The following is a 72,089-nucleotide window of genomic DNA, read 5'->3' on the forward strand; positions in this document are numbered from 1 at the left end:
AAATAAACCAATTTAAATTGAAAAGGAGCCCCACTGAGACCAGAGATTCAGGGACTAATATCAATTGCATTGGAGCCACAGGAACCTGAGGAAATCTAGACTTGCTTCATTTAGGGCTTCAGCACTGCAAGGAGGGCTAAGCATTGGGGAAATAATGTGGTTCAGGGACTGTGAGACAGACTTCTTGCAGGTGTGCAGCTCTGGGTTTTCGGCCCCCATCACTCTGCCCTGGCTCCCCTGGCGCTGGACACAGTCATAGTCGAGCTCCCGGGAGTGGTGGTGGACAGTGTGGTGGTCACTGCATACTGGCACCCCTCTTCCCAGAACTCCTCACCTTAGCTAGCAGTGGCGCCACCCCGGAAGCTCTGGACTGTGTGTGACATGTCCGATGTGGGGCATCAGGAACTGGAATCTGGTCCATATCCTTTGTGTGCGTGTGTGTGTGTGTGTGTGCGAGCGTGCTCGCGCGCGCCTTCTTCCCCGCTTCTCAACTTTCCCCCGTGCCCTTGCCGGCAGTGTGTGACATCTTGCTGATTCGTGGATTTCGTGGCACAATCGTCAGCAGCTGATGACCTGACGTCAGTGTTAATCTCCTTATACACCTGATTTGCCGGTAATCGTAGCTGATTCGTAGATAGTTGCGTCGTACCTGCTTCGCCGTGTATTTGTGGGACTCGTGACAGATTCGTAGCCGCTTCGTGGTCAAGCCACGAATTGACGAATGAGTTAAGAATACCTACGAATCGATTACGATTCAGTTACAATGGCTATGAATGCATTACGAATTTGTTATGAATTAACTACGATATGTTTTAAATCGGGAGTTCATGACCAAAATTTTGAACGATTGCCACGAATTTCCAATTGCTGATGAATTGCAAGAACTGACTACGTCTATATACGAATTAGTTTTGTCAGTTTGTCAATTCGTGGCGATTTGTGTTCTGTGTGGAATAGAGGCATAACAGACAACTGTCATATAGCTGGACTCTTTTTCTGAGGTCGGTGTTACAAAACATCCGACTTGTCACACTGCCCGATGCTGTGCCTTATAACGAAGACTAGTTGCCTCAGATTAGATAAGTTCGTGAATGCACTTTATAAGGCACTCGAGGAAAACGATAAGATTTCGGGATGGCCTAAAAGTCGGGCCAAGGAAAGACGGGCCAGGCCGGGCCAGGCCGGGCCACGGGGTAATACTAAAAATTAAGATTTCTAAACCTTTGTAATATATGTCCATAGTCACTGTATTTGTTTTTCAAAATTTAAAAAATGTAAAATGTGAATCCAAGTGATATGTGTATTACAGTATCAACATTACTGAGGTACATCAAACCGTGGAAGCACTCAGGTAGTCTGTTGTTGATACAAGCATGTTAGTATGTGAATAGTTTACATATGTATGTTTTCAATGTGAAGAACAATGTAACATTTGACATAGTCATAACTAGTTGACATATTCATGAATAGTATTTTACCATTGCGGGGGATGTTGATGACTTTGTCTCCTTTTTATTTGTTTATTACTTCATCAAAGTAGGTAGTTTCAACAAATATTAAAATAAAAAAAATTCCCATCTAGGCCTTTTTAATTTAGTCCTAATCATCATCCAAAACACCATTTTACAGGTAAAACAATAACAAAAATGCATATTATCAACAAATCTAGAAACATGTTATAACGTACTTCACTATCAACAATGGATGGTAACAAATGGTTTATTCCCTCTGTGGCACTTGTCAAATTCATTGATATGGGTCAAGATTCCCTGTGTGGCCCGCGAGTGTTTTCTTATGTCCCTGTGTGGCAACTGTGTGCAGCAAGCCGTAACTGATTGAGAGCTAGATCATTAACATCTTTGATTAACCTACCCGTGTAGGCCAGGGTTAGAATATTGATCTTCAGTAACCCATGCTTGTCGTAAGAGGCGACTAACAGGATCTGGTGGTAAGGCTCGCTAAATGTCATCGGTTCCCAGTTGTGCAGATCGATGCCCATGCTGTTGATCACTGTGTTGTCTGGTCCATACTCGATTATTTACAGACCGCCGCCATATAGCTGGAATATTTGCTGAGTGACGCTTAAAACTAAACTGACTCACTTACTTACTTTGATTAACCTTATTAGATAGAAATAAGACCAATTATTAAGTACCATTCACGTAAGTATTTACAAAGACGAGAACCAGAACAATTTTCATGCATTTATTACAATACAATGATCAACACCTATCAATCTCAACTGAATATCATATAAACGCAAGATACTGAACTTTACTCAGTAATTATCCTGAGAAATATTGTTCAAAGTGTTCCCGCAAAAACAGCACCACATGCTGACAGGTATGACTGAATGTCTCTGTCACACATGATGTACTCCAAACCAAGCCTGTAGATATTGGTGTTGTCGTCCTGGGCCCCGTTCCTCAAAACGATCGTAGCGCTGTGATGATCGTAACTCCCATACTTTAACATAGACTTACGACAATCGTAGCGCTACGTACGATCGCTTTGAGGAACGGGACCCTGGGCTTGTCTTCTCTTTGTCGACTGAAGTCCTTCGTCAAGCTAAACCTAGTAGGCGTCCTTGTTCGACTGCTCTTGATCATCTCAAACACGTTCAGGGGAGACTTCTGCCCATAGGAGTGGATGATGTATAGCTGGTAGAATAGTCTTGGACACACTTTGACAGTTCCATCCATGAGCACAGTTCAGCTTTTACACAGTCTCTTCAGACTTCAAAAGTTCCAAACGATGCTACTGACACCATAAACATCATCAACTATGACAAAGTCCTCATCCATCTCTGACTTGCACCATTCACCTTCCAACTTGATCTTAGTGGCTGCTTGGAGCGTCTGGGGAACCTTCTTTGCTCACTGCCGATACAGACTTGACCTGACTCCTCAAAAGAGCTCCAGGCTGGAGACTATCTGTTGTGGTGTCGCATCACCTGCATCAGCTAGCAGTATTTAGGCGGGAAGATAATTTGCACGTGCGTTGACATAGCGATTGTGCAATTGACAATCAAAGCTGTGAATGAACTCGTAAAAGTAGTGAACTTTCTACAAGAGTACAGGCATGAAAAATGTAATGAGAAAATCGTTTAATTTTATATCAATTAGGATAAAATTAAATACACGATGAATGGCACACGTATATGACGTTTTTTATAAAATATATTACGTACGCAGACCTATGGACATTTCATCTCATTTGCATACTACAGCTTGCATCAGAAACGTACATTTTGACCTTGATGAAATTTCAAGAGGAAATACAACACGATTTGCTCTCCTATAAACTCATCTATTTTACAAAAAGTGTTAAAAACAGAAGTTGAGAACCAACGATAACCATAGAATATTTAACAATCAAACTTTAGTTGTGTTCAAAACTACGAAATAAACTCCCCAAACCATTTTATTTCTATTTTCGTGATTACTTCAGTAGCAGCTGCTTCGCGCGTGTCTACTTTATAGAGGTTATCACGCGAGAGTGTTTTAGAAAGTGAATATCCTGTTACATTTGATCTGTTATGATCATAAAAGTGCATCTGTTTCATTAATTCTACGCCGTATGATACAAAATTGAACAGGAACCACATATAACAAGGTTCACTGGACATGATTTTTACCTTGGAAAATAACACGATTTTTGATGAGAGGAGAGCATAGCTTATGTGCACTGTTAATTAAGGCAATACAAACCTATGATGGGTTCGAATCTTGGTTTCCCAGAGTCTGTTTTCAGCCTTGTCAGCGCCATTTATGTTTTCCGTGGTTCAACAAAGGGGTACATTTCATCGACCTATATACCAATAAAGAAACGCATAGGTGATTTTGAGAATATTGGACTCGTATAGCTGCGGCAAAAACAATACAAATATACTTTTTTTTATTAAAAAAAACGTCTCCTTTGTGTGATTGTTAAGGCCACAAGCACCCCCCCAAAAAAAACATAATTAAAACACAATTATCACTTATTCGTGACATATAATATACATTGCTGATTATGAAAATACAAATAAACAAAATTAGAAGCGTACAATCGCAAATCAAAAGTGCAATATTTTGTACTTGGGTTTACATCCCTCGAAACGAAGCACCCAGGATACCGAACCCAGTCAGAGCGGGTGGGCGTGCACTTAAGTGTAACGAAGGCTTTCATTGGCTGGTTCGTTGCCGATATTCTCAGGGCTCTTTGTGTGGTTATAGAGATGTTCGGTTTTGTAAATACATGCTCATTTTTGTGTATAACATTTTCAAATCAACAGACATCATAACATGCCATGTGCACAAATTATCACACCTGCCTGTCTGTGTAATTACATAATGTGACAGAGACAGAACTCGGGCGCACGAGCCATAAATCAATGCGTTATGTTTATGGTGTATAGCCTGATAGGTGTTAAGTTCAAATTGCAGGTCAGTGATCAAAGTTGTATATTGCATATTGTCATTAGCAGACTGGCAGGCAGACACATAGGTGTCCATAAAACATACATTGAGTTTTGTCTATGACAGAGGCATATCTATATCACGGTTAGAAATTCTGACAATGTTAAATAATGACGTTGCTTTTAAGTATCGAACTGAGAAAGTGACTCGGTAAGAAGAACGTGTGGTGAAATAGACAAATGTAATTATATAAACAGTTAAATCGGTAATCTGCTGTCATAACAAATAAAGATAGCGCCTGTGAAAGATCAACAGAAGTTAAATCATTAGAAAAATAGCTCACATCAAAGCCTACTCCGAGTGATCACCGCCAGCGAAGGTTTTCCGTCTTGAAATGTCGAACGCCTGACTGGTTGACACATAGCTGAGTAGATCTAGATCCTCAACAAGGTTCTTTTATGTAACGAGTAGATTATTTACTATTTGTTGTTTGTCTACACAACCAAGATTAGACTAGTCCTGCTCACGACCTTATGATCCGGGAATCCCCTCATCAAGCTGCGCAAACCTATTTACTGCGCATGCGCCATGAGCGCAGTGAAGCGAACCACTTTTCACCCCAGATGGGGTAAATTTAGTGAATCATATAAACCTCCGATTTCGCGGGGTTTTTTTTCATGGCGTTTTTTTTCACCTTTCTAAGTTGAATTTCCAATTTTGATAATGTGTTACTGTAGGTCCATACCGAATGGTATCTGAAGTTGTGTTTTACGTTGCATGTGTCCTTTAACAGATTCGGCGCTAGAACGCGGGAATTCTAACTTTTTCCGTTGTTTTAGAAACGTTTGAAGAAATATTCGCCAAGACATCATCAAGAAAACATTGAAAGCAAAATGCACGTGCAAGTAAGCGGAAATGCTTATCGATCACTATAATAAGTCAAATGGTGTGTCTAATTTTGTCAGTCGTTTTTGCCTGGAAAAGAAATCATCATGGCACGACTGAGTGTCGCCAATCGAAACATCGCCATAGGCCGCCTTGAAGCTGGGGAGTCGCAGTTTGCAGTTGCCTGACATTTCAACGTTCATCAGAGCACCATATCTCGCCCTTGGGATCTTTTGCTGCAAACCATTTTCCCCCAAGATCGCCCGAGTAGCGGCAGTCCAAGAGTTACCATCCAAGCCCATGACCGTAGCTCACTTGCGTCATCGTCTGCACAACACATCTCTGGTTTGAGAAGAACTGTCAGGAATCGATTGCACGAACTAGGGATTCGACCAAGAAGGCCATTTATCATCCAAAACTGTGTTCCACAGGAGATATCGCTTTTGTGAGATCAGACGATATCTCCTAGGAGATATCGTTTTGACAGTAGATTTTGCACCATACCCTGACAATGCTATGGCGTCATGAACTTGATGACGTCACAATGCTATGACATCGCTGAACTATAAATCTAATGGCAGTACTGTGTTCAGAGATGTACATTTTTCATTGAAAACTAACAAAGAGTGATTATGGATGATAAATAGAATCTCACCCTCGTGTCTTCTGATATCAAATATATCAACACTCGTTGATAAAAGTAAAAATATCCTCGGCAAGCCTCGGATATTTGTTACTTTATCAACTCGTGGTGATATATTTGATATCAAAAGACATTCGTGTGAGATTCTCTATTTATCACCTCTGTTTTGAGATGCCATCGGCGCAGTCGCTTGCGGTGGTGTCGGAGAGTCCGGAACTGGAACCTTAGAAACTCGAGGCGAGTCTGGTTCAGTGATGAATCACGATTTCTTCTTCACCGGCGAGATAGACCGTCGGAGAAATTCATCGACTTCATCAACTTTATGCCGAGACGGTGCCGGGCAGTAATTGCTGCCAATGGTGGCCATATAAAGAACTGACTGTGACACCCTGTTGTGGACTCAAGTAAACAGACACACAACAATACAGGCTGCTGTTGTGTTGGCGAACTCTTTGTCTATAGGCATGTGAAGTTTCACCTTTTTACCACTGAAATTATGTGAAATAATTGCTCCTAAACTAACGCAATAAATTATTCTAAAAATGGCTTATGCGTTTCTTAGTGGGAGACTTTTTCATATTGTTTCAACAGTCTGAATATCTATCTTTTACAATCATATTTCTAGGATTATGTTTGTATCTCCACAAGATTAAAGCCATTTCCAAACCCAGATCCTCAGGAAATGGTTGTCCTTTTCGTGAAATACCATACATGCTTGGTCTGTCTTGATATTGATTTACAGTGCTTCAAATATGTTTTCATATTGCATTACATTATAAACTAGATCTTGAATTTCACAAATTAGGAGACCCGTGGAGGTTAGAATGTACCTTCAGTAACCCATGCTTGTCGTAAGAGGCGACTAACGGGATCGGGTGGTCAGACTCGCTGGCTTGGTTGACACATGTCATCGGTTCCCATTTGCGCAGATCGAGGTTCATGTTGTTGATCACTTCACTGTCTGGTCCAAACTAAACTCAATCACTCACTCACAAATTAGGGATATATTTAATTGCCCTCTGGTCATAAATTGCTTGGTGAAAAGTTATGGTTTTATGTTTCCGGAACTGCGATTTACACAACAATACGGGCCATAAATCCGGTTAACACCAGGAACGCGTATGTACATATGGTGTCCTATAATTGCCATCGCGTGTCGCGTCAAAAAAGAACTACGTCGTGGGCGACGTCGCCCACGACGTCGCATAACAAAGACTACGTCGACCACGACGTAGTTCTTTTTTTACGCGCCACGCGATGGCATAATAGGACACCATATGTACACGTGTAAGTTAAGTGGATCGATGGCATCTCTCTTTAAATGACGCTGCATCAGTTGATTTTCAACAGATAGTCAGATTCATACCACTGACCATAGTCCTCTGTCGTATCCTGAGATGATGATCCGGTACTTCATCTGTGTTTTGGTGCTGGGGATATCAGGTATGTATCACGTTTTACCTGTACTATCATTGGTAGGGGTGGTGAAGTAGTCTAGTTGTTAAGGCGTTCGGTCGTCATTCTGAAGGCCCGGGTTCGATTCCACAACTGGGTACAATGTGTGAAGCCCATTTCTGGTGTCCACCACCGTGATATTGCTGGAATATTGCTAAAAGCGGCGTAAAACCAAACTCGCCCACTCACTAGCATTGGTAACATAGGATGAGATGTAAGTTCTGACGCTAGGGGTTTTGGTGAGGTGAGGTGAGGTGAGGTGAAATTGGGTTTTACGTCGTGCTTGAGAATATTTCGCTCATATGACGACGTGCATGCATGTGTATGTGTATGTGCGGCTGCTTGTACTAACACAGACTTAAGCTGGTTTTATAGTGCTAGCTCACTGAGATACCATGCGGCAGTGAAGCATGAATACCCCACTCAGATACATTATACTGACTCCGAGCCGACCAGTCCTTGCTGTACCCATTAATGCCGAGCGCCAGGCAGGGACCAACAAGTACCATATTTTAACGTCTTTTTGGTATGACGCGGTCAGGGATCGAACCAGCGACCTTCCGCTCTCCGGGCGGACGCTCTAACTACTACATCACGGAGGCGGTCCTAGGGGGTTTGGGAGAGTGAAAATTACAATCACTGTGTCGAAGGCATATCATATGCATAGGATGGAATGTTATGTACCTACCTTATAGTGAGTGAGTGAGTATAGTTTTACGCCGCTTTTAGCAATATTCCAGCAATATCACGGTGGGGGAAACCAGAAATGGGCTTCACACATTGTACCCAGATGGGAAATCAAACTCGGGTCTTTGGCGTGACGCCTACCTTACAGACATTCTTGACCCTCTTGTGTTATTCCGGGACAAGCCGAATAGCGACTCGTGCCCCTCGATTTCATATTGGCGTATGAACATCAGAGCTACTTTAAACAAGAACGATAACTATATCCCTGTTTGATTCTGATGGTACTTAATATCACCGAAACACTTGTAAATCGTATGCTGGGGTGGGTTGTTGGAGGGTTATTCATTTCTTTTAATGAAGTAAATCCCTTTGATGCAACTAAAAGAAGGAGAACAGATTTTCTAACTTAATTATAACCAGCTGTTCACCTTACATATCCAAATATATGTTTCAAAATAGAGTTTAAGAATCACATATGGGATTTTATTTTATTGAAAATGCAAATAAAATAAAACAAATTCAGCTCCATTAAATCCCAAAGTAGAATATTAAATGAATACGCTGAAAGAATATGAATAACCTAAAATAGTCGTACTAAATTATCCCCAGAAATGCGAGATATAAGCCCAGTGTTGAAGAGTGAAGTTGATTATATATCTATAATATAATTGTTTTGAAACTCGAAGCGATTTATAACTTCCTAAAATGTTGGGAAGCGCACGTACAATCGCCAAAAGAAGCCCGTAAGATGGTCAAATACACTGTCAACTGGACCCATGAGAATCCGTTAATTGCATGATTCTTATAAAAGCTTCATAATAGGCAGCAAAATCCTGTTAGGTACGTTCTTTGTACTTTCAATATGACGAGATATATTTTTCATGATTTTTTAAACAATGACATAATGCCATACACGATTTATGTATTCTGGATTATTTTTAGCAAAGCACCGCATTCATTACGCCCGTGCTGATTGGTTTGTCGTTTTTTCGCACATGACAAGCATCCATTCGTCACCACTCGCCCCTTTCCGTAACGTCCAAGAAGACTCCATTCGTGAGCAACTCGTGTTATTCCGGGACAAGCCGAATAGCGGCTCGTGCCCCTCTGGAAGGATTTCATATTGGCGCATGAACATCAGAACTACTTTAAACAAGAACGATAACTCTATTCCTGTTTGATTTCGATGGAACTTAATATCACCAGAGACCATATAATATATGGTCTCTGATATCACCGAAGCACATTGTATTGCTGTTTTTGTTTTCACTTGTTTATTTTAAAGAACTAAACGGTTTGATACAACTAAAAGAAGGAGGAAAGCTTTTTTGTTAAAGACACATTCTAACGTAATTGTTACCAGCTGTTCACCGTATATTTCGTGAGTACCATTGCAATCAAACAGGAATAGAGTTGTCGTTCTTGTTTAAAGTAGTTCTGGTTGTGGAAAGAGGCGAGTGGTGAAGAATGCTTTCGTGCCATTTATAGTCTTTTGAGTAATATATAGTTGACATGTTCTTTCAGCATCGGCTACTAGTTGGTTCCATTCCCCGTCCCCGTCCCAGGTTGCCTTTTCCGCTGGTCTCACGCATAACGTTGCACTTGGTAAAGGAAGAACCCTTTGCTTCAACCACATCTTCCTCAACATTGGAAACGCCTACAACCTGAAAACGGGGACATTCACTTGTCCTAGGAGCGGCGTGTACTCTTTCCAGCTGTCTGCCTTAACTCAAAAAGGCAAAGAAGCGTGGCTCGAACTCACCGTCAACGGCAAACTTATAGTGAGTGCGTGGGGAAGAACTGGGTATGCGACTGCTACGAACGCCGTTATCGTTCGTGTGAGAAAGGGGGACAGGGTGCGGGTACAAGCAAGAAGGCACACGACGAGGTTGTTTGGAAGAGCTGACCAGGTATACACAACCTTCTCCGGCTATCTAATCTCTGCTCGGTGGTGAACTGAGGGTTGGAAAATGTTAGTGACGTAATTAAAAAAGATCTTTTCCCCGTATTGGTATAATTGTTCTTTTTTTTGTTAACGCCACACACGGTACTCCTCCTATATGGCGGCAGTCTCTAAGCGATCGGATCTGGATCTAATCATCCAGTGATTGACGTCATCAGCATGGCTCTGAGCAGTAAGAATACGATGACGTGCACATCTGCCCCAATACTCCTCCTATATGGCGGCAGTCTCTAAGCGATCGGATCTGGATCTAATCATCCAGTGATTGACGTCATCAGCATGGCTCTGAGCAGTAAGAATACGATGACCTGCACATCTGCCCCAGTACTCCTACTATATGGCGCCAGTCTCTAAGCGATCGGATCTGGATCTAATCATCCAGTGATTGACGTCATCGGCATGGCTCTGAGCAAAAAGAATACGATGACGTGCACATCTGCAAACCAAACCACCCGATTACGCTAGTCGCCTCGTACGATAGGCATGAGTTGATGAAGATGTACTCTTACTCGGATATTCAAGTGTAAAATAACGGGTGGTTCCTCTTTGGCCATGCAAGGATGCGTCCACCACAGTTCTTACGGGTTGCTGCTGTAGTATGTCTCTTTCTGATAAGGTATGATAATGGTTTGATCTAACTTGAAGTGTTTTAATTTCGACAGGAAATAGTTCCATTATTGCAAGGAGGTACAATTGTCGCAAGAGATGACAAACGTTAGGTTTCCTTGATCGCAATGGATGAATCGGTCACATTTTAGTCAACTGAGTGAGTGAGTGAGTTGGGTTTTACGCCGATTTTAGCAATAGTCCAGCAACATCACGGCGGGGTACACAAGAAATGGGCTTCACACATTGTACGCATATGGGGAATCGAACCCGGGTCTTCAGCGTGACGAGCGAACGCTGTAACCATTAGGCTACCGCACCGCCCCCTGCATTGTATATTTCCTGTCGCTGCAAAATCATGAATACTATTTAAAGGTAGCTGCAATGGTGTTAACATAAAATCGATATATGGTGTTTAGAAAACGGATTTAAATTTTCAAAATCAAAAACGAATTGCATTCTTTTTTGTCGAAAATATAAACATCACAAAGACCCGGAATTGTTTCTAGATGACACCCCTATTAACGCTGTAAAGGGAGCTATTCACCATTTAGCCTTGCGTCCTCATTTGAAAAATAAATGCCCGAAAGCACTTGATATATTAAAAGTTGTTTCTAACTGAAAGTGGGGAGGGGATCTGAAAATCCTCCTCTAACTATATAGAGCGCTGATCCGTTCTAAACGTGATTTGATAAGCAATTAAAACACACTAGATTCTTTTCATCACCAAGGTCTCAGGCTTTGCCTTGGATCCTTCAGAACATCGCCGATTCAGAGATTATCATCCAAAACTGTGGTCCACAGGAGATATCGCTTGTGTGAGATCAAACGATATCTCCTAGGAGATATCGTTTTGACAGTAGATTTTTACAATGCCCTGACAATGCTATGACGTCATGTACTTGATGACGTTCTTGCTAAGATTTCAGAATATTTCAGTGGCATTGCTTGAAAATTTGCGCAGATGGAAAAGGAGAAACATGGGGCCAAATACGTCATTCAATACACAGTTGCATGCTTCAAACCAATGTCCTACCTCAGTTGATAACAAACAGGAAACCAACCACCCGTACAATACCTTTCTAACAACCCGTACAGATGATTTGTTTACATGAGCAAGTACCATGGGCGCGTACTGTTATTGTTTTCACTAATATCTCAGTTTGTATGTATTGACAGAAGCTAAAATCTTGACACAGAGGCTACATAACCCCATTTAGCCTAAAAATGCACAATACGTGAAATGAATTCAATTGAGTAATAAATATAAAGACGTCGACGTCTCGGTTTTTTCCGATTCACGCCGAAAGACGTGTCAAGAAATGATTCAAATGTAAACAAAATATTATGTGTCATGACCAAATGATATGGGGGTTATAATCCGTGACCATTCAGCCTGTAAGACAAGGCAATTTCATAAACATTAACTACTTGGAAATATCAAAATCTTACGAAGTTTGGGACTCACTCTCTACCGGGATCGACTGTCAATCGAGGAAATGGTAGTTGATGACGACCAACTTCCGTTTGAGCATGGACAGGGCTTACCCCCTGTGCCATGATCCACCCCTTAATATACGCAAAGTTATCTTAACAGTATGTTATAATATTGCGTTGTACTGAATCAAATCCTACATACAACTTTATCCTCTATCTAAAGAACACTATAATGAAAGATTATCACTCAATTCACCACTTGGAATGAAAATACAATCCGCTATTTCAGCACCTTACATAAATCTTGAAAATATAGCCCCAATGTAACTTTTCTCTTCTCCACCATGACAGTTAGTAAGGCCAGAGGTAGACCTAATATTAACAAATTTGAAGAAATCTGAAATGTTGTTGTTTACAATCATAACAAGTTGTCCATACAATTGTATGCTTCACTGTTTGAGGGCTGCTTGAGTATTGTCATTGCTGGTCAAATAAGTCAATGTATATGGTATATATAGACATAGGAGATGTGTTGATGTGCCAGTAAATAAATATTCCTAAAACAATGAGGTGAAGGTGAAATAGGGTTTAACGTCGCACTTAAGAGAGACCATACTGCAGTTAAGCATGGATACCCAACTCAGACACATTATACTGACTCCTAGCCGACCAGTCCTTGTTGTACCCATTAAAGTCGAGCGCCAGGCAGGGACCAACGAGTACCAATTTTCACGTCTTTTGGTATGACGTGGTTCGGGATCGAACCTTCCGCTCTCCGGGCGGACGCTCTAACCACTACACTCCGGAGGCGGTCCCCTAAAATTTGTAGATGAGATACGTACAGGTATTAATTACCCTGAAGATAAGTTTGTCCAATTCTGATTGGTCGAGAGCCAAAGCATACCAAAGGCCAAGTGAAATCGTATTTTCCATGGATATAACAGAACTGCTATTTCGTGTATTGTGCCCATTCAAAACTATATCGTATCGTCGGAGGTGAAGAAACAAACTTTGCAAATGAAAATAGATATGTGTATAGGAAACCTGCAATCAAACATCACAACACATGATAATTCAGTTTTATTTCCTGTTATGCTACCTGTTATTCAGCCAAGCCGGAAATGTTTTGCTCCAATCTACTGGATGTTTCAGTTAATAACGAACTGAAAATATAACATCAAAGAATTGTTGTCATTGTTTTCATTACAAGAATAATTATATCTCAAGCAGTTATTTTAACAGAGATAATATATACATATTGCTATCGTATTAGTATCACGCATGTTATTCAAAATGATAATTAAAATAGGCTCAACACTTACGTGGCTGGATACATTTTACGTCTGAGACAGTTTCATAAGTCACCGTTGACTTCCCACGGAGCATGCCACTTTAATTGTAAAAACAAAATGTTGGCAATTAATTGTCTAATATGACTTCAGTGAGTCAGTAACGCTGGTCTAGGGGCCCACGGATGATGAGGCGGTGATCGGTTAGTGATTGCTGAGAATAAGATGAAATTGGTGCGATCGCCTTAGGCGCGAAAAGTGGACCCTCATCAACATGGTAAGCGGAAGTGGCACGCGTATAGAATGAGGTGGTCTGCATTTGCTGTCTTGCTGACTTTGTAAGTAGACGACTTGAGGCGAACTTACTTCCAGGAAAATAGCTACCGTCCAGCAAAGAAATGCATCGAGGTTCGATTCTAGGCGTTTAAGAAAAGGTTTAAAAAGGTTAATAAAATGACGGTACGAAAACCAAAAATACCGAAATTTTGGATTGCAGTACACCGAACCGAAGCAAAATACCGTGGTTCAACTAATACCTTGGTAAACCGTATCACCCCTACTTGCTGTTGGACTGGAAAGATGCTCATCGTACATTATCACCAACATCACCGGCCACTGGCTGAGCTGGTGATTCCGCCACATCTTTCTCTACTTCTGGAGCTGGTTCATCTGCCAGTGTAAGGGTAGTGACTCTTGTGTGTGTGTTTCTCTCTCTCTCTCTGTGTGTGTGTTTTTCTCACTCTGTGTGTGTGTGTGTGTGTGTGTGCCTTCTTCCCCCTCTTCCCTACTCCTCAATCTTCCCCCCGTGTCCTAGCCTGCAGTGTTTCCTGACATCTTGCTGATTCGTGGATTTCGTGGCACAATCGTCAGCAGCTGATGACCTGACGTCAGTGTTAAACTCCTTATACACCTGATTTGCCGGCAATCGTAGCTGATTCGTAGACAGTTGCGTCGTACCTGCTTCGGCGTGTATTTGTGGGATTCGTGACAGATTCTTAGCCGATTCGTGGTCTAGCCACGAATTGACGAATACCAACGAATGTCTACGAATCGATTACGATTCGATTACGATTCAGTTACGATGCCTATGAATGCACTACGAATTTGTTATGAATTAACTACGATATGTTTAGATTCGGGAGTTCATGACCAAAGTTCATGAACAGTTCGAAACGAGTGCCTCGAATTCCCAATTGCTGAAGAATTGCAAGAACTGATTACGTCTATATACGAATTAGTTTTGTCAGTTTGTCAATTCGTGGCGGTTCGTGGTCTGTATGGAATAGAGGCATAACAGACCATTGTCACATAGCTGGATTCTTTTTTTGAGCTCGGTGTTACAAAACATCCAACTTGTCACACTGCCCGATGCTGTGCCTCAACAAAGACTAGTTGCCTCAGATTAGATAAGCTCATGAATGCACTTTATAAGGGACTCAAGGAAAGCAATAAGATTTCTAAACCTTTGTAATATATGTCCATAGTCACTTTATTTTATTTTTTTAAATTTAAAAAATGTAAAATGTGAATCCAAGTGCTATGTGTATTCCAGTATCAACATTACTGAGGTACATCAAATTGTTGGAGCACTCAGGCAGTCTGTTGTTGATACATGCATGTTAGTATGTGCATAGTTTCCATATGTATATTTTCAATGTGAAGAACAATGTAACATTTGACATAGTCATTACTAGTTGACATATTCATGAAGATAATTTTACCTTTGCGGGGGATATTGATGACTTTGTCTTCTTGTTTATGACTTCATCAAAGTAGGAAGTTTTAACAAATATTAAATAACCATGTGTTCCCAACTAGGCCTTTTAATTTGGTCCTCTAATCATCATCCAAAATACCATTTTACAGGTAAAACAATAACCAAAAATGCATATTATCAACAAATCTAGAAACATGTTATAACGAAGGTCACAATCAGAATGGGTGGTAACAAATGGTTTATGCCCTCTGTGGCACTTGTCAAATTAATTGATATGTGTCAAGATTCCCTGTGTGACCCGCGAGTGTTTCTTATGTCCCCGTGCGGCACATGTGTGCAGCAAGCCATACGTGATTGAGGGCTAGATCATTAAAGCCTTTGATTAACCTATCCGTGTAGGTCCGGGTTAGAATATTGATCTTCAGTAACCCATGATCGGGTGGTCAGGCTCGCTGGCTTGGTTGACACATGTCATCGGTTCCCATTTGCGCAGATCGATGGTCATGCTGTTGATCAGTCACTGTCTGGTTCAGACTCGATTATTTACAGACCTCCGCCATATAGCTGGAATATTGCTGAGTGCGGCAGAAAACTAAACTCAATCACTCACTCACAACTTAGGGATATATTTAATTGCCCTATGGTCATAAATTGCTTGGTGAAAAGTTATTGTTTTATGTTTCCCGACACAACCTAGCTAACGACACTGTCCCCATATCCGATGTAGACTGTTACACGTCTACAAATCACACAACCCAGCTAACGACTGTGTCCCCATATCCGATGTAGACTGTTACACGTCTACAAATCACACAACCCAGCTAACGACTGTGTCCCCATATCCGATGTAGACTGTTACACGTCTACAAATCACACAACCCAGCTAACGACTGTGTCCCCATATCCGATGTAGACTGTTACACGTCTACAAATCACACAACCCAGCTAACGACTGTGTCCCCATATCCGATGTAGACTGTTACACGTCTACAAATCACACAACCCAGCTAACGACAGTGCCCCATTATTCGATATAGACTAGTTATTACACGTCTACAGATGGGACTCAATCAGTCCTGTTCCTGTGTAGGGAAATGATTAACGTTCCACTATCCTATAATTGGAGAGAATAAACAGGCATGTCAATCATAAAATTGCCCATTCTCTGTTCCCCTACTAGGATTAACAGGTAGTAAACAAAGTACACAAAACACGCTTATATAACGAACTGAGGGGGGAGGGGTCTCGCCGATTGCTGTTAGTATATTTCATCATAAAAGTGTTGGACATACATCTAACTCACTTTGTGATCCTATATGTGCTCTCTCAAAGACAAGGTTGATGTGTATAAAGAACTCTTCATCTCATAATCTTTGAACTGCTCTCGTGCCACCAATCATCTTGTTTATAAGACGAATAGTGAGTGTGTGAGTATGGTTTTACGCTGCTTTTAGCAATATTCCAGCAACATTACCAATGGGCTTCTCGCATTGTATCAATGTGGGTAATCGAACCCGGGCCTTTGGCGTGACGAGAGAACGTTTTGACTACAAGGCTACCCTACAGCCCCTCATAAGATGAATACATTGCACACTTGCCATATATCAACATGATGAGTTACACAACTTGATCCAAGATGTCTGTCAGTCGAAATGCTTATGACGAAGACCCGTGAAGATCCGGGATAGAATTGATATTCAGCAACCCATGCTTGTCGTAAGAGGTGACTAACGGGGTCACGTGGTCTGGCTCGCTGACTTGGTTGACACGTCATCGGTTCCCAATTGCGCAGAGAGATGCCCATGCTGTGGATCACTGGATTGTCTGGTCCAGACTCGATTATTTACAGACCTCCGCCATATAGCTCGAATATTGCTGAGTGCGGCGTAAAACTAAACTCACTCACTTATGACGAACTACGGCTGTGACGAACTAATTTTAGTGGTGAATTGGAGTTCGTCCTAGCCGTAATTTAGTGTAAGTAAAAGGACAAATGGTTGTCTTGTCTGTGACGTACAATATGGATGCTGCATGGGAGTCACCGAACCATGTGCACGTTGCAATAGAAGCACGGATTCAGAACGTAAAGTGTTAAATCCTTCTTATCCCGAATACACTCCTCATAAGGTGATGTCACTCTTGAAACGTAATGCGGCCTTCACTAGAAAGTGACATTGATATTCGTACAGTGATGACTTGGAACCTGAAAGTTCAAGTCCACATACTTGTACCACTCCAAAGAATATAAGGAACGCTCAAAATATCAGAAATATGTTGTGACTGATTATTGTGAACATAAGGCACAGTTTTATGTTATTCTTGCGTTAATATTTTCTGTGTGTGTTTCAGATGGTTTGGAGGAGAACGTGGGACATCCGTGTATGTGACTCATAATGATAACCCTACAAGCTGTTGCAACGGACGTCCATGGTTAACATGATCCTGATGACAACTGGTTGTAGCTCACCCTGTCTTTCAAATTGATATAAACAAAACTACACAAACACACAATAAGCCATGTATGTCGGTGAGCCTACTGATCTTCTTCTTTTGTATTGTTCCTTTCTGAAACCATGATGGAATATCTATTTTTATCAATCTGTATCTGCAATAGTGGTTCGTTCATCTGCAACTCAACATTTCGGCTTGACAATGCTATACCTGCGCTGGTAGTGAACTGAAAAGTCATACTATTGTCATGTATGTCGTAGTAAGTTATGAAGAAATGGGGAAATGTCTGGCTATATGCCTTTCGCCTAACGGTCTATATCGTTTATACTTTATATTATTGTTTCGAACCTGTGAAGATCCGGGTTAGAACCGGTCTTCGGCAACCCATGCTTGTCGTAGGAGGCGACTAACGGGATCGGGTGGTCAGGCTCGTATATAGACTTGGTTGACACATGTCATCGTATCCAAATCGATACTCATGCTGTTGATCACTGGATTGTCTGGTCCAAATACGATCATTTACTGACCACCGCCATATAGCTGAGTGCGGCTTTAAAAACAACCAAACCAAACCATTTTTACGTTCATATGTTTTTCGGACTATGAAACAAACTCCACGGTTTCAGAACGTAAAGTAGTAAATCCTTCTTACCCTGAATATATATAGGTCCGTCTCCTATTCTCGTGGGTTTCCTATTCTCGCGGTAAACACGTTTTCTGCCGAAATCGCCGATGCGCGACACTTAGCTGTTGTTTACATCACCGACTGGTAACTAGGAAGTGGCCCAAGCCTGTGAGTGATCAAAATCTTGCAGTGTCACGAATATTGTGGAGTTTATACCAACTTGGACATATCATTACTTTTCCCGCCCTTTCCGGCAGGATTGCTCTTACATACACTCAATAACGTTAATTCCTGGTAATACCGCGAGAATGGGAGAAGCCTCGAGCTCGTTTCGTCAGTGGCGGATGGCATTGTTTATCACCGGGCTCACGAGTGGTAATTCACCTGATGGATCTAGCAGCTGATAGATGTAGATGTTAGAGGAGAAGGCCCTTCATTTAAAAACAACAAGCATAAATACCATAAGAATTGTGTTATTTTTTCAGCCGATATCCGTAAGGAATAGGAAACGCATTCCTAAGTGATGTCACACAGAAAAAGCCAGTTCAGTAATGTTCACAAACATCCTTGCTCAGGCTATCCTAGCCTTGCTCCAAGGCTGTACTGAAGGCTAAGGCGATGGATGTATAGTCATTCTACCCTTTAAATAGGCAAGTCTATAATGACGCCAGTCTGTTAGAGTGTTATTTATATTTTTAAGAAATTATCATTCAAATTATTAATAATTACCTTAGAGACTTGTACAAGTCAAATGCTATCCGAGAAGAGGATGTTTGTGAAAGTTATCTTCTGAACTGACAACCTGGTTGTTTCTGTGTGTTTTAATCCTGGTCAACTATCCAATTAGGACAATACTGGGCAACAGTCTATGTGTCATACTGTTGGCGATTACGTAATATTCAATTATGTAGGGGAAAAATGTGTGACTCAATGACAATACCTATATAAGTCAATCTGCAAGGTGAGCTACAAACCTATCGCACCCTCGTATGAAGTTATATATATGACAGTGGGGTAGCGAATTGATCAGTCGGTTGCTGCAGTAGTCACAAAATGAAGTTCACTTTATACGTATGCCTTTGCCTGGTGGCGAGTTCGTGGACAGAGTTCATGGTGCAGGCGAGAGGTAGGTTATGACTGTTAAATGCTGCTTATTGACTAACGATAATACTTACAGTCATTGTGATTTGTAGGGAGGAATGAACAGTAGACTACCCTTATATAGAACATGCTCATCATGAAATGAATTATGTATGTATATTTCTTAATTGATAAATTGAGTACATGTGTCATGATGTTCATTTCTGCTGTCTCCAGTTTGCATTATGTTTGATTTAGACTTTTGAATTGAATTCACAAGAATAAAATTCACAGTTAATATTTAATAATTATTTTGTAAAGTTCATGTTAACAAAGGTTGTATTTTTTGAAAATTTAAAAGGATTTTGCCTGTACTAATATCAGTTTCTCCTTTTCTAATGGATCCCCTATTTTAATATAATATTATCTTCGATGCCTATCTCGGCAAAAGTGTATAGACTTAATTAATCTATTTCAAGCATTTCCTGCTCTATTTGAGTTACCACACAAAACCGAGTTCATATCATATTGTAGAATTATATATACATTGCTTCTTGCATGTGAGAAATGCATACATGAGAAGAAAGGAACTACATGTCGTATCTTAATATAATCGACTGATGCAAAAATAATGCAACTGCTCCCCCGTGAAGAAATGATATAAATATACCCCCTCAATTTAAAACAAAGTAAACGTCAATTTTGACGAAATTATAGGGAGGGATGAACAATAGACTACCTATATATAGAACATGCTCATAATGAACTGAATTATTAATTGATAAATTGAAAAAATGTGTCATGGTGTTCATTTCTGGTATCTCAAAATTGCATTATGTTTGATTTACATTTTTCGAACTGAATTCACAAGAATAAAATTCAAAGTTAATATTTAATAATTATTTTGTTAAGTTCAGGTCTACAAAGGCTGTAAATGTTTGAAAATTTAGAAGGATTTTACCTGTTTTTCATTTTCTGAACCGAGTTCATAAATATTGTAGAAATACCTATTGCTTCTTGCATTTGAGAAATGCAAACATGAGAAGAAAGGAATTACAAGTCCTATTTTAAAATAAACCACTTCTGCGTATATTAATGAAACTGCATGCATGCACACACACACACACACACACACACACACACACACACACACACACACACACACACACACACACACCGCCCCTACGCGTGAAGAAATGATATAAATATACCCTCTCTATTTAAAATAGTAAACGTCAATTTCGTTAATATCAATATTGACAAAATTATGTATCAAGAATAGATTCACGCTAATGTCCAAGGTATGGAATATGGTACGAAACATCTAAGGTAATTCTAGCATCCACCACGTTAAAAATGGAAATGAAGTATGCTTCAGATATTGCAAATAAACTGGGCGGAACTTTGGTTAAACACTCTTCCTCGTCTTACTATGTACCTAAATTTAAATAAAATCAAAAGAACCAAGAAAATAAAACTATTATTTTCAAACTCAGGTAAAAAAAAAAAAGCTCAGGACCTGGTATTTGTGATGACATTTGGACGTCGGGGAAATTTCCTTCCTCATTGTCTCACTTCTTAAACCTTGACGTGACCATACCGATCCTTCAAATTATCGACCAATTCCACGTATTAGCTGCGTTTGCAAAACCAACTCATGATCAGTAATCGATTAGTTAGGTCCTTGGAAACCATTCATCTCATTACTGATATGCAAATATTGCACTGGTATGTTTTAAACTGTGATATTGAACATACTGTTTTACTGTCCTTTGTAGACAGACATTTATTTATAGTCAACTTGCTCTCATCGCGATATGGCTGCGATATTACCGATGCGATGTCAAATTTTAACTCACTCACACATCTCACATCGAATATATTGTCTTAAATTCTTGAGAACTGGCATGGAGAGTAATTGATTGTGTGGGAGTGTAAGCTGTTAAACGTTGAATACTTCTCTCAGTTGTCAGTGCATGTCAGACTCTACTGATACATCTGAGATAAGTCATCCTGTATCGTGTTATTTTCAGGTCCTCTGGTATACTTCAGGGCAATTCTGCCTAAGGACACTACTTACGGACATCGCAGTACCATCGTATTTAGCCAAGTGGAGGCAAACAATGGTTCAGGGTATAACCCATCATCCGGGGTATTCCATGTTCCAATTGCAGGTGTTGTACCAACTTCAGTATCAATGAGCTTGTGTACTTGCATGCCGTCGTGACTGATTAAAAAACAGCGATTGTATAATTTAGCATTAATCTAAGAAGCCCTTTATAGAACGGTTGTCAATGTACCCAAAGTATTTTTTAAATACAATTTTCTTTTTTAAAAACCCAAAACATATTACAGATTTTTTTTAAAAAATCAACAATGGACCGAAATAATCCCCTCTATCTGAATGAGTCAGCCCATGGCGCACTGAGTACCTGTTCATTAATGTGCCTGAAGAACATATTCTTATTGGCCATCGTAATTAAACTTTCGAGTCATATCAAACCAAGTTTAAACACTGGCGTATGAATTCAGAGGTTCAGTCACAGAAAACTAAATTATTAGTAAAATGACAACGGGCGTATACATTTAGGGGCGAACATACGACAATTTATGCTACGTATTTCTGTAGGTCTCTATCTGATGAAATGCCAGCTTGAAACCACCAACCACGGTACTTCTGAGTTCTTCCTGGAGAAAGAAGGATCAGACCAGTCAGTGCTGACCATTCAACACCATTACAGCTCCAAGACTATGAGCGTTATCATACATCTGAACGTGGGGGACCACGTTCTAGTAAGAAAGAGGTATGACATCAAAACGCTCCACTGAGAGGTGGGGTGTGGTCTCAGTTCTCTGGATATCTGCTGCGGAAAGACTGAATCAAGTGTCCATGAATCGGTGTAATCAAAATAATAATGAATTGTCATGATGAATCTTTCATTACGCAATCATGTTAAACGTTTGAAATAAACTGTATTGTTGACGGCTATTTGACGTCTATTCTCTATAATCCACTCGAGGTTAAGTTGAACGTGATAGAGTTTCTTTTCAATTATACTTTGCCCAGGTGTACATCGGCTTTTAACCTATAGGCATGTTACGTTGGTAATGCTTCAGATCACCTAAATGGTCTCAGGCGCCATTACCTACAGATCATCGTCTGATTGTCAATACGATAACCACCCGTGAAGATCCGGGTTAGAATATTGATCTTCAGCAACCCATGCTTGTCGTAAGAGGCGACTAACGGGATCGGGTGATCAGGCTCGCTGACTGGGTTGACACATGCCATTGTATCCCAATTGCGTTGATCGATGTTCATGCTGTGGATCACTGGATTGTCTGGTCCAGACTCGATTATTTACAGACCGCCGCCATAAAGCTGGGATATTGCTGAGTCCTGTGTAAAACTAACATAGGACGAGATGTAATTTCTGACGCTAGGGGTTTTTGGAGAGTGTACATTAACAATCACAGTGTCGAAGGCATATCATATGCATAGGATGGAAACATTTAGACATAAAAGTATATCAATCTGCCATTGGGCTATAAGCACGTGCCCATGCTATTGCATGAGCATTTGGGATAATATTAAATGTTTAGAACGGATCTTATATCATTTGTTATGTACCTACCTTATAGTGAGTGAGTGAGTATGGTTTTACGCCACCTTTAGCAATATTCCAGCAATATCACGGCGGGGGACACCAGAAATGGGCTTCACACATTGTACCCATGTGTGGAATCAACTCGGGTCTTCGGCGTGACGCCTACCTTACAGACATTCTTGACCCTCTCGTGTTATTCCGGGACAAGCCGAATAGCGACTCGTGCCCCTCGATTTCATAATCCTATGCTGAGGTGGGTTGTTTGGGGGAATTCACTGAAGTACATGTAAATCCCTTTGATGCAACTAAAAGAAGAACAGATATTCTAACTTAATTATAACTTGCTGTTCACCTTAAATATCCAAATATATGTTTCAAAATAGAGTTTAAGAATTACATGTGGGATTTTATTTTATTGAAAATGCAAATAAAATAAAACAAATTCAGCTCCATTAAATCCCAAAGTAGAATATTAAATGAATACGCTGAAAGAATATGAATAACCTAAAATAGTCGTTCTAAATTATCCCCAGATATGTGAGATATAAGCCCAGTGTTGAAGAGTGAAGTTGATTATATATCTATAATATAATTGTTTTGAAACTCGAAGCGATTTGTAACTGTATTTCCTAAAATGTTGGGAAGCGCACGTACAATCGCCCCAAAAAGCCCGTAAGATGGTCAAATACACAGTCAACTGGACCCATGAGAGCCATTTTGTAATCCGTTGATCGCATGATTCTTATAAAAGCTTCGTAATAGGCAGCAAAATCCTGTTAGCTATGTTCTTTGTACTTTCAATATGACGAGATATATTTTTCATGATTTTTTAAACAATGACATAATGCCATACATGATTTAAGTACTCTGGATTATTTTTATCAAAGCACCGCAATCATTACGCCCGTGCTGATTGGTTTGTCGTTTTTTCGCACATAACAAGCACCCATTCGTCACCACTCGCCCCTTTCCGTAACGTCCAAGAAGACTCCATTCGTGAGCAACTCGTGTTATTCCGGGACAAGCCGAATAGCGGCTCGTGCCCTTCTGGAAGGATTTCATATTGGCGCATGAACATCAGAACTACTTTAAACAAGAACGATAACTCTATTCCTGTTTGATTTCGATGGAACTTAATCTCACCGAAGCACATTGTATTGCTGTTTTTGTTTTCACATGTTTATTTTAAAGAATTAAACCCTTTGATAGAACTAAAAGAAGGAGGAAAGCTTTTTTGTCAAAGACCCATTCTAACGTAATTGTTACCAGCTGTTCACCGTATATTTCGTGAGTACCATTGCAATCAAACAGGAATAGAGTTGTCGTTCTTGTTTAAAGTAGTTCTGGTTGCGGAAAGGGGCGAGTGGTGACGAATGCTTTCGTGCCATTTATAGTCTTTTGAGTAATATATAGTTGACATGTTCTTTCAGCATCGGCTACTAGTTGGTTGCATTCCCCGTCCCCGTCCCAGGTTGCCTTTTCCGCTGGTCTCACGCATAACGTTGCACTTGGTAAAGGAAGAACCCTTTGCTTCAACCACATCTTCCTCAACATTGGAAACGCCTACAACCTGAAAACGGGGACATTCACTTGTCCTAGGAGCGGCGTGTACTCTTTCCAGCTGTCTGCCTTAACTCAAAAAGGCAAAGAAGCGTGGCTCGAACTCACCGTCAACGGCAAACTTATAGTGAGTGCGTGGGGAAGAACTGACTATGCGACTGCTACGAACGCCGTTATCGTTCGTGTGAGAAGGGGGGACAAGGTGCGGGTACAAGCAAGAAGGCACACGACGTATCTGTATGAAAGAGCTGACGCGGTATACACAACCATCTCCAGCTACCTAATCTCTGCTCGGTAGTGAACTGAGGGTTGGAAAATGTTAGTGACGTAATTAAAAAAGATCTTTCCCCGTATTGATATAATTGTTCTTTTTTTGTTAACGTCACACACGGTACTCCTCCTATATGGCGGCAGTCTCTAAGCGATCGGATCTGGACCTAATCATCCAGTGATTGACGTCATCGGCATGGGTCTGAGCAATAAGAATACGATGACGTGCATATCTGCCCCAGTACTCCTCCTATATGGCGGCAGTCTCTAAGCGATCGGATCTGGATCTAATCATCCAGTGATTGACGTCATCGGCATGGGTCTGAGCAATAAGAATACGATTACGTGCATATCTGCAAACCAAACCACCCGAATCAGCTAGTCGCCTCGTACGATAGGCATGAGTTGATGAAGATGTACTCTCACTCGGATATTCAAGTGTAAGATAACGGGTAGTACCTCTTTGGCCATGCAAGGACGCGCCATACGTCCACCACAATTCTTACGGGTTGCTGCCGTAGTATGTCATTTTCTGATATAAGATAATATAATGGTTTGGTCTAACTTGAAGTGTTTTAATTTCCACAGGAAATAGTTCCATTATTGCAAGGAGGTACAATTGTCGCAAGAGATGACAAACGTTAGGTTTCCTTGATCGCAATGGATGAATCGGTCACATTTTAGTCAACTGAGTGAGTGAGTGAGTTGGGTTTTACGCCGATTTTAGCAATAGTCCAGCAACATCACGGCGGAGTACACAAGAAATGGGCTTCACACATTGTACACATATGGGGAATCGAACCCGGGTCTTCAGCGTGACGAGCGAACGCTGTAACCATTAGGCTACCGCACCGCCCCCTGCTGTTAATATTTCCTGTCGCTGCAAAATCGTGAATACTATTTAAAGGCAGCTGCAATGGTGTTTACATAAAATCGATATATGGTGTTTAGAAAACGGATTTAAATTTTCAAAATCAAAAACGAATTGCATTCTTTTTTGTCGAAAATATAAACATCACAAAGACCCGGAATTGTTTCTTGATGACACCCCTATTAACGTTGTAAAGGGAGCTATTCACCATTTAGCCTTGCATCCTCATTTGAAAAATAAATGCCCGAAAGCACTTGATATATTAAAAGTTGTTTCTAACTGAAAGTGGGGAGGGGATCTGAAAATCCTCCTCTAACTATATAGAGCGCTGATCCGTTCTAAACGTGATTTGATAAGCAATTAAAACACACTAGATTCTGTTCATCACCAAGGTCTCAGGCTTTGCCTTGGAGCCTTCGGAACATCGCCGATTCAGAGTTTATCATCCAAAACTGTGGTCCACAGGAGATATCACTTGTGTGAGATCAAACGATATCTCCTAGGAGATATCGTTTTGATAGTGGATTTTGTACAATGCCCTGACAATGCTATGACGTCATGTACTTGATGACGTCACAATGCAAGTCTAATGTCAGTACCGTGTTCAGAGATGTACATTTTTCATTGAAAATTAATGAAGAGTGATTTTGGATGATAAATAGAATCTCACCCTCGTATCTTCTGATATCAAATATATCAACACTCGTTGATAAAAGTTAAAATATCCTCGGCAAACCTCGGATATTTGTAACTTTATCAACTCGTGTTGATATAATTGATATCAGAAGACACTTGGGTGAGATTCTCTATTTAAGAAATACTTTTCGCTCTACCACCATGTATAGTGTAATAAAACACACTTTTGCCCTGAACTATTATAGTTAACGCACGAGGACGCATCCAGGGGGTTAACGTTATAATAGTTCAGGGCGAAAGTGTGTTTTATTACACTATACATGGTGGTAGGGCGAAGTGTATTTCGTTTCTAAGATGCCAAATTTAATACTTTCTAAAGATAATTACGATTAATTTAAGGCAGAAAACAAACGACGGTGTCGGTGACCTAAATTAAGAATCCTCGCACAGGGCTAACTGGCGCGCTGTTCTATTGATGTGTCTGCCCCCTACATTAAGACGAACGTTACAAGAAAATAACAAATGATAACAGTTTGATGACGGTTTACGTTCGGATTAAATATCTTCTCTGAATTATTTTAATTACATCTGTCATTAACGTAAACCATATGGGGCAATATGAACGTTTTCATTTCTACTACCAGCGTAAGTTTAGATCAGTACATCCAGAGGAAGTAGAGTAGTCAAGCGACATTCCACAATTGCATTGTGGGAATGTAAACATTACGAACGTTACCGTGTCGCTGAAAACTTTTGAGTCGAAATGACACATTTTAACCGTTGTAAAACATAAACGTAATGTTTCCACCAGTGATGTTAGCTGCGTGAAGCAACAGCCAACCAGGAAACTGGATGCAACGGTGTAGTTTACTGTAGGAGGCTGTACGAGGCGATGACAACTGACATGCATCGTGACGTCACTTACAATTGTGACGTAATGTAAAATGATTCGATTACGAGGGGGCACACTAGAATGGCGCAGTGACGGGAAAACGTCATTCAATTGTTACGTCATCAAAAAACTATACCTTTATTGTCTGATAATGTATTTTTTTTTCGATTGTTCTAACCGCTAGGCATCTTAGAATTAGGCACATAGATGCCCCAGGTGTCTCTAATGACGTTCTTGCTAAGATTTCAGAATATTTCAGTGGCATTGCTTTAAAATTTGCGCAGATGGAAAAGGAGAGACAAGGGGGCCAAATACGTCATTCAATACACAGTTGCATGCTTCAAACCAATGTCCTACCTCAGTTGATAACAAACAGGAAACCAACCACCCGTACAATACCTTTTCAACAATCCGTACAGATGATTTGTTTACATGAGCAAGAACCATGGGCGCGTACAGTTATTGTTTTCGCTAATATCTCAGTTTGTATGTATTGACAGAAGCTTAAATCTTGACACAGTGGCTTCATAACCCCATTTAGCCTAAAAATGCACAATACGTGAAATGAAATCAATTGATTATGTAAAGACGTCGAAAATGGTCGATTTCTCGGCTTTTCCGATTCGCGCCGAAAGACGTGTCAAGAAATGATTCAAATGTAAACAAAATATTATGTGTCATGACCAAATGATATAGGGGTTATAATCCGTGACCATTCAGCCTGTAAGACAAGTCGATTTCATAAACATTTACTACTTGGAAATATCAAAATCTTACGAAGTTTGGGACTCACTCTCTCCCGGGATCGACTGTCTATCGAGGAAATGGTAGTTGATGACGACCAACTTCCGTTTGAGCATGGACAGGGCTTACCCCCTGTGCCATGATCCACCCCTTAATATACACAAAGGTTATCTTAACAGTACGTTTTAATATTGCGTTGTACTGAATCAAATCCTACATACAACTTTATCCTCTTTCTAAAGAACACTATAATGAAAGATTATCACTCAATTCACCACTTGGAATGAATATACAATCCGCTATTTCAGCACCTTACACAAATCTTGAAAATATAGCCCCAATGTAACTTTTCTCTTCTCCACCATGGCAGTTAGTAAGGACAGAGGTAGACCTAACATTAACAAAATTGAAGAAATCTGAAATGTCGTTCTTTACAATCATAACAAGTTGTCCATACGGTTGTATGCTTCATTGTTTGAGGGCTGCTGGAGTGTTGTCATTGCTGGTCATATAAGTCAATGTATATGGTATATATAGACATAGGAGATGTGTTGATGTGCCAGTAAATAAATATTCCTAAAACAATGAGGTGAAGGTGAATTAGGGTTTAACGTCGCACTTAAGAGAGACCATACCGCAGTTAAGCATGGATACCCAACTCAGACACATTATACTGACTCCGAGCCGACCAGTCCTTGTTGTACCCATTAAAGTCGAGCGCCAGGCAGGGACCAACGAGTACCAATTTTCACGTCTTTTGGTATGACGTGGTTGGTATAACCACTACACCCCGGAGACGGTCCCCTAAAATTTGTAGATGAGATACGTACAGGTATTTATTACCCTGAAGATAGGTTTGTCCAATTCTGATTGGTCGAGAGCCAAAGCATACCAAAGGCCAAGTAAAATCGTATTTTCCATGGATATAACAGAACTGCTATTTCGTGTATTGTGCCCATTCAAAACTATATCGTATCGTCGGAGGTGAAGAAACAAACTTTGCAAATGAAAATAGATATGTGTATAGGAAACCTGCAATCAAACATCACAACACATGATAATTCAGTTTTATTTCCTGTTATGCTACCTGTTATTCAGCTAAGCCGGAAATCTTTTGTTCCAATCTACTGGATGTTTCAGTTAATAACGAACTGAAAATATAACATCAAAGAATTGTTGTCATTGTTTTCATTACAAGAATAATTATATCTCAAGCAGTTATTTTAACAGAGAATATTGCTACATATTGCTATCGTATTAGTATTACGCATGTTATTCAAAATAATAATTAACATAGGCTCAACACTTACGTGGCTGGATACATTTTACGTCTGAGTCAGTTTCATAAGTCACCGTTGATTTCCCACGGAGCATGCCACTTTAATTGTAAAAACAAAATGTTGGCAATTAATTGTATAATATGACTTCAGTGAGTCAGTAACGCTGGTCTAGGGGCCCACGGATGATGAGGCGGTGATCGGTTAGTGATTGCTGAGAATAAGATGAAATTGGTGCGATCGCCTTAGGCGCGAAAAGTGGACCCTCATCAACATGGTAAGCGGAAGTGGCACGCGTATAGAATGAGGTGATCTGCATTTGCTGTCTTGCTGACTTTGTAAGTAGACGACTTGAGGCGAACTTACTTCCAGGAAAATAGCTGCCGTCCAGCAAAGAAATACATCGAGGTTCGATTTCCAGACGTTTTAGAAAAGGTTTAAAAAGGTTAATAAAATGACGGTACGAAAACCGAAAATACCGAAATTTTGGATTGCAGGACACCGAACCGAAGGCAAAATACCGTGGTTAAACTAATACCTTGGTATACCGTATCACCCCTACTTGCTGTTGGACTGGGAAGAAGCTCATCGTACATCATCACCAACATCACCAGCCACTGGCTGAGCTGCTGAATCCGCCACATCTTTCTCTACTTCTGGAGCTGGTTCATCTGCCGGTGTAAGGGTAGTTACTCTTTTGTGTGTGTGTGTGTGTGTGTGTGTGTGTGTGTGTGTGTGTGTGTGTGTGTGTGTGTGTGTGTGTGTTGTTGTTGTTGTTGTTGTTGTTGTTTCTGTGTGTGTGTGTGTTTCTCTCACTCTGTGTGTGTGTGTGCCTTCTTCCCCCTCTTCCCTACTTCTCAATCTTCCCCCCGTGTCCTTGCCTGCAGTGTTTCTTGACATCTTGCTGATTCGTGGATTTCGTGGCACAATCGTCAGCAGCTGATGACCGGACGTCAGTGTTAAACTCCTTATACACCTGATTTGCCGACAATCGTAGCTGATTCGTTGATAGTTGCGTCGTACCTGCTTCGCCGTGTATTTGTGGGATTCGTGACAGATTCGTAGCCGCTTCGTGGTCAAGACACGAATTGACGAATGAGTTAAGAATACCTACGAATCGATTACGATTCAGTTACGATGGCTATGAATGCATTACGAATTTGTTATGAATTAACTACGATATTTTTGGAATCGGGAGTTCATGACCAAAATTTTGAACGATTGCCTCAAATTCCCAATTGCTGATGAATTGCAAGAACTGACTACGTCTATATACGAATTAGCTTTGTCAGTTTGTCGATTCGTGGCGATTCGTGGTCTGTATGGAATAGAGGCATAACAGACCACTGTCACATAGCTGGATTCTTTTTCTGAGGTCGGTGTTACAAAACATCCAACTTGTCACACTGCCCGATGCTGTGCCTCAACTAAGACTAGTTGCCTCAGATTAGATAAGTTCGTGAATGCACTTTATAAGGCGCTCAAGGAAAGCAATAAGATTTCTAAACCTTTGTAATATATGACCATAGTCACTTTATTTTATTTTTTTAAATTGAAAAAATGTAAAATGTGAATCCAAGTGCTATGTGTATTCCAGTATCAACATTACTGAGGTACATCAAACCGTGGAAGCACTCAGGCAGTCTGTTGTTGATACAAGCATGTTAGTATGTGCATAGTTTACATATGTATATTTTCAATGTGAAGAACAATGTAACATTTGACATAGTCATAACTAGTTGACATATTCATGAAGAGAATTTTACCTTTGCGGGGGATATTGATGACTTTATCTTCTTGCTGGCGTATATTTATTTATGACTTCATCAAAGTAGGTAGTTTTAACAAATATTAAATAACCATGTGTTCCCAACTAGGCCTTTGAATTAAGTCATCTGATCGTCATCCAAAACACCATTTTACAGGTAAAACAATAACAAATAATGCATATTATCAACAAATCTAGAAACATGTTATAACGTACGTCACAATCAGAATGGGTGGTAACAAATGGTTTATACCCTCTGTGGCACTTGGCAAATTAATTGATATGGGTCAAGATTCCCTGTGTGGCCCGCGAGTGTTTTCTTATGTCCCTGTGTGGCAACTGTGTGCAGCAAGCCGTAACTGATTTAGGGCTAGATCATTAACATCTTTGATTAACCTACCCGTGTAGGTCAGGGTTAGAATATTGATCTTCAGTAACCCATGCTTGTCGTAAGAGGCGAATAACGGGATCGGGTGGTCAGGCTCGCTGGCTTGGTTGACACATGTCATCGGTTCCCATTTGCGCAGATCGATGCTCATGCTGTTGATCACTTCACTGTCTGGTCCAGACTCGATTATTTACAGACCGCCACCATATAGATGGAATATTGCTGAGTGCGGCAGAAAACTTATCTCAATCACTCACTCACAAATTAGGAATATATTTAGTTCCCCTCTGGTCATACATTGCTTGGTGAAAAGTTATGGTTTTGTGTTTCTGCGATTAACACAATAATACGGGCCATGAATCCGGTTAACACCATGAAAGCGTATTTTCACGTGTAAGTTAAGTGGATCGATAGCATCTCTCTATAAATAACGCTGCATCAGTTGATTTTCAACAGATAGTCAGATTCGTACCACTGACCATAGTCCTCTGTCGTATCCTGAGATGATGATCCGGTACTTCATCTGTGTTTTGATGCTGGGGATATCAGGTATGTATCACGTTTTACCTGTACTAACATTGGCAGGGGTGGTAAAGTAGCCTAGTTGTTAAGGCGTTCGGTCGTCACGCCGAAGACCCGGGTTCGATCCCACAACTGGGTACAATGTGTGAAGCCCATTTCTGGTGTCCCCCGCCGTGATATTGCTGGAATATTGCTAAAAGCGGCGTAAACCAAAACTCGCTCACTCACTAGCATTGGTAACATAGAACGAGATGTAATTTCTGACGCTAGGGGTTTTGAGAGACTGTACATTAACAATCACTGCGTCGAAGGCATATCATATGCATAGGATGGAAACATTTAGACATAAAAGTGTATCAGTCTGGCATTGGGCTAGAAGCACGTGCCCATGCTATTGCATGAGCGTTTGGGCTAATATTAAGTGTTTAGAACGGATCTTATACCATCTGTTATGTACTACCTTATAGTGAGTAAGTGAGTTATCGTCCGTGTGAAAAAGGGGGGACAGGGTGCGGGTACAAGCAAGAAGGCACACGACGAGGTTGTTTGGAAGAGCTGACCAGGTATACACAACCTTCTCCGGCTACCTAATCTCTGCTCGGTAGTGAACTGAGGGTTGGAAAATGTTAGTGACGTAATTAAAAAGATCTTTCCCCCGTATTGATATAATTGTTCTTTTTTTGATATAATTGTTCTTTTTTTTGTTAACGCCACACACGGTACTTCTCATACATGGCGGCAGTCTCTAAGTGATCGGATCTGGGTCTAATCATCCAGTGATTGACGTCATCAGCATGGCTCTGAGCAGTAAGAATACGATGACGTGCATATCTGCCCCAGTACTCCTCCTATATGGCGGCTGTCTCTAAGTGATCAGATCTGGATCTAATCATCCAGTGATTGACGTCATCAGCATGGCTCTGAGCAGTAAGAATACGATGACGTGCATATCTGCCCCAGTACTCCTCCTATATGGCGGCAGTCTCTAAGCGATCGGATCTGGGTCTAATCATCCAGTGATTGACGTCATCAGCATGGCTCTGAGCAATAAGAATACGATGACGTGCATATCAGCCCCAGTACTCCTCCTATATGGCTGCAGTCTATAAGTGATCGGATCTGGATCTAATCATCCAGTGATTGACGTCATCGGCAAGGCTCAGCAATAAGAATACGATGACGTGCATATCTGCAAACCAAACCACCCGATTCCGCTAGTCGCCTCGTACGATAGGCATGAGTTACTGAAGATGTACTCTCACTCGGATATTCAAGTGTAAGATAACGGGTAGTTCCTCTTTGGCCATACAAGGATGCGCCATACGTCCACCACAATTCTGACGGGTTGCTGCCGTAGTATGTCATTTTCTGATATAAGATAAGATAATGGTTTGATCTAACTTGAAGTGTTTTAATTTCCACAGGAAATAGTTCCATTATTGCAAGGAGGTACAATTGTCGTAAGAGATGACAAGCGTTAGGTTTCCTTGACCGCAATGGATGAATCGGTCACATTTTAGTCAACTGAGTGAGTGAGTGAGTTGGGTTTTACGCCGATTTTAGCAATATTCTAGCAACATCACGGCGGGGGACACAAGAAATAGGCTTCACACATTGTACCCACATGGGGAATCGAACCCGGGTCTTCAGCGTGACGAGCGAACGCTCTAACCACTAGGCTACCCCACCGCCCGAGTAAGTGAGTGAGTTTAGAAGAGACATCAGTATATTAGATTGATGCTGGAGAATATATGTTCATAGCACCGTTACCAACACATGTAGTTTGATGGTTTCATAAAACCGCATTGCATCACAAACGCCTGACAACTCAGAAACAGTAAACCATTTATTGGCCACTAACCTTTTCATCTTGGATAGGATAGATGAATCCTTTAAAAACATTCATCCCGGGTAAACTTGGACTCTCAGTGTGAGGCAAATACAAGTATGGTTACTATGGGGATGAATCGACAATTTCATAATGATTCGAAAATGCATTGTCGCTTAAATATCGCTTTTTAAAAGTAGCGTTAAACACAATTCAGTGCCAGCTTTGTATAAATATTATTGCAATGAGAAACCAGTCACTGAACATTATTGAAACCTGAGCAGTAGATGAAGGTATTCTGGAGCAGGCTTAACAAAATCGAGGTGAAATATAATTGTATATATTCAAACTGTTTTAATGCACATTATCTGATACACTTGGCAATTTTATCGAATCACAAATAATAACATATTTCTTGAAATTGTATTAAGCATAAACATCCATTAAAGATTTCGATTTCAATGATCGTTTAAAAGTATCTTGATCAACAGGTTCCCAAGAGGTGAAGGTCACTGTCCTAGAAGGCGTCATCATCAGGAAGCCATTGTCAGAGAATCTCCCAGAGATGCCAACAGCATCCAACCAAACAAATGGAGCAATGCCATTAGATCCAACAGTGACTTCAAACTCTGTGTTCGACATCTTTGTAACGCCGGTTACCTGTACGATAATTAACAAAGAAATGTCTTGAAAAAGTCAAAGAGAACAAGTTACCAGTTAATGGGCTCAGTCACAACCATAAAGATATGCATCAGGGCCCTTATTCTCGAAACGTTCGTAGCCCTAAAAATTCTTAACTTTGATCGTAGCCAATGTGTTAAGAATGGGCTTAAGAAGTTCGTAGGGCTACGAGCGTTTCGAGAATAGCTAGCCAGGACAGGAGAACCACATATATGTATTCAGACTAACAGTGAGTGAGAGCGTGAGTGAGTATGATTTTACACCGCTTTTAGTAGTATTCCAGCAATATCACGGTGAGGGATAGTGAGTGAGTTTTACGCAGCACTCAGCAATATTCCAGCTATATGGGGGCGGTCTGTAAATAATCGAGTCTGGACCAGACAACCCAGTCATTAACAGCATGAGCATCGATCTGTGCAATTAGGCCGGGAACCGATGACGTGTGTCAGCCAAGTCAGCGAGCCTGACCACCCGATCCCGGTAGCCGCTTCTTACGACAAGCATGGGTTAGTGAAGATCAATATTTTAACCCGGACCTTCACGGGTCACGGCGAGGGATAACAGAAATGAGTGTACCCATTTAGGGAATCGAACTCAGGTTTTCGGCGTGACAAGAGGCCGCTTTATCTATTAGACTAAGAAAACCTGAGTTCAGTATTCCAGCAATATCACGGTGGGGGACACCAGAAATGGGCTTCACACATTGTACCCATGTGGGGAATCGAACCCGAGTCATCGGAGTGACTAGCGAACGTTTTAACCACTAGGCTATCCCACCTCCCCCAGTTCAGTTGTGAATTATAAAATAATCCTTACTTTACAACGTGTAACAGCAGTGGCATGTAATTTGCCTTTTGTGTTCCAACGTACTATAAAACCTTTGTGTCTTTCGATAAGTAAACCTTAATCAAAGGTAAGAAAAATTTGGCTTTTGCAATTTCTAGGCATGAACTATCTTTTAAAATTTGAAGGGGGCCATAATCATCAGTAATCAACAACCTAATTCAAATTATATAGAGGCGGTGGGGTAGCCTAGTGGATAAAGCGTTGGCTCGTTACTCCGAAGTCAAGGGTTCGATTCTCCACATGAGTACATTGCTTGAAGCCCCATTCTGCATGGTGTTCCCCGCCGTGATATTGCTGGAATATTGCTAAAAGCGGTGTTAAACCATACTCACCCACTCAATTTATATAAAGAAAATCCAACGACATACCACAACTTTAGCTTTGGTGAGTCCAATGACGTTGTTGTAGTAGGTGAGAGGGAGGTATGCGTTGATGCCGCTAGTTAGATCATTCAGGTACATGTAGACAAAACAGTAAGGCCTGTCTGGACAGCCGGACGCTGTGATCAGAGGGTAAATGTCTTGCTTGAAAACTGACTGGGATGATTGTGTCGCCTGAAAACGAAACCCGCCGTTGCACAAAACATCAAGGTGTTATTTCTTAGCCCGCTACGACTTGAATTAATAGCTAGCTGTTCCTACGGTTGAGTTGAGTCACTGTGACGTCATAGCGTCCCCGCGTGACCAGAAAAACTAGATAAACGTTCTTTGGTTAATTAATGGGTTTTTTGTGTGTTAAAACCAGCATATTTATGTGACACGGGCTTATATTTGTTTTCAATATTTATAGGATTTACTGTTGAACAATCGATTTTGCCCCGAAATATCTGGTGAGTCAACATATTCTGTCACGGTGACCTCAAAATTTGGGACTCGATAGGCATGCCTCCTTCTCGTGTGTTTGTGACGGGTAGAACCGATGAGGGAGGATAAGCTCACCTAGTATGATCCCTGTTTAATATTGATACATATACGCTTATGGTACAATCAGAATCTAAAGAAACTGCTTATGACTGACGGATTGAAGTGCTATTCTTGACGTTCACCAGTGAAGGACTCATAAAATCGTTCCTCACGCGAAACACTATTTTTCCTGAACCAATGAATGTGAGCAAATCCAACTTCAGTCCTTATGTTGACAGATGCATAAACCATTACAAACATCCATTTAAACACTAAACTTAAACTATTTATACGGAAAGTTGCTCTTATTGTAACGTCATGGTTTTACAAAGGGAAGCAAGATACGCGTGAGTGAGTTTAGCTTCACGCCGAGTTAGCATTATTCCAGCAATATCACGGCAGGCAAAATAGGCAGGCAGACAGACAGACAGACAGATTGTTTATGATAAGTCTCACCTCATTTACATAAATTAAAACAATATAAAATAATAACATAAGTTGAGCCATCCTTAAAAGGATTTATGAGAGACTATTTACAGAAAAAATTATACAGAATATAAATATAATGATATATGACATAAATACAATTTACATATTTTAACAGACTAACGGTAAAGTTGGCGGCGTCGTTCCTTTAAAACATCAAAGCGGGTCTTGGCTGTTAATTTACTTAAAAAATAGATCAATATGAACTTTTCGTGAACTTTGGTTGTGTCATACTAAGGCTAAATGAGCTGCGAAGACGGGGAATATAGTTGGAGGCGATACGGCTGAATTTCCCTATCACGAGTGTGTGGATCTTAGTGATTCATTACAAGTAGAGCATTACGCGTTTTAACAATTATATACAGATCGAATTTCATAAGTGATTTGTAAAAGAATATCTTGACTTTAAATTTGGCAGAATTGGTACAATCTAATACAATTCAGTTATGATATCCATTTTGACACGTGAAGATCCGGGTTAGAATTGATCTTCAGTAACCCATACTTTTCGTAAGAGGTGATTAACGGGATCGGGTAGTCAGGCTCGCTGACTTGCTTGACACATGTCATCGTATCACGATTGCGTAGACAGATGTTCATGCTGTTGATCACTTGATTGTCTGCTCGATTATTTACAGACCTCCGCCATATAGCTGGAATATTGCTGAGTGCGGCGTTAAATAACAAACCAATCATTTGTTGACGCTCTTTTTTGACATTGGGAAAATTGAGTAAGAAATAGAACAATATGGCCTGGAAAACATATCAAACAAACAATGTCCCTTTGTGCAATTGAGACGTCATTACTAGTATATATCGTTTTCAGTGATTGGTATACCCATTAATATAGACGTCAAGCAGAGTGGTCCTGTAAAGCAATAATTCGTTGTTGTTTTTTCATCTAACGTTGGCGTGATTAACAAAATAGCAATGTTACTATAATATCCTTTTGATTTTCACCTTGTATGTAACGTTCCATGTCTTGAGAGGGGTAAAGCTGTCCCATCGGTACATCTGGATGAAGAGCGTTCCCGAGGTGGCCACGGCAGTCGTCTTCCCGTGGTTGGAGAAGTTGGAACTGAGGGGGCGGTTGGTGGCAGGGGAGAAGACGTTCATGCCGGTGTTCGCGGTCAGGAAGACGTCGTCCACCACCATGTAGATGTTGAGCAAGTTGCCGTCCATGTAGGGGGAGATGAGAACGGGGCCGAAGAATTTCCGAACAAAGTAGTGCAGCATTTTCCATTTGCCCTTATAGTCTGAAATACGGACAATATGTATTTTAACACATAGATCAGTACATTGTAATCATCATTTTGTGGTAGTATCTAATACGCCCGCCTCCGTGGTGTAGTGGTTAGAGCGTCCGCCCGGAGAGAGAGGAAGGTCGCGGGTGCGATCCCCGGCCGCGTCATACCAAAAGACGTTAAAATATGGTACTTGTTGGTCCCTGTCTGTCGCTCGGCTTTAATGGGTACACCACGGACTGGTTGGCTTGGAGTCAGTATAATGTGTCTGAGTGGGTATTCATGCTTCACTGCGGCGTGGTATCTCAGTGGGCTAGCGCTATAAAACTCTTAAGTCTGGGCCACACATACACATGCATGCACGTCGTCATATGAGCGAAATATTCTTAAGAACGACGTTCAACCCCATTTCACCTCACCTCACCTTGTATTTAATACCATTTCCACATAAACTATGAATTAGTTACAAAATTGTAATAAGTGTTTTCAATCTGGAATTCAGTCCGTACAATTTGCTCTGAAGGAACGTGGAACGCACTTAGGTAAGAATAGGTTATAAATTAATGAGAGCGAATGTATGGGTGTATGCACTTTGGGAAACATCGATTCCCTGAGATTTGAGGGCAGTGGCTCTGCCCCACCTTAGAACACTTTTCATACCTGGTGTCACCTTAGGTGAGTAACCTTATTAAACCTATGCCTTTACTGGCCAAGCAATACGTGGGTACCTGGTAGGAGATTTGATTGAATAGTCCTATTATATGTGGAGCTTTGGGGATTCTGATGATCGTGAAGTGGTTCTTTGACGCTCCAAGGAGCAAAGATCACGTGTCGTCACTGACCTATACTAGCCCATGACGGAGCCTGCCAGATGTCGTTAAGCTGCCAGTAGAGGGCGCCCATAGTCTGTCCCCGCCCATCTGACGTCTTATAATCCTGCCAGCGCCGGTAGTGTTCGCTCTCAGTCTGCACCGACACGGCCTGATTTATCTAGAAAAGAAATATAGGCTGTAGGATATCTGTTTACAAACACGTTGGTTGGCAGGTTGACACAATCAAGCAATATTCCAGCTATATGGCGGCGGTCTGTAAATAATTAAATGATCCAGTGATCAACATCATGAGCATCGTTCTACACATTTAGGATACGATGATATGTGTCAGCCAAGTCAGCGAGCCTGACCACCGATCACGTTAGTCGCCTCTTACGACAAGCATGGGTTACTGAAGATCAATTCTAACCCGGATCAATAACACCTATAACAAAATAAAATTTAATTTTTGTCAAACTGCTTCTCTCACCTGAGTTAAGTAGACGATATCACTAAATTTCTGTTTGGTGTCTGGATTATTTGGTTCTTTGAAATGTTGGAGAACTTCTTCCACCATCTGTATATTACCTGTAAACAATGGCAAGGTTTGATAATAGTGAATATGGAGTTACAACGTTTTACGCCACTTCAATAATCCAACAATATTTTGGGAATCGAACCTGTTATGATCATAAGAGTATGTTGTTATGTGATCTACCGGAACATGGAAGTAAACAATAAAAACACAATTGTGAAAATCATATTAAATCAGTGATGATTCTAGGCTATTGCTAAAGGGGTAAGCATGTCCTGCTGTCATGGTACTGTATAGTGCTGCCTTCTGTCTTTCTGGACGCGTGAAGATCCGGGTTAGAATTGATCTTCAGCAACCCATGCTTGTCATAAGAGGCGACTAACGGGATCGGGTGGTCAGGCTCGCTGACTTGGTTGACACATGTAATCGTATCCCAATTGCGTCGATCGATGCTCATGCTGTTGATCACTGGATTGTCTGGTCCACACTCGATTATTTACAAACCGCCGCCAGATAGCTGGAATATTACTAAGTGTGGCCTGAAACTAAACTCACTCACACACTGTCTTTCTGAGTGAACGAGCATGGTTTTATACCGTTTTGACACTCTTCCTGCAGCATCACGCCCGACCACACCAGAAACGGATTCCACACATTGTACCAAGTGGGGGATAGAACATGGGTCTACGGCGTGACGAGCGAACGCTTTAACCACTGGGCTACACAACCGCCTTATTCATGAGCCTTGTTGATAGTATGAGCTGAATCAGTGAACCTAAATGGTATTTTCTCGTTAAGAATTGAGAAACATAAAAGAGTAAATGATACTTGTTAAATATACAATGGACTCTCCCCAAGCTGAAGCATCTACATAACATTCAATAGGCACTGAACAGTACATGCCCTTAGCATTGTCACCTTCCAGTCTTTCTTTCGTACTGCGGGTAGCCTAGTGGTTAAAGCGTTGGCTCGTGACGCCGAAGACCCGGGTTAAAAAAAATGTGTGAAGCCCATTTCTGGTGTTCCCCGCCGTGATATTGCTGGAATATTGCTAAAAGCGCCGTAAAACCCAGCTCACTCACTCACTCTATCGTACTGCAAACTGAAGTGATACTGATTGTTTCATGGCATAATGATAACGCAACTGACCAAGAGGATGGTGATTCCTATGATTAGACATTGGTCCCCAGTAGTCAAAGTCCCCGGCGTCAAACACGTCTTCCAGGGTCTCGACGTTGCACCAGGCCTGAATCCCGTACTCTGAGGCGAATCGAGGGATCTGGAACGCCGAGTCGTTCCACAAGTCGGCAGCATAATCATAGAAGTGAACTGTGGAGAAAAAAACACATCTTAAATAAAGCTGCTGAAACTGATCTTAAATACAGATCATAAAACTGATCTTAAATATGGATGCTGAAACTGATCTTAAATAAAGCTGCTGAAACTGATCTTAAATACAGACGATAAAACTCATCTTAAATATGGATGCTGAAACTGATCTTAAATACAGATGATAAAACTGATCTTAAATATGGATGCTGAAACTGATCTTGAATAAAGATGCTAAAGCAGATCTTAAATAAAGATGCTGAATCTGATCTTAAATAAAGACGGTGAAACTGATCTTAAATAAAAATGCTGAAACCGATCTTAAATAAAGATGCTGTAACCCATCTTAAATAAACATGCTGAAACCGATCTTCAATAAAGATGCTGAAACCGATCTTAAATAAAGATGCTGTAACCCATCTTAAATAAACATGCTGAAACCGATCTTAAATAAAGATGCTGAAACCGATCTGAAATAAATCAGCTGAAACTGATGATGAAGAAAACTGTACGGCAGATATCATTGTCGCATGACACAATCGCTTATCTGACCTACTGTACAAGGTTGTTCTAAGGTTACTCCTTTAAGCATTCACACAATCAGCGCATTATATATATTCAGGTTTGAACGGTGACAACGCACAACGAAATTGACTACATATGTTAACTCTTGAAATCAATGCATTTATGAATTAATGCGAATGCTCCCCTCTAGCCAAAACAGCGACTATATATTAATGCAACCTTGACCATGACTTCCATGAAGATTGACCGAGATGTATTTCATTCAACCTTGTTCCAGTCAAACGGCAATAAGCTGTCAAAACCTGTAAACACCGAGTCGAGTACTACCGCCAAGATATCATTCTTTATTACCCACGTGGTGAACGTATGGGTAGTTGCATATTAATCTCGTACGTCACACGAGTGTCGTATCGCGTTGACCTGTGTCGTAACGACTTGACCTGAAATTCTAACGATTTGATTGGATAACCGATGACCTCTCAATTAGGTCACATTCTGACGTAACTATTTTTTCATTCATAACAAACACGTGAATTCATTCATTCTACAACTTAAATGCATTGTGGGAATGTAAAAATTGCGAACGTTGCCGTGTCGCTGTTTAATTGTGAGTCGAACTGAGACATTATATCTGTCGAAAAACATAAACGCAATGTTTTCACCAGTGATGTTAGCCGAATGAAGCAACTGGAAACCAAGAAACGAGGTGCAACGGAGTAGTTTACTGTAGGAGGCTGTACGAGGCGATGACAACTGACATGCATCGTGACGTCGGTTACCATGGCAGTGACGTCATTAGTGTGACGTCATGCAAATATTGTACTACAGTACAAAACTCTTCCGCAACCTCTTTATGAAACCGGTTTCGGTTTGAAACCAAAAACATAACAAAAATACGCTATTTTGTCAATTTAAATGCATGTAAGACGTGGGTAATAAATAAAATACCACACTCGGTCTCATTACATACGAATTATACGAAACTCGTGACCTTCCTATGTTATCTGACCTCGCTTTCGCTCGGTCAGATACCATAGGAAGGACACTCGTTTCCTATAATTCGTATGTAATGAGACCTCGTGTAGTATTCTCTATTTATTACCCACGAGGTCAACGTATGGGTAGTTGCATACTAATCTCGTACGTCACACGAGTGTCGTATCGCGTTGACCTGTGTCGTAACGACTTGACCTGAGATTCTAACGATTTGATTGGATAACCGATGACCTCTCAATTAGGTCACATTCTGACGTAACTATTTTTTCATTCATAACAAACACGTGAATTCATTCATTCTACAACTTAAATGCATTGTGGGAATGTAAACATCGAGAACGTTGCCGTGTCGCTGTTTAATTGTGAGTCAAACTGAGACATTATATCCGTCGAAAAACATAAACGCAATGTTTCCACCAGTGATGTTAGCCGAATGAAGCAACTGCAAACCAAGAAACGGGGTGCTACGGAGTAGTTTACTGTAGGAGGCTGTACGAGGCGATGACAACTGACATGCATCGTGACGTCGGTTACCAAGGCAGTGACGTCATTACAGTGTGACGTCATGCAAATATTGTACTACAGTACAAAACTCTTCCGCAACCCCTTTATGAAACCGGTTTCGGTTTGAAACCAAAATATTAACAAAAATACGCTATTTTGTCAATTTAATGCATGTAAGACGTGGGTAATAAATAAAATACCACACTCGGTCTCATTACATACGAATTATACGAAACTCGTGACCTTCCTATGTTATCTGACCTCGCTTTCGCTCGGTCAGATACCATAGGAAGGACACTCGTTTCGTATAATTCGTATGTAATGAGACCTCGTGTAGTATTCTCTATTTATTACCCACGTGGTCAACGTATGGGTAGTTGCATACTAATCTCGTACGTCACACGAGTGTCGTATCGCGTTGACCTGTGTCGTAACGACTTGACCTGAGATTCTAACGATTTGATTGGATAACCGATGACCTCTCAATTAGGTCACATTCTGACGTAACTATTTTTCATTCATAACAAACACGTGAATTCATTCATTCTACAACTTAAATGCATTGTGGGAATGTAAACATTGCGAACGTTGCCGTGTCGCTGTTTAATTGTGAGTCAAACTGAGACATTATATCCGTCGAAAAACATAAACGCAATGTTTCCACCAGTGATGTTAGCCGAATGAAGCAACTGCAAACCAAGAAACGGGGTGCTACGGAGTAGTTTACTGTAGGAGGCTGTACGAGGCGATGACAACTGACATGCATCGTGACGTCGGTTACCAAGGCAGTGACGTCATTACAGTGTGACGTCATGCAAATATTGTACTACAGTACAAAACTCTTCCGCAACCTCTTTATGAAACCGGTTTCGGTTTGAAACCAAAATATTAACAAAAATACGCTATTTTGTCAATTTAATGCATGTAAGACGTGGGTAATAAATAAAATACCACACTCGGTCTCATTACATACGAATTATACGAAACTCGTGACCTTCCTATGTTATCTGACCTCGCTTTCGCTCGGTCAGATACCATAGGAAGGACACTCGTTTCGTATAATTCGTATGTAATGAGACCTCGTGTAGTATTCTCTATTTATTACCCACGTGGTCAACGTATGGGTAGTTGCATACTAATCTCGTACGTCACACGAGTGTCGTATCGCGTTGACCTGTGTCGTAACGACTTGACCTGAGATTCTAACGATTTGATTGGATAACCGATGACCTCTCAATTAGGTCACATTCTGACGTAACTATTTTTTCATTCATAACAAACACGTGAATTCATTCATTCTACAACTTAAATGCATTGTGGGAATGTAAACATTGCAAACGTTGCCGTGTCGCTGTTTAATTGTGAGTCAAACTGAGACATTATATCCGTTGAAAAACATAAACGCAATGTTTCCACCAGTGATGTTAGCCGAATGAAGCAACTGCAAACCAAGAAACGGGGTGCTACGGAGTAGTTTACTGTAGGAGGCTGTACGAGGCGATGACAACTGACATGCATCGTGACGTCGGTTACCATGGCAGTGACGTCATTACTGTGACGTCATGCAAATATTGTACTACAGTACAAAACTCTTCCGCAACCTCTTTATGAAACCGGTTTCGGTTTGAAACCAAAAACATAACAAAAATACGCTATTTTGTCAATTTAAATGCATGTAAGACGTGGGTAATAAATAAAATACCACACTCGGTCTCATTACATACGAATTATACGAAACTCGTGACCTTCCTATGTTATCTGAACAAGTGTAGTATTCTCTTTAAAGCCATTTATGGTGGGTGGTCCTATGTTCCTGTGCATAGAGCTCAGGTCACAAATCAGTTGAAGTTAAGCAACGATGGTGTGCGGAGAGTAATTGAATGGGTGACCGTGTTTGACAGCTTAACTCCTGAGAGTTTCTAGGACTTTAATCCTGCTCCACAACAAAGCACATGTGATACATATGCTCTCACCTTATGCAAATGAGTTTCTGTAAAATTGCCCTGGTCCACCAAGCAGAATATGAATACCCGGTGAAATAAATCGTTACACTATTACCCTTCTAGCGCCTAACAGGCAGCTTGAGTTATCCGGGGTAATAATGATCAGATTGTGCGCCTTGAGCAGGATATCTAGCCTTTATAAATATTCTCATTATATTATTATGACGTAATTTATTGTTAGAATATTTAAAAAAAACATTTGTTAGTCGGTGTGTCACAAAACAAATTGTTCATGAGTACCTTGAGATTTGTGAACATATTTAATTATAACCTCCATAAATAAGATGCCAACAAACAGCCCATAAAAAGTTGTATATTTAAATAAAAAGTTTCCAAGAAACAGGCTAGCTATTCTCGAAACGTTCGTAGCTTTACGAACATCATAATACCATTCTTAACACATTGTCTACGATCAAAGTTAAGAGTTCTTAGGGCTTAGGAGAATAACCACGCAAATACGTCTTTAGAAACATAGACTTACTGTCGCCATACAGCTGAGACTGAGGGTCCTTAGCAACCCAGCCCTCCTTCTCTGTATCCTTTCCGTTGCTAGGGCTTGACGGCAGATACACCCGCGTTGTGTCTTCCTTGTCGATGATAGTCTTGATCGTTGTCACGTACAGCTTGACATAGTCATCGTAGTAACGTTTGTAGTCATGGAAACTGAAAGTACCATGACCTCCAATAGCAGAAGTTGTGACTAAAATTCAGAGAACAGCATATAGCTAATCTTTTAGGCAACTTTTTTGGAAATTGTGGTAAATTTTCGATATTTCGATGTTGCAGAAATAGCTATGAAATAGCAGCGTTGATCTCTTAAAGTGGTCACGACCATATCAATCATGACATACCACGGCATGTCCTGCTGTCATGGTACTGTATAGTGCTGCCTTCTGTCTTTCTGGACGCGTGAAGATCCGGGTTAGAATTGATCTTCAGCAACCCATGCTTGTCATTAGAGGCGACTAACGGGATCGGGTGGTCAGGCTCGCTGACTTGGTTGACACTTGTCATCATATCCCAGTTGCGTCAATCGATGCTCATGCTGTTGATCACTCAATTGTCTGGTCGAGACTCGATTATTTACAGACCGCCGCCCTATAGCTGTAATATTGCTGAGTGGGGCGTAAAACAACCAATCAACCAACTAACCAACCACCCGCTTGATTGCATGTTTCCCTCTGAGGATTAGGGGTGCGAGCACTTTTCAAAAGCTCGGGGATCTCAGATATAAATATACAGCGTGTCTAGTTAAGGTAGAAGGTAACGTCACAATTACCTAGTTACCTACCCGTAACCTCTGAGGCCTGACTCCATCTCGTTATTACCTGACCACACGGCGATACAAGGATGGTGCCGGGTTCGTCTCACCTGGAAAACAAGAATCACATTCAGTGACAGCGACATTCCACACCAGTCGATCTCTAGATGTTGATACTGGGGGCCACTTAGGGATAGAACATCATACGTGCTTGTTTCGGCCTCGACGCTTGCATTAAATGAAATAAGGACCAAAACAATTTGCATAATCGTTAGAAATATGTACAAAATTCCTCAGTATACGATTCCAACTTAATCAGCATGTGATTCTGATACAAGGCGTTTACGGAAAAGATTGGGGTTATCCTGCACCTCCGATTTCACTCGTCATAAACACATGCAAAGGCTAGTATAGAACACGATAGTGAGTGAGTGAGTTTATATTACGCCGCACTCAGCAACATTCCTGCGATATGGCGGCGGTCTGTACATAACCGAGTCTGGACCAGACGGTTAAAGCGTTCGCTCGTCTCGCCGAAGACACCGTGATATTGTTGGAATATTACTAAAAGCGGAGTAAAACCAGTACTCACTCACTCACTCATAAAAGACCCGGTGTCTGTGATACCTGGTGTGTTATCTCTTGGGACACTGTATTCAGGAAGTCTGGAGTACTGGGGTAGAAGTTATCACTGAACATCAGATCGTGCCAGATCATGATGCCATACTCGTCGGCCAAATCGTAAAAATCATCTGATTCATAAACCTGGAAGAAGAAATATGACGAATAAACTCATTTACCGTAAACGCACCCAAAGGCAATTAAAATAGACGGCGTGCATTCCTGGTTTACGTGCATACCTCAACAGACGGAAAGAAATGCTGGAGTTAATTCTGTTTAAATAAACATTTATATACAATAACTGTAGAAAATGATATAACATTAGCGTCCAGTGCATGTACAATACAACGGATGTTAGTTGCGCATAAACACATAATTCTTCTCAGTGCATCATTTATTCATATAATGTTTGTCAACATATTTGTTTTTGCTTGACATCATTTATCAGCGCTATTGTACTCGCCCCTCCTCCCCAAACTCTCATGGAGTTGATGTGGACTTCGGCTGCTGATTGGAACAAACGGCGTAGTCTTTCTCTGGTAATATTTTCCTGAAAACTGTCCGCTGGTATCCAGTTAGATCCTTTGAAGAAAACTGGTAAATTGTTTATCTTGAAGTAGAAGGTTAAACCTGTGAAAAAACAACAACAATAGAGGATAACCTTAGGATAATTACGAACCAGTGAATTTGTAAACAGCTTGTATTAATATTTTATCAATTACCTATACAGTTCACATTACAACAATCATTGTGTGCACCAGGAAACAAGAATGAATGAGTTGTAAAGTATACTGACGGCATAGGTAATTGTGCTTCATATAAAGGCGTGGAAATATTATGCTATTGAAAATAACAGCATAATATGGGATCATTTGTCTTATCAATGTTTAGCATAACACATACACTGAAAAAGAACATTTTAGAGACAGAGTCAATACACCCATAAAGGCGGGTGATGCCACAATAATGATGTAAACAATAAACATCGTTGTAGGTAGTTCTTCGCGACATACCCCTGGCCTCCGGGGTTGTTGCTAACATACCCCAAACACCAAGGTTAAGGCCAATATATCCCCAACTAACTTGGGTTCCTGCCACCGTATCCCAATCCTCAACTGGGTTACAGCCAAAGAAATACCTTACTGACTTGGGTTCCTGCCACCGTATCCCCACCTCAACTTGGTTACAGGCAAAGAAATACCTTACTGACTTGGGTTCCTGCCACCGTATCCCCACCTCAACTGGGTTACAGCCAAAGAAATACCTTACTGACTTGGGTTCCTGCCACCGTATCCCCACCTCAACTGGGTTACAGCCAAAGAAATACCTTACTGACTTGGGTTCCTGCCACCGTATCCCTACCTCAACTGGGTTACAGCCAAAGAAATACCTTACTGACTTGGGTTCCTGCCACTGTATCCCCACCTCAACTGGGTTACAGCCAATAAATACCCAACTAACTTGGGTTCCTGCTACCGTATCCCCACCTCAACTGGGTTACAGCCAATAAATACCCAACTAACTTGGGTTCCTGCTACCGTATCCCCACCTCAACTGGGTTACAGCCAATAAATACCTAACTGACTTGGGTTCCTGCCACCGTATCCCAATCCTCAACTGGGTTACAGCCAATAAATACCCAACTGACTTGGGTTCCTGCCACCGTATCCCCACCTCAACTGGGTTACAGCCAATAAATACCCAACTAACTTGGGTTCCTGCCACCGTATCCCAACCTCAACTGGGTTACAGCCAAAGAAATACCTTACTGACTTGGGTTCCTGCCACCGTATCCCCACCTCAACTGGGTTACAGCCAATAAATCCCTTACTAACTTGGGTTCCTGCTACCGTATCCCAATCCTCAACTGGGTTACAGCCAAAGAAATACCTTACTGACTTGGGTTCCTGCCACTGTATCCCTACCTCAACTGGGTTACAGCCAAAGAAATACCTTACTGACGTGGGTTCCTGCCACCGTATCCCTACCTCAACTGGGTTACAGCCAAAGAAATACCTTACTGACATGGGTTCCTGCCACCGTATCCTCACCCCGACTGGGTTACAGCCAAAGAAATACCTTACTGACTTGGGTTCCTGCCACCGTATCCCAATCCTCAACTGGGTTACAGCCAAAGAAATACCTTACTGACTTGGGTTCCTGCCACTGTATCCCTACCTCAACTGGGTTACAGCCAAAGAAATACCTTACTGACTTGGGTTCCTGCTACCGTATCCCAATCCTCAACTGGGTTACAGCCAAAGAAATACCTTACTGACTTGGGTTCCTGCCACTGTATCCCTACCTCAACTGGGTTACAGCCAAAGAAATACCTTACTGACTTGGGTTCCTGCCACCGTATCCCTACCTCAACTGGGTTACAGCCAAAGAAATACCTTACTGACTTGGGTTCCTGCCACCGTATCCTCACCTCGACTGGGTTACAGCCAAAGAAATACCTTACTGACTTGGGTTCCTGCCACCGTATCCCCACCTCAACTGGGTTACAGCCAATAAATACCCAACTGACTTGGGTTCCTGCCACCGTATCCCAATCCTCAACTGGGTTACAGCCAAAGAAATACCTTACTGACTTGGGTTCCTGCCACTGTATCCCCACCTCAACTGGGTTACAGCCAAAGAAATACCTTACTGACTTGGGTTCCTGCCACCGTATCCCCACCTCAACTGGGTTACAGCCAATGAAATACCTTACTGACTTGGGTTCCTGCTACCGTATCCCAATCCTCAACTGGGTTACAGCCAAAGAAATACCTTACTGACTTGGGTTCCTGCCACCGTATCCCTACCTCAACTGGGTTACAGCCAAAGAAATACCTTACTGACTTGGGTTCCTGCCACCGTATCCCAATCCTCAACTGGGTTACAGCCAAAGAAATACCTTACTGACTTGGGTTCCTGCCACCGTATCCTCACCCCGACTGGGTTACAGCCAAAGAAATAATTCCTGACTTGGGTACCTGCCACACCTATCCCAATCCTCAGCTGGGTTCCTGCCACCGACTTGGGTTCCTGCCACCGTATCCCAATCCTCAACTGGGTTACAGCCAAAGAAATACCTTACTGACTTGGGTTCCTGCCACCGTATCCCCACCTCCGACTGGGTTACAGCCAAAAAATACCTTACTAACTTGGGTTCCTGCCACCGTATCCCCACCTCAACTGGGTTACAGCCAAAGAAATACCCAACTGACTTGGGTTCCTGCCACTGTATCCCCCACCTCAACTGGGTTACAGCCAATAAATCCCCAACTGACTTGGGTTCCTGCCACCGTATCCCCACCTCAACTGGGTTACAGCCAATAAATACCTTACTAACTTGGGTTCCTGCCACCGTATCCCAATCCTCAACTGGGTTACAGCCAAAGAAATACCTTACTGACTTGGGTTCCTGCCACCGTATCCCCACCTCAACTGGGTTACAGCCAATAAATCCCTTACTGACTTGGGTTCCTGCCACCGTATCCCAATCCTCAACTGGGTTACAGCCAAAGAAATACCTTACTGACTTGGGTTCCTGCCACCGTATCCCAACCTCAACTGGGTTACAGCCAATAAAATACCCAACTGACTTGGGTTCCTGCCACCGTATCCCTACCTCAACTGGGTTACAGCCAAAGAAATACCTTACTGACTTGGGTTCCTGCCACTGTATCCCCACCTCAACTGGGTTACAGCCAATAAATACCTTACTGACTTGGGTTCCTGCCACCGTATCCCCACCTCAACTGGGTTACAGCCAATAAATCCCTTACTGACTTGGGTTCCTGCCACCGTATCCCAATCCTCAACTGGGTTACAGCCAATAAAATACCTTACTGACTTGGGTTCCTGCCACCGTATCCCAATCCTCAACTGGGTTACAGCCAAAGAAATACCTTACTGACTTGGGTTCCTGCCACCGTATCCCAATCCTCAACTGGGTTACAGCCAAAGAAATACCTTACTGACTTGGGTTCCTGCCACCGTATCATCCCCCTCACTGGGTTACAGCCAATAAATACCCACTAACTTGGGTTCCTGCCACCGTATCCCCACCTCAACTGGGTTACAGCCAATAAATACCTTACTGACTTGGGTTCCTGCCACCGTATCCCCACCTCAACTGGGTTACAGCCAATAAATCCCCAACTAACTTGGGTTCCTGCCACCGTATCCCCACCTCAACTGGGTTACAGCCAATAAATCCCCAACTAACTTGGGTTCCTGCCACCGTATCCCCACCTCAACTGGGTTACAGCCAATAAATCCCCAACTAACTTGGGTTCCTGCCACCGTTCCCCACCTCAACTGGGTTACAGCCAAAGAAATACCTTACTGACTTGGGTTCCTGCCACCGCATCCCCACCTCAACTGGGTTACAGCCAATAAATCCCCAACTAACTTGGGTTCCTGCCACCGCATCCCATTCCTCAACTGGGTTACAGCCAATAAATCCCCAACTAACTTGGGTTCCTGCCACCGTATCCCCACCTCAACTGGGTTACAGCCAATAAATCCCCAACAAACTTGGGTCCCTGCCACCTCATCCCCACCTCACCTGGGTTACAGCCAATAAATCCCCAACTAACTTGGGTTCCTGCCACCGTATCCCAATCCTCAACTGGGTTACAGCCAATAAATACCCAACTGACTTGGGTTCCTGCCACCGTATCCCCACCTCACTGGGTTACAGCCAATAAATCCCCAACTAACTTGGGTTCCTGCCACCGTATCCCAACCTCAACTGGGTTACAGCCAATAAATCCCCAACTAACTTGGGTTCCTGCTACCGTACCCCCACCTCAACTAGCTTGCTGCAAACACATCAGCAACAATTGGTCTTTGGAGACAACACATTTCCCACCCACCTTGGTCGTTGCCAAAAGGATTCTGTATCAAATACACGATTCGGAATCCCACCCGACGTTGCTTGATGGACACCTCGTTGTTGCTGGTGAAGGTGACTTCAACGGTGTAGAGTGTCTGGTTCCCATAACCATTTGGCCACCATCTGTTAATTTTGTAACTCTGTAACGCCAGAAATACAAAATCCGTTGTAATGACAAGAATAGTCAAATGTTGATAAGACGAATGACTGCAGTGAATCAGCAAAGTCTTTGTTTAGTTTAGTAGCTGGTCAGGGTCAAAGGTGAGAGGTATGGAAGGGACATTGTCGCGTTGTCGCCCTTTGAAGGAAAATAAAAATATTATTCAAAACGCGACATGCGACAATGCGACAAATGGCCAAAATGTCGCGCGTTGGTTAATTTTGCCTCATTTGCTTGTTTTTGAGATGGCGACAACGCGACAATGTCCCTTCCAGGCTCCCATAGAGAGGTGATAACGTGTGTTATAACAATAATAAAAACAAACGTCATAGTCTCTGTGATGTAGAGATTCGAGCGTCTGCTCTGGAGGTTGTCGTAGAGGAAGGTCGGTAGTACACGTAATAACGACGTCTAAATATGGTATTTGTTCTTACCCTGCCTGGCGCTCGGCGTAATTGATGCAAAACAAGTAATGGCCCGAGTCATAATAGTTCGTTTGATTTTAATAGTGCATCTTAATAGGCACTATTAGTTAGTTGGTTTGTTGTTTAACGCCGCACTCAAAAATATTTCAGCTACATGGCGGCGGTCTGAAAATAATCGAATCTGGACCAGACAATCCAGTGATCAACAGCATGAGCATGGTTCTACGCAATTGGGATACGAAGACATGTGTCAACCAAGTCAGCGAGCCTGACCACCTGATCCCGTTAGTCGCCTCTTACGACAAGCATGGGTTACTGAAGACCAATTCTAACCCGGACCTTCACGGGTCGACAGGCACTGTCAAATGTCTAGAAATGCCCAGGTCAAGACTAGAAAAGACGACCACTTAAGCCGAAACCTACATCAGGCACTGGGACTGAGAAAACCGATGAACTGTTTGTTGGTGAGAGTGTCAGAATCATTGACTTCACTGCTTCTGTCCCTATAACGTTGGTGGTTAGGACGCCAGACACAGAACCCCCGCTGACATCGAAGTACACGCCGACGTCCACAACCCATGGTCCTCCTATATCTGGAAATATACAAATAAAAACACACAAACTCGAGGGTCACAGAACTATGCAGATAATACTCATGAAACGTTTCCTAATACTGATAAAAGAATTTTAAAATAGGTGTTACATTATGTAGTAAGGTACTCAATATGGGAGGCAACTCTTGTAGGCTTAAGAATGAACCTAAGAGTTATCTCCCTTGCTGTAGTAGACGGCTTGCTTTGTTGACATGGCAGATTTGACAGCAGAAGAGAAAAGAAAGCTGGTTCTATAGATGATTTTGAAAGGGGTGTGACTGATGCAAAAGAGTTAGCTGGTAGACATGACATTCCTCTGCCTACAGTATACAGAACTTTGAAGAATATTCAGTCAGGAGTTGGGATTAAGCACAAGACAGGGGCAGGGAGGCAATGCAAGTAAGTTCGGTACTACAGATCGCCGGCGACAGTAGTCAGTTTGTGAGTAGGGGAAAATTGAAAAGCGTTGAGAAAATCAGAAATGAGATAATTAATAGAGGAAGTCCTCAGGTATGTAATGAAACCCTTAGAAAAGAATTACAAAGACTTAACTTCGTGAAAAAGCGCGGAATTCCCTCACCATTAATAACAGATGCACAAAAAGAAAGATGTTTAAACGTGTAAGGCTCACGCAAATCAAGATTGGGATAATGTTGTCTTATCTATCAACGCCCAAAGCCCAAAATTTCACATGTGGGGTGGGATATCATCACGTGGAGTGACACCTTTGTGTATTTTCACTGGCCATTAGACGAAGGAACGATATGTTGACGTCTTAAATGGTCACCTCCGCCCAACGGCCCGAACACTGTATGAAGATAATTGGATTTTCCAGCATGATATATAACGACCCAAAACACACTGCGGGCTACACAAAACAGTGGTTGTCGGACGAAAATGTTCAAGTTTTAGACTGGCCCAGCTACAGCCAGATCTTAACCCTATTGAGAATGTGTGGGGACTAATGAAGGACAGAATAAACCAAAAAGGACTTAGAAATATTGACGATATGAAGAAAGAGGTGGTAGAATATGGAGACGCTGTCCTACAAACTTAGATCGGTAGTGTACCTAGGCACAGTCAGTCGTGTGTTTCATGGCAAGGAGGTCTCATAAAGAAGTCCTTTCTTACTCTCTCTAAAATGACCTCGTTTAAGTGATGAATGCCAAATAATTTTATCACATGAATTTGGTCCAGATCCACTCGAGGAGACCTATCTTGATCTACAATTATTACTTATGATCTCGATTATCCAGCTCAATAAATAACACTACTCTCATGTGGAAGTGGATGATTTGAATCCAGGTCACGAAATAAGTTGTGTCAGTTGCTTTGTTCATATGTTGATAGAGTAAACGTGGATGACTTCCCTTGGTAATATTTCCACTATTGTGACCGTAGAGTAGCTTCCCTTCATAACTGCTGCGCAACTTGGCAAACGTTAACCTAGATATCTACATACATGTATGACTTATCGTGATGTGTCGTGGAAATTCATAATGATAAAATTCTCTAGCGTTGTAAGATTAAAGATTTAATTTAAAGATATATTCTGAATAAAGTTTGTTTGGACAGAAATATTCCTTTTATGGTATATGTTTGATTCTTTGAGACGATCTATTTCGAGGACATAAAAATAAGACAGAAAACCAACAAATGAAGCTGGACGCTCCAGGATCCAATTGCAAGGTACCAAGGGACGGTACCCATGTCCACTATTGTGACAGAGGCTCACAGAGCTATTACTATTTTGAGCAGCCATCGAAGGCACATACCCCTAACCCCAAAACACTAATTTCATTTTCAAACAATACCTGTTGTTGTTGCTACTGAAAGTTCACGAATCACGGCAGTATTGAAAGCTTGAATGTAGATATTTTTCCTGAAAATATAAAGAATACGAAAAAACGTTAATATGATAATTGTTCCTACATACACACTGAATTTGAGTTCATCAGAATGGTAACAAGCGGTTAAAGTGACATTGCCGAAATTGTGTTCCTCAATAGTCTTTTTCAGTTACTATAACTCATTCACTCTCAAACAGCGGCTGTCTAAAGCTTCACAGATTCTAGTTTAAGAGTGAAACAAAAACAAACGTTTCACATAATTAAAACGAAACATACAACGGGATAAATATGTAAATCGTTTTAAACAAGAACTTAAGGTGTAAGTATAGTCTCTGGGTACAACAGACATTAGTGTCCTTAGCTTGTAAGTCATTTCACCTGCGACAAATGTCAAGTGATAGGCAATATTCGGATAAACAATTTCTCAGTAACTTTTATTACCAAAGTTACTTTGAACATCTGTACACCATAGACCTAACGTACTGTAAACATTCTGACACTTACAAATACGCATGTCGGGAAGGAAGTTTCCCAGTTCCAAAAGCAAACCATTTTGCCTCTGTTCGGAATCATAGGCACCAGCTAAAAATGCTTACCGTATTCCTTGCCATATTTGGAAGGAAAGTCCCCAGTTTCATAGTCTTACCATTTTCAGAAGGAATGGTCCCATTTCCAAAAGCTTACCATATCACCGTGTCCATGTTCCAAAAGATTCCAATATTCCCTGAATGACAGGGACGGTACACAGTCACTTAATTATACCATATCCCTCCCTGGGCTTCTCAGTTCAAAAAGTGTAGGGGGGCGGTGGGTTAGCATAGTGGTTAAAGCGTCTGTTCGTCATGCCGAAAACCTGGGTTCGATTCCCCACATGGGTACAGTGTGTGAAGCCCATTTCTGGTGTCCCCCGCCGTGATATGGCTGGAATACTAGTATTGCTAAAAGCGGCGTAAAATCAAACTCACTCACTCAGTCACTCACTCAAACAGTGTTCCATGTACCTTGTATGTATATACAGGAAGGTCCCCATTTCCTAAAAAAAACACAGTATGTGTACGAAAACGCTGCCCCGAGTTCCTTAAGGTTACCATATTCCTTATAGGAAAATGATTGTCCCCAGTTCCTGAAGCTTACCATATCCCTTGTGTTGGAAAGGAAGGTCCCCAGTCCCAGCTGAAGGAACACTGCTCTTTTCTGATCATATTAACATGACACTCTCCATTCTGTGCCTCGTTTGGACAATCATTGGGGATGTCATAGGCAGAAGCATTGGCCCTCTGAGACGCAACATTTACAGCAGACTCAAAGTCAATGCGGATCGTGTTATCTCCCACCTGGTGGATAATAGCATAAATTCAGTGAGAAAGTCGGCAAATGTAACTGTACACGGTAGGACTCTGCCGTTATCATATTGTATATTCAGCATCCGCAATGTCTACACAAGCTCCAAACTTGGCCAATGACCACCCGATCACCATTTGTTACACCAAGCATGGTCCATCAGAATCGTTTTCCCCGTGATATTACACGCATAATACCAGCCAGAGGTGAGTGAATGATTTATGCCACGTTCATCAATATCAGTCTGCTGAATGGTCACTAGTTTGAGTTCCAAATATTAGACCCGTGATGGTCCCGGGTTAGAATGAACCTTCAGTAACCCGTGCTTGTCGTAAGAGGCGACTAACGGGATCTGTTGGTCAGGTTCGCTGACTTGGTTGACACATGTCATCGGTTCCCAATTGCGCAGATCGATGCTCATGCTGATGATCACTGGATTGTTTGGTCCAGACTCGATTATTTACAGACCGCCGCCATATAGCTGTAATGTTGCGGCGTAAAACTAAACTCACTCACTCACTCCAAATATTATTAACAGGATCATTTCAGGGTAATATGCCATAAGGCTAAAAACCAGAACTGTTTTTCGGGCAACGGTGCGTTATTTTTCACCATGAGCCACTCAAACATGTCCGCGTCATATAAAGTATTCTATGTTATAGATAATATGCTATGCCTGACTAGGGCCGGATATTGCTCTCATTTTCATATTGCGAAATATTGCAATAACTTCAGAGATATTGCAATATATATTGTGATACATGTATATTGACTGGAAGGTTTCTGCCCAAGTGCGTACATGGTAAATTCGTAATAGCTCTGTGTGTGCGACATCATCTTCTTAGTTGCTGTTACACCATGCTTTCAGGCTCCCCGTCCCCCTTGTGTATGGCTGTATGCCAATGGTTTACAGATAAATAAAATGATATAGAGCTTTTATGTGGAATATTTAATTGAAGTATTGCACCAACGTTTTGTGAACATAATGATAAAGGTAATAGTATAACATGATTTTCATGGTCAGTGTTGTTTGCTTCAACAGAGTGCACTTCCATGCAGGATGTACTTATTGTTATGGTACGAGGGTCGATCAAAAAGTACGTAGCCTAACTATATTCTCGATGTCCAGTGTTTGAAAAGCATTCCATTCTATTTTGAAGGAATCGGTAGCAAACCCATATCCAAATTTCACATGTGTCATTAATGTAGTTAAGCAGATATTTGTCATCACAACACATTGAGGTATAATATTTCTAACAAAATTGCAGAAAATGAAAACGGTTTGTCTTTTGGTACCTCTTGGATAATTGTATGCCCTCAGATAATGTCATATAAAATATGCTCATTATAGTATTGGATGATCTCCCGTCATGATCAACAGTCAAGGATTTGGATTGCCTGATTTATATTTAGTCGGGGGCTATTTTTAATCTTTCAAAAACATTGTGTCCAGACATTCAAGCTGGCACAGTTTACAATATATTGTGAGCTGACACTTGTGTGACCATTCATTATTTAGTTTGAACCCTTGGCGTCATGTTTGCATAGGTGAAAACATTAGAATAAGCTATGCCCTTATGATTACGTCATCTGAAAGGGGGATGGGTAGTGTCTCCAAAACAAGCTCTTTCAGTCAACATGAAGATTGGAGTCACTTTAACAAGCGATTGAAATTTCAGATTGCTTTATTATGAACTTTAATATCTAAGTGTGATTCTAGGGGACTTCGATCAATCTCAAAAAACACAAAATATTTCTTCCATATTTTGTTTCCTGAAGTTTTTAATGCATTTATTGTAGATTTTGCGTTTTTTGAGGGTACCAAGATAAAAGGTAAAACAAAATGGGGATCGTGAGACTGGAACATAGCAAAACCAAATTGCTTGAGCTTGACAGATAATATGTAGACAAATAAAACATAAAAATAACTGCATTTGAATCGTTTTCTTGGTGATTCTTCATACTTTTTGATCGCCCCTCGTTTGTCAGTGATTCATTCAGATTCAACACCAATATAAACATGACTGTGTTAACATGAACTATTGCAAAATAAAACAAAAACATGATTTAGGTGGACTACTTGAGCTTAAAAACTCATGTAACCTTCAATTCTAAGATCTTTGACTAGAATGTCATTATACAGTCCTACAAAATTTATAAGACTTAAGCCCCCTAATGATAAATTGATAACACATGTTCCATTATGAACAAACAAAAATAATAAAATATTTTTGTCGAATTGTGAAATGGTCCCTCAGAGCCAGAGGCTCTACTAATAAGGCCAAATAAAACATTTTTTACAGACCAATTTGAGGCCAAACTCTCACTAATTCCTCTAAACTGTCACATATGAAACCATTTAAACCCACAAAACTTGGTAGCATATTTGGTTCTTTAGGAGCCACTTATATAGATACTTCCACTTGTAAAATGTTACATGAAACCAGCTGAAATAAAAGTATATTTGACACTTTTAGAGCGCATATTGTTGCCATGGAAGTCAAGGGCAGATAATTGAAAGGGGACTAACTCTGGATGACCCAATATTTTGCAGAATCAGAACCATATCGCGATAATCGTATAGCGAGATGTTGTACCGGTATATACCGGTTTACCGGTAAAATTGCACAGCCCTATCCCTGACAACCGACATTGTAATAATGGGTCATTTTTATTTGTGCCCATTTCTGTTTCTTAACACTCCCTGCCTCCGGAAATGTGCCCAGCACACTTTCAGTTGTATTAATTCATGTAATTAGTGTTCTGGCTTGAACCACGTATGTTGATCATTCACAAATACATAGGTTACAGGTCACAAATACATAGGTTACAGGTCACAAATACATAGGTTACAGGTCACAAATACATAGGTTACAGGTTCAATCCCAGGTTGCTGCCTAAACGTTTGCAAATTTGAAAGAAAATTCACATCCTGGCAATCTGATCACATGATCAGAGGCACATGGGCACAATCAGACAGAAGGCCTCCATGTTGAGAGCAGCAGGCAGTTACAAAAAAACCTATGGCAAAACACAGATGTGAGTTATTTCTTTAATTTATCTTGCTTATACGTCCAAATGAGTTAGAGAAAACATATTTGATTTAATTAATTGCTAAGTTAGAAAATATGGAATTTGAATATTTGTACACTTTAATAGGTTCAGGTTTGTATTGTATACTTTTTGTAGTTTTTTTCTGAACCGTTCGCAATCAACTATGTATTATACAGCCATACAACGTGTGTACGTAATACAACGATGCAACAACGATAAACATTAACGAAAATGGAAATAAACTTTGGAGAGAGTGTATCAGCCTACTGTCATTCTCGCCACAACATTTAGGTTCTTACAGGTTCAGGTATTCCTGTTTATCCATACCCATACCAGGTGACCATGATTGCCAACTGATCCTCAGTTTCATTATCTCTAAGACATGAGTCAAAAAGGGCCTTATTTCAACCTTGATGGAGGTCAGGTCATGCGTGAATAGCACTGAATACCCTTGTAGGTTGGTTGGTTGTTTTACGCCTCACTGAGCAATATTAGACATATATGGCGGCGGTCTGTAAATAATCGAGTCTGAACCAAACAATACAGTGATCAACAGCATGAGCATCGATCTACGCAACTGGGATGCGATGACATGTGTCAAGCAAGTCAGCGAGCCTGACCACCCGATCCCGTTATTCGCCTCTTACGACAAGCATGGGTTGCCAAGACCAATACTAACCCGGATCTTCACGGGCCCCTTAGTAGGTAAGATAATATTAGTAAATATCTTTTTGACAAGTTTATTGACATATGTGACACACATTTGTACCTTGGCGACAGTTTTGATGTCGTACACATACTGGACAAACATGTTCTCTGATGTCCCGACTTTCTGATCGTTGATGTAGACGGTTGAGATGGTGTCCAGGCCGTCACAGACAAGACGCAGGGCAGAGGCAGCCAGTTCATCTGAACCCACTACAAACCACATGACCACATACATTAGATGTAACAATGACCTCATACATAAGATTAACAATGACCTCATAAATGAGATGTAACAATGTCGTCATACATTAGATGTAACAATGACCTCATACATTAGATGCAACAATGACCTCATACATTAGATTAACAATGACCTCATACATTAGATTAACAATGATCACATACATTAGATGTAACAATGACCTCATACATGAGATGTAACAATGACCTCATACATTAGATTAACAATGACCTCATACATGAGATGTAACAATGACCTCATACATTAGATTAACAATGACCTCATACATTAGATTAACAATGATCACATACATTAGATGTAACAATGACCTCATACATGAGATGTAACAATGACCTCATACATTAGATTAACAATGATCACATACATGAGATGTAACAATGACCTCATACATTAGATTAACAATGACCTCAAACATTAGATGTAACAATAACCTCATACATTAGATGTAACAATAACCTCATACATTAGATTAACAATGACCTCATGCATTAGATTAACAATGACCTCATACATTAGATGTAACAATAACCTCATACATGAGATGTAACAATAACCTCATACATTAGATTAACAATGACCTCATACATTAGATTAACAATGACCTCATACATTAGATGCAACAATGACCTCATCCATGAGATGTAACAATGACCTCATACATAAGATGTAACAATGACCTCATACATGAGATGTAACAATGACCTCATACAGGAAATGTAACAATGACCTCATACAGGAGATGAACCAATGACCTCATACATGAGATGTAACAATGACCTCATACATTAGATGTAACAATGACCTCATACATGAGATGTAACAATGACCTCATACACTGTAAACCAAAAGTCACCTTGTTCTTTAATCTGGTTGGGTGCCGGAAATTGCAAGACTATTCGCCGCGTATTAATACATAGAGAATCTCACCCGAGTGTCTTTTGATATCAAATATATCAACACGAGTTGATAAAGTTACAAATATCCGAGGCTGGCCGAGGATGTTTTAACTTTTATCAACGAGTTGTTGATATATTTGATATCAGAACACACGAGGGTGAGATTCTATTTATCATCCAAAATCACTCTTCATTAGTTTTCATTGAAAAAAGTACATCTCTGACCACCGTTCTGTCATTAGACTTGCAGTGCAGCGATGTCATAGCATTGTGACGTCATCATGCTCATGAGGTCATAACATTGTCAGAGCATTGTACAAATCTACTGTCAAAACGATATCTCCTAGGAGATATCGTTTGATCTCACACAAGCGATATCTCCTGTGGAACACAGTTTTGGATGATAACTACAAACATCGCACACACCATTGTATTGTTGCGTTGTCAACAGTGGTGACGTCATTCAAATCATATTGTGACGTAAAGTCGGAATGACGTCACAAATGAGCCACAACAACTCATGGAATAAAGGAATGACCTTATAATTAGATGTAGTAATGACCTCAATATAACTCATGCAGTAATACCCTTACGGGATGTGTGACCGCCTCCGTGGTGTAGTGGTTAGAGCGTCCGCCCGAAGAGCGGAAGGTCGCAGGTTCGATCCCCGACCGGGTCATACCAAAAGACGTTAAAATATGGTACTTGTTGGTCCCTGCCTGGCGATCGGCATTAATGGGTACACCACGGACTGGTCGGCTCGGAGTCAGTATACTGTGTCTGAGTGGGGTATTCATGCTTCACCGCGGCATGGTATCTCAGTGGGCTAGCACTATAAAACCAGCTTCAGTCTGGGCTAGTACAAGCAGCCGAACATACACATACACACGCATGCACGTCGTCATATGAGCGAAATATTCTCAAGCACGACGTTAAACCCAATTTCACCTCATCTCATCTTACGGGATGTTAGGATCTAATTATTATGTCATGACATTACTGAACACGGTTGGACATAAGAACTCTGTTGCTTACACAGGAGATATGCGTTAGCTTTGTTTGCACTTGCAGTATTAGTATGTTATATTGACTCGATTGTTCTTATAAACAGGTAATTAGTGGCTCTTGTTTAGCTGTGATCTTACACTGAAAGGTGCGTGTGTACGTCCAGTCTTCTCGTCCAATCCATCGTAGCTTAACGTCGTTGTCTCGGTAGAGAGGATCTGGGATGAGCTTGTTGTAGTACAGGGCTGTGTACATGCTGCCTGGGACACTGGCTGGAATCTTCACACCTGCAACAAACGCCATAATATTTTTACAACACAGGGACATCAACGTCTCGAAAACAGTTAGGTTACAAGAAATATATTCGATTTAACATTAAATGAAAATGTGAGAAACAATATGCAAGCGCGTTTTAGAGTGAATAGTTTGTGAAGTTTGTGACGGAAATCACCGCTGGTGGTGGTGACACTCATCAGCATTTGATTCAGTAGTGAGTTATAGGCAAGTTAATGATATAGTCGGAATCGTACAGTGGACAGTTCAGCAGTGATTTATTATGATAATGGAATGGGTTTGAAGCGTATATTTTAAAATCTATTTTTTATAGTGCTGTGTTTGTTTTGCCTCCCATCCGAAACCAAATTACATCCTGACCATTCATATTCCAAGACTGACTGACTGACTGAGTTTTGTTTTACGCCGCTTTTAGCAATATTCCAGCAACATCACGGCGGGGGACACCAGAAATGGGCTTCACACATTGTACCCATGTGGGGATTCGAACCCGTGTGTTCGGCGTGACCATATTCCAGCAAGTTACAATGGTAGAATCTCAATATGTGTAAGATTGGTCACATGAAATGTAATCCAGTTCATCTGATGGATTTTACTGTCAGGTGATAAATATGAAATACAGATATGAGAACATTCGTATCTGCATTCCTTGACTAAATGACATTCTAAATGACAAATCTCAAAATCTTTCTGGGTTTATAAACGATTGTGATTGTTGTAGTGTCTCTGATTTCTCAGTCAGTTGTGTTTGTAGACAACAGCTCTGAGCTCCAGGCAGGGAAAAATTGTTCCTTACTGTGGTTATAACTAATTGATTGATTGATTGATTGTTGGTTGTTGTTTAACGCCGCACTCAGCAATATTAAAGCAGTTCTGTATAATCACACAACGAAAGGAATGCACGTGCACAACGCATTCGCCCCATACACGTGCATGGAGTGTCATTTTATATTTTGACAGTTTTCAAGACGGTCGATAAATCACTGTAGACATTTAATTTTGACAATCATGTTGCATCACTCAGTTGTCATTGTTTATTTCTAGCCATTTTATTTGTTTGAAACTTAAAATCGAACACATACAAATTTCACGTCATACACCAATCATCTTTCAAGAGCGATTACTGTACAAACAGCCATGGCCTTAACGGACCTCTCATAATTTATAGCTAGGGGGTGATGATGATTTTTATGGAGAACCATGTACAATGTGAATGACAACCCCAAACCCCCAACCCCACCCCACTAAATTTTATGGACAAAGTCAGTGATCCCCGGCATCAATCTGTCAGCCTCCCTCTTCCCATAATTGCTATGCATATATGTAAAATATCTCTATGTACAATATTGATGACCCCCCGGGACATGCGTACAAAATTGATGACACACACACACACACACACACACACACACACACACACACACACACACACACACACACACACACACACACACACACGCACACGCACACACACTCTCTCACACACACACACACACGCACACACACGCACGCACGCGCACGCACACACACACACACACACACATACACACCTCCCCAGAGCCAAATGGATTACACCCCAACCCCCCTTCCACACACACCTTTTTTAAAATCATCATCACCATCCTAGCCATAAATTTTGAACGTTCCCTAAGGAATTGCAAGCGGTGAAACACTTTCTGTCTGTCATTTATGAATTTGCCTTTTTGAAGATGAACCTTTCCAATAAACTGAGGATAAACGTTCTCAAACTGAATGATACAAACATTACTGTATTGCTAACCTGCTACAGATCTACACACTTATCTCTGGCTGTGGTCAGACAAAGCAGTGATATGTCTTGGTCATATGATAACGTGATAAGGATAACCTGCTACACATCTGTTATCTTAAGTAGGTCGTAGGGTCAGGGTCACATAAGGTTAATATATTATGACTAAACTCCTTCTCTTGATCTGGCTTTCCAGAAATGATTTTTAGACAAATGTATCTTTGGGAATGTTTATTGTTTCAGAAATACATTGTTTAGAATTAATTATCCACGCACACAGAGCCAGAGAGTGAAATATGCGCACAAAAACTGTATTCCAAGTGGGATAGTTAAACATTTCCACATCAACTTTCCATTTTATGTCTATCAGCACGACAAGCCTTCAGTCTACTTTTCGAAGGCCAAAATGTTGTCGATGCAATGCCTTAATGTCTCTTGTATCATATGTTTATGTTTGCGGGGGCTGTGTGGTAGCCTAGTGGTTAAAAAGTTCGCTCGTCACGCCGAAAACCCGGGTTCGATTCCCCACATGGGTGCAATGTGTGAAGCCCATTTCTGTTGTCCCCCGCCGTGATATTGCTGGAATATTGCTAAAGGCGGGGTAAAACTATACTCACTCACTCACCACTTGCATGTTTCATCGTCTTTTGCCTTTTTTGGTTCGACTCGCCTTTGCTTGTGTTTCTGACAGGTGAGGTAATACACTCTCGCCATTTGATGCATTATTGCCATAATCCATTTCTGGAATATTGCTAAAAGCGGCGTAAAACTAAACTCATTCACTCACTACTTACCTCTAGCATTGTTCAGGAGAGTCCAGTTACCAGTTAGATCAATAACTCCAGCACGAGAAACCGATACAAGAGCAGCTACCAACGTGCAGCTGAAAAACCCCGCCATCTTGTTGTCATGTGGCAGACAATCGATTGGTGGACTTATCTACAGGTCACGTGATTTACATAGGATGATTTCAAGCAAACATATCTTCTAATATCTTTCATAGTGATACAAGTAGAGGCGTTTAAGACCTTTTCATTGAAATGTAGTTTTTCGCTTGCAATCATAACAAACCAATTAATGCATATCGTTTTGCTTTGTAAGACCTGAAAATAATCAAGACAATCATTCGGTGACTGATATCATGAGCATCTAACAGCCTGACTACCCGATCCATTAACCATCCTCGTACTAGCATAGGTTAATGATTATCTGTTCAAGCCAGAAATCTCTGCTTCTTGTACATGCGTACATTACATCAATAGAGTGAGTGACTTTATTTTTAACCCGCACTCAGCAATATTCAAGCTATATGGCGGCGGTCTGTAAATAATCGAGTCTGGACCAGACAATCCAGTGATCAACAGCATGAGAATCAATCTACCCAATTTGGATACGATGTTCAAGGAATAGGTGAAATATAGAATACGTAAAGTTTTGCTAATATGACAAATAAGACAGAACAAAATATGATTATACATGTACTTATGAAGTCATATACACAAATAAAGCCATAATTTGACTATCAGATTTAAGCTTTTATTGGAAAACAACAGTGAACCACCAAGCAGCTGTGTTAGAGTGAGTAACTGAGTGAATATGGTTTTACGCCGCTTTTAGCAATATTCCAGCAATATCACGGCGGGGGACACCACAAATGGGCTTCACACATTGTGCCCATGTGGGGAATCGAACCCGGGTCTTCAGCGTGACGAGCGAACGCTTTAACCACTTAGCTAGGCTATACCCACCGTCCCAGCTGTGTTAGAGAGTGAATGAGTATATTTTAGCAATATTCCAGGAATATTCCAGCAATATAACGGCGGGAGACACCAGAAATGGGCTTCACACGTGTTATCCAGTGGGGAATCGAATCGGGTCTTCGGCCTGACGAGCGAACGCTTCAACCACTAGGCTACCCCACCGCCCATGGCATGTTCATAGTTGATGGAAGTACATTTACCGGCGCTCTGTCCAGCAATCAAGCGTTACATGTTGTAAACATGAAGTGACATTTGGTACTGGTTCTACCTTTAGAATTCCTTGGGGAGCGAAGGACCCTGTAATCAAAGGCACCGACGGAGTTGCAGCCCTTACTTGGATCCCGAGATTTAGACGGAGCTCTAAAAAGGCGTGTATTTGTTTCACGACGCATTCAACAATACTCCAGCGATATCATGGCAACCTAGATATGAATCTAGGATGCGAACTCACGAACTAAAGAACATAGCGTTGACTAAGAACATAGTGTTTTTCAGTTGGAATTATGATTCTTTTGAAATATTAAACGGGTAGAAAATCTAGATGTGTAAACATCTGTGGGGAGTTATTGTTTCCGCGTGTTTTGTCTTTTCAGGGGGCAGGGGTGTAGCCTGGTGGTTAAAGCGTTCGCTCGTCGCGCCCAAGACCCGGGTTCGATTCCCCGTATGGGTACAATGTGTGAAGCCCATTTCTGGTGTCCCCTGCCGTGATATTGCCGGAATATTGCTAAAAGCGACGTAAAACTAAACTCACTCACTTTTCAGTGTGTATTGTCAACAAAACAGTACGTGTCTTTAATTTTCAGTCAATGCCTCAGCACATCAAGTCATTTATATTACAATACAGAAAGAAAGTTATCTGATGTTCGACCCAATGGACGTTTGGTCATAAAATGTCCCTGCTTCCTTTACGTGTTTGAGCTGACTGGAGTATTTGGTGGTCACAATGTCTGACTTTGCTGTGTGCCACCAAGATGATGTTTTTCGGACCGTTGCTCGTGATGTAAACCGCCAGCCTTATTGTTAAGTTATAAAGAGACTGAGGCCTAGACGATCATGTTTGGGTTTAAAGCAATACTTTCGCAGTCATATGTATCAGTATAAATATCACGTGAAGATTCTGGGTAAGAATATAGCAAGATTTCAGCCAGATTTGACTTAAACCACCTCTATTGCAGCATCTCAATACACTTACCTACACGCTTAGGACCGTAATGATTGGCGTTATCTGTTGGTGAGGTGGTAAGGGAGATAACTGAGGAATTTTCCCCCAATTCCAATGAAGTTTGTGAATGTAATGTGATGCAATGGATTTCACTGACTGACTGAGTTTTGGTTTTACGCCGCTTTTAGCAATATTCCAGGAACATCACGGCGGGGGACATCAGAAATTGGCTTCACACATTTTACCCATGTGGGGATTCGAACCCGGGTCTTCGGCGTGACGAGCCAACGCTTTAACCACCAGGTTACCCCAGCGCCCCGCAATGGATTTCAAGTGACTGGAATAACAAAGTTTAATTTTAATCTGAAAGGTATTATGTAGGTACATATTCTTTTCGTGTTTGTACAGAAGGCAATAACTGATAGGAAGGAAACAAGGAACATGTACCTTTCCCTCGTATGGTCAGCTAAACATATATACAGTCTGGGAAGGGCATATATAGTATTACGTCATCCATTTAGAACGAGGAAAACAAAGACTAAGACTGTTGTCATAATAACAGCCCATTACATTAAATATGATATTGGTGTAAGATGTTTTTAGAAATGTCAATGTATTTGGGATAGGTCTCTCTGCAAACCCGTGAAGATCCGGGTTAGAATTGGTCTTCAGCAACCCATGCTTGTCGTAAGAGGCGAACAACGGGATCGGGTGGTCAGGCTCGCTGACTTGGTTGACACGTCATCGGTTCCCAATTGCGTAGATCGATGCTCATGTTGTTGATCGCTGGATGGTCTGGTCCAGACTTGATTACATACAGACCGCCGTCATATAGCGTTAATATTGCTGAGTGCGGCGTAAAACAAACTCACTCACTCATCTCTGCAACCGGTTTGGCCAGCAGTGTTTTAGCTGCTCTCACTCCTGCTGGTTTCCTAAAGCGTTCACTGTTAGTTTATTATTCACAGAGATATTGTGTCTGGAACGCATCAAGACTTCATAGGTAAGCTATTCTTTCACGCCGTAAGATAATATACTTCTCGACTGTACGTTCCACTTTCCCATATTTACACATCACAGTCTCTCTCTCTGGATGATCACAGGAACATATTTACACATCACAGTCTCTCTCTGGATGATCACAAGAACATATTTACACATCACAGTCTCTCTCTGGATGATCACAAGAACATATTTACACATCACAGTCTCTCTCTGGATGATCACAGGAACATATTTACACATCACAGTCTCTCTCTGGATGATCACAGGAACATATTTACACATCACAGTCACTGGAGAAAATGTTTAAATATACTATTTTTTTGCTGCACTGCATTGGATTAAAAGGTCTGGGTCTATTTCAACAATATCGAAATCTTCGTCCTCCTTTGGCCCTTGGCAGACCTCCTCATGCCTCCTTCTGGAGGTCTCCCACTTAAAGTCCTTGCCACAAGAAGAACAGATTTCAATCTTGGTGGGTTTGTGCATCACACCATGCCTCATTAAGTCGGCCTTTCTGTTTGTGGCATAAGGACATAACTCGCACTGGTGTTTTTTCTCGCCATGAATTTCACGCATGTGCTTATTAATTGTTTTTTCATGAAAGTATTTTCCACATAGCTGACACCTTTCTGTTTTCGTTTGATGAGAAATCTGATGTTTTGAATGTGAATCCTTGGTGTGAAATGTTTTTTCACAATATTCACATTTCAAAGTTGTGCCTTCATGTAAGGCATGGTGCCGCTTGAGTGCCGATGGACTTGCTAAAGCTTTTCCGCAAAGTTTGCAAGTTGCATACGGCTTTCCTTGATGCTTGGCCAGGTGCGCTTTGAGGAGGACTCGCGTATTAAACCCTTTACTACATTGGCTACATGCATAAGGAAACTCTTTTGTATGTTGCCGGGTGTGCATTTTCATTCCCATCTTTGTTGCTAGCACCTTGTCACAGTACTCGCACTCGAACCTCAAATGTTGAAGATCTGGTTGTGGTTCAGTCCATGTCTGTGATGTGGTTGGTGATTCAGGAATGGTAGTTAATTCATCACATGAACCTGGACTTGCAGGATCTGTCATTTCTTTCAGGAGCATTGCTGGAAAATCAAAAACAGATAATTAGGTCTCCATTAGAACATCTAAAAGTGAAACCTTATTCTAATTTTACAGTTATTTTAAAAATTAAAATTAAAATTAGCCTCATAAAAATTTTTGTTATCAGTTAGAATATCAGTTCTTTATACATGATAAAAATATATTATATATCATCTTAGTAAAACCCGAAAAATAACAAAATTAATTTTGAAAAGACAGAAGTGCAGTATAGCAATCAATATATAGACCTACAGAAACATGCACTTGATATATTTTCCATAGACTTACATGTTAATTTAGTGAAGCAGAAATAATTTTCATTAAGGTGATTTCACATTTGACTATGATCGAAAGTAACTTCATGAAAATTGTTTTATTAATTAGTCAATGGAAATTACATGACAACGACCCGAGTCTGTGATTATATTCAAAATATATTTTACATATTTATACCATGAAAATATATAAGTTCGGATTAGATTTTTGTCAAATTATATATTGAAAATATATACAGTCAGTTATTCATTTGGGTACCCAGTTTTGGCCGTGTAAAACCATACTATCATGCTCCACCAAACCAAGAATCAGAATCGGTTGGCCGTATTTGATACGGACTATAGCGGTTCCACATGCTAATCACAAAATGACTTATATTCTTCGATGTAGCTGGCGAAATGATGTAATATTTTACAGTTTCGTTTTAGGAACCTGTATCTCTTTTTTCTAATTCATAAAATATCTTATAGCAAGACATATGAAGAATAAAAATCATTTTCACTTACCAACCGCAGGAGTCAAACTTTCATCCGCCATTTTGGAATTGGGCAGCGCATGCGCAGTCACATCGTGATGCACTTCGAGTCTTTCGGAACGCGTCCTCGATTCTTTAAAGTTGCAGATCGTCGTATTTTTATGCAGTTTCTATGCTTTCGATTCCGCATCGCTATGTTTGTATGCACACTCGCGTCTTAATGTGTACATTTCTATGCTTTTCCTCGCAATTCGGTTTTTTCTTTGGTAGGCCTGTTTCCTAGACATACTTCATTTTCGTTGTCACTTTTATTGGACAGATGTACCCAATCGAGGGTCGAACCCCCTGAACACAGACACACAGAGACAATGTTGAATAGAGATTTGGAATCTTCAACGATTAATGAGGTAGTCGTAGTGAGTGAGTGAGTGAGTTTAGTTTTACGCCGCACTCAGCAATATTCCAGCTACAGTACAACCAGAAATTATTGAGGATTTAAGATTGTAAATTTAAAAAAAAAATTCACTAACGTATTAAATGTGAATATTAGCAGAACGTAACTCCAGATTCAAAGACAGGTGAACAGTTAGTATTTTGTCAAGTCACCATGGGCAGCAATGCAGGCTTCAATGCGGAGGGGCATACTACTGATCAAAGAAGTTAGAAAGTCGTGGTCCATGCTGTCCCAATATCGGACCACCTCTTCTTTCATTTCATCAATATTTGTCAGATTATTCTTATTGACACTTTCCGTCATAAGTCCCCAAACATTTTCTATTGGATTTTATTTTATTCAGATTTGGATTTGGATATGCATAGATTTCCCAAATTGTTGGAGACAAAAATATTTTCTTATCAATGTTTAAGCAGAGACTATTTGACAATCTACAACAAACCTGGAGTGTAAATGTTAATAACCTTTCTGACTCTTATTCATATAAACAGACTGTTGAATACTATCTGAACTCATCACCTCCATCTCGCTTAAAAAGGATCTTATCACGCTTCAGATGCAGTAACTTTAGAATAGCTGTCAACACTGGAAGACATCAAGCTACACCATATGAAGAAAGACTCTGTCCTCTCCGTTTATCCCCCAAAAAGTATTTTATTGAAAATTGAATATCATGTACTTCTAATCTGTAGCTTATAGTTTTCAGTAATACACTTATTGGTAAATACATCAATACTACTTCTCAACATAACTTTATTTCTATAATCGCTTCTTATAATTATGATATTTTTGCATAACACTTCAGTCTTTTTATTTAAAGCACAACAAATAAAGCAAAGTAATATATAATATATTCATATCATGCATTTGTACTATTTTATGCTATGGAATGTATGTAAATATGTATTATGCGCAGGGATATTTTGTAATCCTATATTGTCTGTATTTTGGGCCAAAGGCTTTATACTGTATAAATCTGTCTGTCTGTCTGTCTGTCTTGTCTGTCTGCCTGTCTATCTATGGGATTTAGGTCAAGGCTATAAGCTTGGCCAATCTAATAATGTCATATTTTGGGTCCAGAAACCAGGACTGTGAATGCTTTGAACGATGTTTTGGGTCGTTGTCCTGCTGGAAAATCCAAACATTTCCATAGAACACGTGAGCAGATGGAAGTAAATGTCCCTCGAGAATATCTGTGTACCGCTCACTGTTCATATTCCCTTTCAAATGCACAGAGGGCTTTGCCCTAACACAGATATGCCAGCCGATTGCATGCATCTCAGTTCTAATTGTCTCCTTACAGACAACACAGTTCCTCTATCAATCATATCCAGCCTTAAGTTTTCTAAAGCTCCTTCGTTTGTTTTAGAAACAAGAATAATCATAAGCCGCCTCCTGTCACCAAGACAGTCAATTTCTGGGCCTACCTGTGCCTCCCTGGTGCTCAATGCCATATCCATTTTGCAATATTTTTCAAAACATGATAAACAGTGGACAAAGGGATGCTTATTCTGCAGAAATCACTTTAGCTGATCTGATGTCCTTGTTATAATACTCTAACATCAACTTCCTCTTCTCTAAATCATCCATACTGAGGATCAGTGAAAATGTCGTCTGCTAGCAAGTAAACAAGAAGGAATAACTCTTCACAAACTAATGAAAAAGGATAAACGGAGTTGTCTCTCTTGAATGAAACCCAGCACTTGACAGCTGGTCAAGGCTGTTTATACTAGGAATCCAATTAAACATATTCCTAAAATTCTCAATAATTTCTGGTCATACTATATATGGCGGTGGTGTGTAATAATTGAGAGTCTGAACCAGACAATCCAGGGATCACCAGCATGAACATCGATATACATAAATGGGATGCGATGACATGTGTCAACCCAGTCAGCGAGCCTGACCACCCGATCCCGTTAGTCGCCTCTTACGACAAGCATGGGTTACTGAAGACCAATTCTAACTCGGACCTTCACGGGTGGTAGTCGTATTGACAATCAGACGATGATCTGTAGGTAATGAGACCATTTGGGAGATCTGAATGATCAAACAGCATTAACTTCGTAACATGCCTGTAGGTTAAAGCTGATGTACACCTGAGCAAAGTATAATTGAAATGAAACTCTATCACATTCAACTTAACCTCGAGTGGATTATACAGAGAATAGACGTCAAATAGCCGTCAACAATACAGTTTATTTCAAACGTTTAACATGACTGCGTAATGAAAGATTCATCATGACAAATCATTATTATTTTGATTACTTTGAAGAT

The 72,089-nt window shown here is 41.0% G+C and overlaps 4 protein-coding genes across 4 annotated transcripts in view; 1 reads left to right on the forward strand and 3 right to left on the reverse strand.

The window, feature by feature from the left end:
- The first annotated feature begins 7,238 nt into the window (after window positions 1-7,238).
- Window positions 7,239-24,759, forward strand: LOC124276492 (complement C1q tumor necrosis factor-related protein 4-like). Its single transcript, XM_046712126.1, has 6 exons — window positions 7,239-7,371; window positions 9,595-10,021; window positions 19,253-19,284; window positions 21,272-21,412; window positions 21,868-22,065; window positions 24,277-24,759. The coding sequence occupies exons 1-6, from the start codon at window positions 7,326-7,328 to the stop codon at window positions 24,702-24,704; spliced, it is 1,272 nt and encodes a 423-aa protein (XP_046568082.1). The 5' UTR covers window positions 7,239-7,325; the 3' UTR covers window positions 24,705-24,759.
- A 9,093-nt stretch (window positions 24,760-33,852) lies between these two features.
- LOC124276502 (beta-mannosidase-like) lies at window positions 33,853-54,178 on the reverse strand. Its single transcript, XM_046712136.1, has 13 exons — window positions 54,163-54,178; window positions 52,247-52,416; window positions 51,219-51,378; window positions 46,811-46,977; window positions 46,354-46,491; window positions 45,764-45,836; window positions 44,947-45,144; window positions 40,258-40,437; window positions 39,064-39,161; window positions 38,604-38,751; window positions 37,478-37,773; window positions 35,498-35,683; window positions 33,853-34,262 (listed from the first exon to the last, which is right to left on the reverse strand). The coding sequence occupies exons 1-13, from the start codon at window positions 54,176-54,178 to the stop codon at window positions 34,029-34,031; spliced, it is 2,064 nt and encodes a 687-aa protein (XP_046568092.1). The 3' UTR covers window positions 33,853-34,028.
- A 4,354-nt stretch (window positions 54,179-58,532) lies between these two features.
- LOC124276514 (beta-mannosidase-like) lies at window positions 58,533-64,573 on the reverse strand. Its single transcript, XM_046712146.1, has 4 exons — window positions 64,389-64,573; window positions 61,673-61,819; window positions 59,341-59,579; window positions 58,533-58,547 (listed from the first exon to the last, which is right to left on the reverse strand). Exons 1-4 carry the CDS (start codon window positions 64,492-64,494, stop codon window positions 58,533-58,535), a joined length of 507 nt encoding a protein of 168 aa, XP_046568102.1. The 5' UTR covers window positions 64,495-64,573.
- Window positions 64,574-71,991: 7,418 nt separating this feature from the next.
- LOC124276481 (complement C1q-like protein 4) overlaps window positions 71,992-72,089 on the reverse strand; it is a 2,791-nt gene continuing 2,693 nt past the window's right edge. The window contains exon 3 of the mRNA XM_046712115.1: window positions 71,992-72,089. This exon is cut by the window's right edge and continues 273 nt beyond it. The gene's annotated coding sequence lies outside the window, so the exon portion shown is untranslated.

Source organism: Haliotis rubra, unplaced genomic scaffold (genome assembly GCF_003918875.1).
Source record: "Haliotis rubra isolate DU_JTF1 unplaced genomic scaffold, ASM391887v1 Scf1050, whole genome shotgun sequence".
Taxonomy (NCBI): domain Eukaryota; kingdom Metazoa; phylum Mollusca; class Gastropoda; order Lepetellida; family Haliotidae; genus Haliotis; species Haliotis rubra.

Bases quoted from the DNA above. Each gene is read 5' to 3' on its own strand.
- LOC124276492 (XM_046712126.1), top strand. From the start codon at position 7,326: ATGATGATCCGGTACTTCATCTGTGTTTTGGTGCTGGGGATATCAG. The intron at 10,022-19,252 runs GTGAACTGAGGG...CCTGGTGGCGAG, and splicing joins TATCTAATCTCTGCTCGGTG to TTCGTGGACAGAGTTCATGG. The intron at 19,285-21,271 runs GTAGGTTATGAC...TGTTATTTTCAG, and splicing joins GTTCATGGTGCAGGCGAGAG to GTCCTCTGGTATACTTCAGG.
- LOC124276502 (XM_046712136.1), bottom strand. The intron at 46,978-51,218 runs GTGGGTGGGAAA...GTTTTTTCACAG, and splicing joins TCCTTTTGGCAACGACCAAG to GTTTAACCTTCTACTTCAAG. The intron at 39,162-40,257 runs GTCAGTTGCGTT...CATTGTTTACAG, and splicing joins TAGGAATCACCATCCTCTTG to GTAATATACAGATGGTGGAA.
- LOC124276514 (XM_046712146.1), bottom strand. From the start codon at position 64,494: ATGGCGGGGTTTTTCAGCTGCACGTTGGTAGCTGCTCTTGTATCGGTT. The intron at 61,820-64,388 runs GTAAGTAGTGAG...CGTTTGTTGCAG, and splicing joins TCTCCTGAACAATGCTAGAG to GTGTGAAGATTCCAGCCAGT. The intron at 59,580-61,672 runs GTAAGATCACAG...TGTGGTTTGTAG, and splicing joins GTACACACGCACCTTTCAGT to TGGGTTCAGATGAACTGGCT.